This window comes from Protomyctophum bolini, assembly GCF_963924005.1.
Source record: "Protomyctophum bolini genome assembly, chromosome: 20".
NCBI lineage: Eukaryota > Metazoa > Chordata > Actinopteri > Myctophiformes > Myctophidae > Protomyctophum > Protomyctophum bolini.
This window is the reverse complement of record NC_137881.1, coordinates 19,276,610-19,348,286: the sequence shown is the minus strand read 5'-3', so window position 1 is coordinate 19,348,286 and position 71,677 is coordinate 19,276,610. Positions and strand designations below refer to the sequence as shown.

The window sequence follows — 71,677 nt, the reverse complement described above, 5'->3', positions numbered from 1 at the left end:
CAGTGTTCCGGGATATTCGTTTGCCCCCCGCATCTGGAAACAGTGTTCCGGGGATATTCGTTTGCCCCCCGCATCTGGAAACAGTGTTCCGGGGTTATTCGTTTGCCCCCCGCATCTGGAAACAGTGTTCCGGGGATATTCGTTTGCCCCCCGCATCTGGAAACAGTGTTCCGGGGATATTCGTTTGCCCCCCGCATCTGGAAACAGTGTTCCGGGGATATTCGTTTGCCCCCCGCATCTGGAAACAGTGTTCCGGGGATATTCGTTTGCCCCCCGCATCTGGAAACAGTGTTCCGGGGATATTCGTTTGCCCCCCGCATCTGGAAACAGTGTTCCGGGGATATTCGTTTGCCCCCCGCATCTGGAAACAGTGTTCCGGGGATATTCGTTTGCCCCCCGCATCTGGAAACAGTGTTCCGGGGATATTCGTTTGCCCCCGCATCTGGAAACAGTGTTCCGGGGATATTCGTTTGCCCCCCGCATCTGGAAACAGTGTTCCGGGGATATTCGTTTGCCCCCCGCATCTGGAAACAGTGTTCCAGGGGTTTATTCGTTTTGCCCCCCGCATCTGGAAACAGTGTTCCGGGGATATTCGTTTGCCCCCCGCATCTGGAAACAGTGTTCCGGGGATATTCGTTTGCCCCCCGCATCTGGAAACAGTGTTCCGGGGATATTCGTTTGCCCCCCGCATCTGGAAACAGTGTTCCGGGGATATTCGTTTGCCCCCCGCATCTGGAAACATTGTTCCGGGGATATTCGTTTGCCCCCCGCATCTGGAAACATTGTTCCGGGGATATTCGTTTGCCCCCCGCATCTGGAAACAGAGTTCCGGGGATATTCGTTTGCCCCCCGCATCTGGAAACAGTGTTCCGGGATATTCGTTTGCCCCCCGCATCTGGAAACAGTGTTCCGGGGATATTCGTTTGCCCCCCGCATCTGGAAACAGTGTTCCGGGGATATTCGTTTGCCCCCCGCATCTGGAAACAGTGTTCCGGGGATATTCGTTTGCCCCCCGCATCTGGAAACAGTGTTCCGGGGATATTCGTTTGCCCCCCGCATCTGGAAACAGTGTTCCGGGGATATTCGTTTGCCCCCCGCATCTGGAAACAGTGTTCCGGGGATATTCGTTTGCCCCCCGCATCTGGAAACAGTGTTCCGGGGATATTCGTTTGCCCCCCGCATCTGGAAACAGTGTTCCGGGGATATTCGTTTGCCCCCCGCATCTGGAACAGTGTTCCGGGGATATTCGTTTGCCCCCCGCATCTGGAAACAGTGTTCCGGGGATATTCGTTTGCCCCCCGCATCTGGAAACAGTGTTCCGGGGATATTCGTTTGCCCCCCGCATCTGGAAACAGTGTTCCGGGGATATTCGTTTGCCCCCCGCATCTGGAAACAGTGTTCCGGGGATATTCGTTTGCCCCCCGCATCTGGAAACAGTGTTCCGGGATATTCGTTTGCCCCCCGCATCTGGAAACAGTGTTCCGGGGATATTCGTTTGCCCCCCGCATCTGGAAACAGTGTTCCGGGGATATTCGTTTGCCCCCCGCATCTGGAAACAGTGTTCCGGGGATATTCGTTTGCCCCCCGCATCTGGAAACAGTGTTCCGGGGATATTCGTTTGCCCCCCGCATCTGGAAACAGTGTTCCGGGGATATTCGTTTGCCCCCCGCATCTGGAAACAGTGTTCCGGGGATATTCGTTTGCCCCCCGCATCTGGAAACAGTGTTCCGGGGATATTCGTTTGCCCCCCGCATCTGGAAACAGTGTTCCGGGGATATTCGTTTGCCCCCCGCATCTGGAAACAGTGTTCCGGGGATATTCGTTTGCCCCCCGCATCTGGAAACAGTGTTCCGGGGATATTCGTTTGCCCCCCGCATCTGGAAACAGTGTTCCGGGGATATTCGTTTGCCCCCCGCATCTGGAAACAGTGTTCCGGGGATATTCGTTTGCCCCCCGCATCTGGAAACAGTGTTCCGGGGATATTCGTTTGCCCCCCGCATCTGGAAACAGTGTTCCGGGGATATTCGTTTGCCCCCCGCATCTGGAAACAGTGTTCCGGGGATATTCGTTTGCCCCCCGCATCTGGAAACAGTGTTCCGGGGATATTCGTTTGCCCCCCGCATCTGGAAACAGTGTTCCGGGGATATTCGTTTGCCCCCCGCATCTGGAAACAGTGTTCCGGGGATATTCGTTTGCCCCCCGCATCTGGAAACAGTGTTCCGGGGATATTCGTTTGCCCCCCGCATCTGGAAACAGTGTTCCGGGGATATTCGTTTGCCCCCCGCATCTGGAAACAGTGTTCCGGGGATATTCGTTTGCCCCCCGCATCTGGAAACAGTGTTCCGGGGATATTCGTTTGCCCCCCGCATCTGGAAACAGTGTTCCGGGGATATTCGTTTGCCCCCCGCATCTGGAAACAGTGTTCCGGGGATATTCGTTTGCCCCCCGCATCTGGAAACAGTGTTCCGGGGATATTCGTTTGCCCCCCGCATCTGGAAACAGTGTTCCGGGGATATTCGTTTGCCCCCCGCATCTGGAAACAGTGTTCCGGGGATATTCGTTTGCCCCCCGCATCTGGAAACAGTGTTCCGGGGATATTCGTTTGCCCCCCGCATCTGGAAACAGTGTTCCGGGGATATTCGTTTGCCCCCCGCATCTGGAAACAGTGTTCCGGGGATATTCGTTTGCCCCCCGCATCTGGAAACAGTGTTCCGGGGATATTCGTTTGCCCCCCGCATCTGGAAACAGTGTTCCGGGGATATTCGTTTGCCCCCCGCATCTGGAAACAGTGTTCCGGGGATATTCGTTTGCCCCCCGCATCTGGAAACAGTGTTCCGGGGATATTCGTTTGCCCCCCGCATCTGGAAACAGTGTTCCGGGGATATTCGTTTGCCCCCCGCATCTGGAAACAGTGTTCCGGGGATATTCGTTTGCCCCCGCATCTGGAAACAGTGTTCCGGGGATATTCGTTTGCCCCCCGCATCTGGAAACAGTGTTCCGGGGATATTCGTTTGCCCCCCGCATCTGGAAACAGTGTTCCGGGGATATTCGTTTGCCCCCCGCATCTGGAAACAGTGTTCCGGGGATATTCGTTTGCCCCCGCATCTGGAAACAGTGTTCCGGGGATATTCGTTTGCCCCCCGCATCTGGAAACAGTGTTCCGGGGATATTCGTTTGCCCCCCGCATCTGGAAACAGTGTTCCGGGGATATTCGTTTGCCCCCCGCATCTGGAAACAGTGTTCCGGGGATATTCGTTTGCCCCCCGCATCTGGAAACAGTGTTCCGGGGATATTCGTTTGCCCCCCGCATCTGGAAACAGTGTTCCGGGGATATTCGTTTGCCCCCCGCATCTGGAAACAGTGTTCCGGGGATATTCGTTTGCCCCCCCCGCATCTGGAAACAGTGTTCCGGGGATATTCGTTTGCCCCCCGCATCTGGAAACAGTGTTCCGGGGATATTCGTTTGCCCCCCGCATCTGGAAACAGTGTTCCGGGGATATTCGTTTGCCCCCCGCATCTGGAAACAGTGTTCCGGGGATATTCGTTTGCCCCCCGCATCTGGAAACAGTGTTTCGGGGATATTCGTTTGCCCCCCGCATCTGGAAACAGTGTTCCGGGGATATTCGTTTGCCCCCCGCATCTGGAAACAGTGTTCCGGGGATATTCGTTTGCCCCCCGCATCTGGAAACAGTGTTCCGGGGTATTCGTTTGCCCCCCGCATCTGGAAACAGTGTTCCGGGGATATTCGTTTGCCCCCCCGCATCTGGAAACAGTGTTCCGGGGATATTCGTTTGCCCCCCGCATCTGGAAACAGTGTTCCGGGGATATTCGTTTGCCCCCGCATCTGGAAACAGTGTTCCGGGGATATTCGTTTGCCCCCCGCATCTGGAAACAGTGTTCCGGGGATATTCGTTTGCCCCCCGCATCTGGAAACAGTGTTCCGGGATATTCGGTTGCCCCCGCATCTGGAAACAGTGTTCCGGGGATATTCGTTTGCCACCCGCATCTGGAAACAGTGTTCCGGGGATATTCGTTTGCCCCCCGCATCTGGAAACAGTGTTCCGGGGATATTCGTTTGCCCTCCGCATCTGGAAACAGTGTTCCGGGGATATTCGTTTGCCCCCCGCATCTGGAAACAGTGTTCCGGGGATATCCGTTTGCCCCCCGCATCGTTTGCCCCCCGCATCTGGAAACAGTGTTCCGGGGATATTCGTTTGCCCCCCGCATCTGGAAACAGTGTTCCGGGGATATTCGTTTGCCCCCCGCATCTGGAAACAGTGTTCCGGGGATATTCGTTTGCCCCCCGCATCTGGAAACAGTGTTCCGGGGATATTCGGTTGCCCCCCGCATCTGGAAACAGTGTTCCGGGGATATTCGTTTGCCCCCCGCATCTGGAAACAGTGTTCCAGGGGTTATTCGTTTGCCCCCCGCATCTGGAAACAGTGTTCCGGGGATATTCGTTTGCCCCCCGCATCTGGAAACAGTGTTCCGGGGATATTCGTTTGCCCCCCGCATCTGGAAACAGTGTTCCGGGGATATTCGTTTGCCCCCCGCATCTGGAAACAGTGTTCCGGGGATATTCGTTTGCCCCTCGCATCTGGAAACAGTGTTCCGGGGATATTCGTTTGCCCCCCTCATCTGGAAACAGTGTTCCGGGGATATTCGTTTGCCTCCCGCATCTGGAAACAGTGTTCCGGGGATATTCGTTTGCCTCCCGCATCTGGAAACAGTGTTCCGGGGATATTCGTTTGCCTCCCGCATCTGGAAACAGTGTTCCGGGGATATTCGTTTGCCTCCCGCATCTGGAAACAGTGTTCCGGGGATATTCGTTTGCCTCCCGCATCTGGAAACAGTGTTCCGGGGATATTCGTTTGCCTCCCGCATCTGGAAACAGTGTTCCGGGGATATTCGTTTGCCTCCCGCATCTGGAAACAGTGTTCCGGGGATATTCGTTTGCCCCCCGCATCTGGAAACAGTGTTCCGGGGATATTCGTTTGCCCCCCGCATCTGGAAACAGTGTTCCGGGGATATTCGTTTGCCTCCCGCATCTGGAAACAGTGTTCCGGGGATATTCGTTTGCCTCCCGCATCTGGAAACAGTGTTCCGGGGATATTCGTTTGCCTCCCGCATCTGGAAACAGTGTTCCGGGGATATTCGTTTGCCTCCCGCATCTGGAAACAGTGTTCCGGGGATATTCGTTTGCCTCCCGCATCTGGAAACAGTGTTCCGGGGATATTCGTTTGCCTCCCGCATCTGGAAACAGTGTTCCGGGGATATTCGTTTTGCCTCCCGCATCTGGAAACAGTGTTCCGGGGATATTCGTTTGCCCCCGCATCTGGAAACAGTGTTCCGGGGATATTCGTTTGCCTCCCGCATCTGGAAACAGTGTTCCGGGGATATTCGTTTGCCTCCCGCATCTGGAAACAGTGTTCCGGGGATATTCGTTTGCCTCCCGCATCTGGAAACAGTGTTCCGGGGGATATTCATTTGCCTCCCGCATCTGGAAACAGTGTTCCGGGGATATTCGTTTGCCTCCCGCATCTGGAAACAGTGTTCCGGGGATATTCGTTTGCCTCCCGCATCTGGAAACAGTGTTCCGGGGATATTCGTTTGCCCCCCGCATCTGGAAACAGTGTTCCGGGGATATTCGTTTGCCTCCCGCATCTGGAAACAGTGTTCCGGGGATATTCGTTTGCCTCCCGCATCTGGAAACAGTGTTCCGGGGATATTCGTTTGCCTCCCGCATCTGGAAACAGTGTTCCGGGGATATTCGTTTGCCTCCCGCATCTGGAAACAGTGTTCCGGGGGATATTCGTTTAAACAGTGTTTCAAGGACACCCGTTTGCCTCACGCATCTGAAAACAGTGTTTCAAGGACACCCGTTTGCCTCACGCATCTGAAAACAGTGTTTCAAGGACACCCGTTTGCCTCACGCATCTGAAAACAGTGTTTCAAGGACACCCGTTTGCCTCACGCATCTGAAAACAGTGTTTCAAGGACACCCGTTTGCCTCACGCATCTGAAAACAGTGTTTCAAGGACACCCGTTTGCCTCCCGCATCTGAAAACAGTGTTTCAAGGACACCCGTTTGCCTCCTGCATCTGACAACAGTGTTTCAAGGACACCCGTTTGCCTCCCGCATCTGAAAACAGTGTTTCAAGGACACTCGTTTGCCTCCCGCATCTGAAACACAAACACAAACACACACATTCTCTCGGCACAGCGGCTCGAGCACTCAACACAAACACACACACATTCTCTCTCTCGGCACAGCGGCTCGAGCGCTCAACACACTAAAAAAGCAACTTGCCAAATATTGATCTGTTTGGGCTCTTTATAGGTGTCCATGAACTGTCAACTGTTATATTTGTCTCCTTGTAAAATTAACTGTCATTTGTGGATTCAAATGAAAAACTAAAATTGTGTGTGTGTGTGTGTGTGTGTGTGTGTCATTAGTATACACACGCAGCATACAGAGAATCAAAACATGGTTCCTACTTTGAGCAGTCTTCTAACCGATGTCGTCATCAGTGTAAGATGCTGCAGGATCTCATCATCTCATCCTCAAACTCTGCAATGTTGTCATTTGGACTCTGGGGTCATCAGCAGGATATCTGAAAGAAAGAAAGAAAGAAAGAAGCTTGTGACTAAATAACTACAATATAGGTCCTCTATAGCGCCACCTATACTGTATTATCTGTATACCAACGGAATCAAGTTCGACACACGTTTTGAACAAGGTCAACTTCTCCCTCTTCCGCATTCAAAGCCCACGCACGCATGCTGCTGTGTGCGGTGTTCCCCTCTGGGGGTCTGCGGTTCCCCGGGGGCGTCCCAGCTCACTGCTAAACTGCCTATCACACAGAACCAGAGAGGCTCCCCATTGTTCCTGCCCCCCCCCCCCCACCCCCCGTACTGTTTGACCCATCCTGACTAGGGATGCACCGAAAATTCGGCCACCGAAAATATTCGGCCGAAAATGGCTAAAAATGTATTTTCGGCCTATTCGGTTTCGGCTCAAATAAACCGAAAAATATCACCGAATAGTAGTAGTGGTCCTAAAGTTGTGAATCGATATAATTCAACTAAACTGCGGGAAAAACACAGATGTACAAGCCCAAAGCGCTGTGCATTGCGACGGGTAGATAACTTGTAGATCTGCTACTTCCAGCGCAGGAAGGGCGCATGCTTATGACGTTCTTTAAGACAGTCACTCACAACACACGAGCAGCAGTCAGCAGACGGAATGCACAGACAGATCCGAGTCCGACACAACTTTATTGTTGCACACATCTGTGCTTTCATCCGCGCTTCCATAGCCTTTTAAATCTTATTTCCCATCCACATGCACAAGCAACGTGATATCAGCAGCTGCCTTCCACCCGATCTGGATGGTGGTGGTGTTGTCTGAGGAGGGTAGCTACTATCTAGCATGGGAGCTAACATTAGTTTAGCTCTGGTCCATCCTTAATAGTCCTCCTTAATAACACTATAGTACTTTCCATCCGTTCCCCAACTAAACACCTCACACTCGATGCTGCGTTTACACCAGGTTTACACGGGCAGACACAAAGACGAATGGGAATATCATTTGGAGCAGCTACACGTCTTTGCATCAACATGTTGCTGGTTTCCATTATAAAATGAATTATAGACTATCCTTGCATCTGCCCGTGTTTAGTTTCACTGTCCAGTGTCCACAGCAGGAAGACCTGTCGAAACTATGCACTTCTCAGAGACATGCTAAACCCACCTCTAGAATATTACTTTCCCCAGCTATCTCATTCCACTTTCATTTATTTTATTCCATAGTCTTAGTTTTTCCCTAATAAAGTTGTTTTTTATTAGTTCTCATGTTCCCCTTGAAAAGCATCTTTAAGTACTCAGAGAAGCATTATATAAATAATATTATCACTATTATTATTACTACTTGTTTTATTGCCTATGCTTATGTAGAAAAAAAAGCTCACTGCTCAGGTCAAATAGGCCTATTGATATGCGATTAAAATGTGATTATTTGAGATTAATTAATCACAAAGCCTCCAATTAATTAGATGTTTTTTTAATGGACCCATAAGTGTTTAGGTTTTGCCATAATCATGTCTTTTTCCATAATCAGGTAGCTTTACAACAAAGATGTATTCGGCTATTCGGTATTCGGTTTTCGGCCAACTGTTTCCTATATTCGGTATTCGGTTTCGGCCAAGAATTTCCCTTTCGGTGCATCCCTAATCCTGACCCATTAAAATTAGTGATGGACCGAATATTCGGCCGCTGAAAATATTCGGCAGAAAACGGCTATAAATGCATTTTCGGCCTATTCGGTTTCGGCCTGAATAGGCAGAAAATATATCACCGAATACAAACCGCATTCAAAAGAGCTGAATAAAAGTTTTATGGACCCATAATAGTGATTATTATTTAAGTTAAGTTTTGCCGTAACCATTTTTTTTGCCATAAATCAGGTAGTTTTAAGGTACGGCCATGACAGCAATGGTGGGAAAAAAGATATATAATATTAATCATATTCTGATATTCGGTATTCGGTTTTCGGCCAACTGTTTCCTATATTCGGTATTCGGATTTCGGCCAACTGTTTCCTATATTCGGTATTCGGTTTTCGGCCAACTGTTTCCTATATTCGGTATTCGGTTTTCGGCCAACTGTTTCCTATATTCGGTATTCGGTTTAGTCCAAGAATTTCCCTTTTGGTGCATCCCTAATTAAAATGTAGCCTGAAACTCTGCCGGAGGGGTCTGGACAGACAGTGGACGATCATTGGCATGCGCGGCCCGCCGCGGAACTGAATATTAAACCATTTAGGCCTGACAACTGTCTTCTAAATCATGATGTTTTTAGATCAGTGGTGCTCAATATTTCATGTCAAGGATCCCCAAAATGTAATTGGCCGCCGATCAACCCCCATCTGAAAATATGTTGTTTCTTCAGGGACCAAAGCAAAGATTTGACTTAAAAACTTTGACTCTGTTAACAATATTCAAAAACAGCAGATCTACAAGCTCATGGCGCGGCACACAGGTCCATTGTCCACCAGTCGACCTTGAGGCTTAATCAGGAGTTGTAGTAGCCACAGGATAATCTAAGCGGTGGATATTGCTCTTGGCTTCATGTCTTTATGTATGTAAATTGTCTTGTTCTTTGTGTTATGTCAAATGTGTGACGTATGTGTTCTGCATACTTGGCTGCTGTGTCGCAAGACAAATTACAGTGTGAACTGACAATAAAGTACTATATCATATCATATCACTCGGTATAGATCTGCTATTTTTCAATAGCTAAAATATATAGCATGATGCTTAAAAACACCAAAAGGGGTTCCCGTGCTGAATGGGTTAAACCAGAAGGGTTCCGTGGCGCACATTTGTAAGAGGCACACACTGGAAGGGGGGGGGGGGGGGGTTTAATTACTTCATTATTGTCTTTGAGAGAAGTTAACATAACTATAACTAAATGCATTTGAAATTCAATAAAAAAAGGTTACTTTTCAGGATTCCAATTCAAAAATAGCAAATAAATATTCAGGTTTTCAATTAAAATATTGCAAAAAATAGCCGATCTACAAGCTCAAAACGCGTCGCATTGAGGCGCGTTTTGAGCTTGTAGATCGGCTAATTTTTGCTACGACAGTAATATGCCCTGTGGCCCCTCTGGAATGAGTGTGGAAATATATTGGCCCTATATGCATCATCAAAGTTGCCCAGCCCTGATCTATGCTATATACAAGGCTAAAGGTTTTGTTTAATTTTAACGTAAGCCTATATATATATATATATCATATTTAATGTTCTCAACCTGGGATGGGAGTCCCTGTACAGTACAACTTGTACACAGAGCTCAAGACTTAAATCAACACTTTTCTGATTTTACAGTGAACTTTGGGGTCCCAGTCAGGAGTTGTATTACAGTAGATGGGGGTAAGCCGGTATAGAAATCACTGAATTCAATTGTATGAATCCATTTTGGGTGGGAACCCCTTTTGGTGTTATAAACATTGTTATAATTTAGCTATTGAAAAATAGCAGATCTACAAGCTCATCGCGCGCCACTGAGTGGTGCGCTACGAGCTTGTAGGTCTGCTATTTTTGAAAAAAATTGAACACATAAGAAACATAGCTTTTTCAGAAAACTGTCAGGATGTATAGAAGACATTTTTAGAATCTGATCTCAGGTCAAAATGGGTTCAAATGGGGGTAAATCACAGAGTTACAGCACACAGGACCATTAATGCACACAACTACACCGTATAGGCGATCCTGCTAGTGATGGGAGATTAAATCGGCAAACATCGGTATCGCCGATTTTAGTTGTTTTTAGATTAATCTGCATCGGTTCGATCAATCAATCAGACCGATTAATTAATCGGTCCGATTAATCGGTCTGTCTTTACTGATAAACAAGCACAAAGTAACAGCTTGAACAGATCTACAAGCTCACAATATTAAATATAAACAAGGTATTAAAGTTAAATCTGACTTGCCTAAGCCTGCAGTGCAGATACGCTGTTATATGGAATTTTCAGAATAGACAATTTTTTTTTTTTGTTGATAACAATAGAGATTGATTCTGAATAATATTATAATCAAAGTAACTTGTTTGAATGCCCAACACTGTAGCTAGCTGTGGGAGTGGGCTGCTCTACTCTGCCCCCTGTGGGTCGAACAGCAGTGATGCATCCTGCTTCCTTAACCACACCAAAGGGTCACCATGATGACCCTTGGGGTCCAAACGGTTGCAAGGAGCAGTGTTGTTTGGGCAGAAGATTTTAGTTTTAGTTTACATCACTGCAAAGTGCTCCTTTAACCCATTTTGGACTGAGGTCGATTAAAAAAAAAGGGTTCTAAATCCTATTTTTTTCTGAAAAACTTATGTTTCTATGTCAGTGGTGCTCAACCTTTTTCATGTCAAGGACCCCCAGAATTCTCTATTGGGCCACAGACCCCCATCTCAAAATATGTAGTTCCAGACCAGGGACCCCCCCCAGAAGCAAATATTTTAGTTAAAAATGTTCGCTCTGAAATATATATTCAATGATTTGTGCCACATTTTAACGATTTTTCAAAAATAGCAGACCTACAAGCTCGTAGCGGCCTTTCTGTGTGGAGTTTGCATGTTCTCCCCGTGTCCGCCTAGGGTAGGTACCCTCACAAAAAACATGCAGTAATCCTGGTCACTAAAACTGCCTCCCCCTGGCCAGCCGGGGGGCCTGATGGAGGGGAAAGGAACTGGTTGGAATAACGTGTTCCTTCCACGAGCCAACCAGGGAAACTCCCCCCTGTCAGGTGTAAAGGAGCAACTTGGACACTCATGCATGAAGGAAGCATGAGTTCAAGTCCGTTGCTCTCCCCTTGTCCCCCATATATGGGAACTAGGTTGGAGGAGGGTGTGTAGAGCCCAGGATCACATTAGATGATTGACACAGGGGTGAAAAATGGGTTACAAAATCGTGGGATAAAAAATAAATACCTTACTACTGAGCTAAGGTTGGGATCTCTCGGCAGTAATTCTCAGGCCCTTGATTTAGGGCCTCTGTTACATTAGTTTTTCTTTCAATCTTAGACTATTTTTAAATCTGATAGTGTCACACACTACACAGATAATCTTATCAAATTGATTTAGCAGATAATCTTAACCCGCTGGCCTTTGTCCCACAGGTTCAGCTTAACCCACAGGAACCCCTTTTGGTGTTTGAAGCATTATGTTATACTTTAGGTATTGAAAAATAGCAGATGTACAAGCTTGTGGCGTGGCACTGAGTGCCACGCTGCATCCTTGTAGATCTGCTATTTTTTTTTTAATCGTGAAAATGTTGATCTGCTTTTTTTTTTTTTATCGTGAAAATTTGGTGCAAATCTTTGAATATATAATTCTTTCAGAGCGAACGTTTTTAACTCAAATCTTGACTTTGGGGGGCGTCCCTGGAACAACATATTTTCAGATGGGAGTCGGAGGCCAATTACAGATGATTTTTGAGAGTCCTTGACATGAAATAGTTCTAGAACCACTGATATAGAAACATATTTTCAGAAAACTGTCAGGATTTAGAAGATATATTTTTTAGAAGCCGCGTCTAAATGGGTTAAAGGCATCACACACACACTACAGAATTCTATGCAGATTATCAGGTTTACCCAAAGACAGCATTATTCCCTTGCAATAGTTTGCTAAATCAACAGATGTATAAGAACTATGGAGGAGTGCATCAACATGAAAGGTGGATCATATAGGCCTATAATAATGATCAGCATATCAAAGTCAAAGTCATACGATTTGTCACACACGTTACCGCAGTGAAATTTGTTGACCCATCTCTTGGAGCGGTGAGCCGCAGCCAAGGAGCGGTGAGCTGCAGCCGTGCCGCGCTCCGGAATCATTTGATTAGTAGATTTGACCCCCACAAACCAACCCTTTGATGCTGAGTGCCAAGCAGGGAGGCATTGGGTCCCATTTTTTTACAGTCTTTGGTATATGACCCGGCCGGGGATCGAACACCGACCTCCCAGTCTCAGGGCGGACACTCTAACCACAAGGCCACTGTCTGGTATCACGGCATTATCACAGCAGCAGCTAAATAATGAAGAAGCCAAGACGCACGTTCAACAAACCACGTGCAACAAACCATGTGCAACCCAGATTCGGCACAAACAACAAGGGACTAAATTATTTTCGCACCTTTGCAACCAAAATGTGGAATGCCCTACCTACAGGGATTCGAACCGCTGACCCAGGGATCACTGGACGACCTGCTCCACCTCCTGAGCCACAGCATTCAAGTGATTGGTTTAGGTACATTTGCTAGCATCCCAAATACAGTTCCAATAAGTACCAACCATTACTGAGAATCATAAACCTCGGGTACAGATGCAGATTCTTCATACTGACATTTGGAAGCCTAGATAGCTGGGCCATGAATGTACATAAACTGACCAGGAGTGGCCTAAACAATAGCTGGCATGACAAACAGGGTTGCCATCAGAATGACAGTTTCCAACCCCAGCTCAACTTAAAATCCGCCCAATTAAATAAAAACCAGCCCAAATCGGCCATGTAACGGCACAAAACCATTACATATGCAACAGAAAGCAATGTGTGTGTGTGTGTGTGTGTGTGTGTGTGTGTGTGTGTGTGTGTGTGTGTGTGTGTGTGTGTGTGTGTGTGTGTGTGTGCGCACGCCGGCTGCATGCAGAGAGCAGTGAGATGAGCCAGCTTACCGTTTTAAACATATAACCATTAACCACGCACACACCCGTTGTAACTGCCATCGCTAATGCAGTAGGGTTCTGACATGTTTTGGCCTCCCTCCTTCCTAATTATGGGACAACCCATCAGGGTGTACGCCCGTAATGAGACGTACCCATACCTGGGCCATAAGTTCAACATCGCTGGCGAGTGGGGGGAGCAAGTCAAGGAGCTCACTAGAGAGTTTCACCGTCGACTCGACCTGATCGATCTGTCCCCCCTCCCTATAGTCATGAAGCTCGAGGCTGTGAGAGAAGTGGCCCTGGCGAAGATACAAAACCTATTTGCCAATGTACACATCCCACAACATGCACTGAGAGACATGACAAATAGAACTGTTAAACTGCTAAAATGGGCAAAAAACAACGGAAATGTGCCCATCTCTGATGGATTAATTACAGACTCCAGCGTGGTAGTGAAGGCTAACCTCACCCACCAGGGAGTGGACACTAGACTACAGGAAGAAACGGCAAGAAGGGTTCTGCTTAGCACGAAACAGACTGAAGCCAAAGAACATTGGTGTGGCCTTCGACTGCAGGGAAAGTTGGCCTGTGTTGATTCAGCTGATCACTCTGTTTCACATTCGATGTACAAAAATGCTGCTATTGGGGAGGAGGTTTTAAAATTCACCATCAAAGCAAGACTGTAAGTATTACCAACCAAGTACAATCTGTTAATCTGGTATCCCGACACCCAGACTCCTCTGTATAAACCATCATGATTCTGAACAACTAGAATCCATCGCACATAACAAATGGATGTAGTGCATACAAAAACTCGCCACGACCGGATTGTTGACCTCCTAGTGTCTGATGCAGTTCGAAAGTATGTGCCATCTAGTGCAGCAATGTATAAACATTCAAGAGTGTTACCAGATTGGTTTAGCTGTGCATGCGATGTCTTTGCTAACATCCCGAATACACCTGATGTTGTCTTTGTTGACACCAGTCACAAGGAGGTCCTGATTCTGGAGTTGGGCTGTGTCTTTGATTTGTACATGGACCAGGCATTCCAAGATAAACATTCTAAGTATCAACCATTACTTGGAAGTATAACAAACCTGGGGTATCGCTGTAGATTTGCCATACTGATATTCGGAAGCCTGGGCCATGTGCATAAACTGACCATGAGTGGCCTAAGAATAGCTGGCATGACAAAAAGCAAAGCCAACTTGCCAAATACTGTTCTGTTTCGGCTGTTATAGGCAGTTTGGAGGAGGAGAGGGCCATGTGTATCCTTAAGTGAACATGAACTGTCAACCCCGTTATATTTGTTTCCTTGTAAAATTAATTGTAATTTGTGGATTCAAATAAAGAAATCGAAATGTGTGTGTGTGTGTGTGTGTGTGTGTGTGTGTGTGTGTGTGTGTGTGTGTTCCATTAGTATACACACAACATACAGAGAATCAAAACACGGTTCCTACTTTGAGCAGTCTTTGTCGTCATCAGTGTAAGATGCTGCAGGATCTCATCATTACATCCTCAAACTCTGCAATGTTGTCCTCTGGACTCTGGGGTCATCAGCAGGATATCTGAAAGAAAAGAAAGAAAGAAAGAAAGAAAGAAAGAAAGAAAGAAAGAAGCTTGTGACTAAAATACATTATAGGTCTTCTATTTAACACACAGCTTATCTTTTTTATTTCCTGAAAGACACACACACACACACACACACACACACACACACACCTTAGACTAGAGGCACACGCCAAAATCTGCCATTGAGCCCCATTATAAAAGTCTCAAATTTGAAAGCACTATATTTCTAAAACTATGACACCTTTCAAAGATTCCTTTTCAGGCAAACATGTCCACCGTAAAATGAACTTAAGTAGGCTAGAATGGGGTTGGTAGGTTTAAGTATGTAGGATTAGTAGCATGCCAAAGTTTGTGCTATTGCCATAGAGAATGCATTGGGCGTTTAAGTTACATAACTCAGAAACTACAAAACATTTCAAAGTAAAAAGTTCCAGACACACACACACACACACACATACACACACCTTAGCTGGTATAACCAGTGAATGGACAAATCGGTGACACAGCATGAATTCACAAATAATGACCCTCCGTCATGGACTATAAATACCCACGGTAAATAAATACATGTAGGCTACATTGCATTTATATATATATATATATATATATTATCATTGCGGTAATTATTATTAAAGTTTTATAGGTTTTTCTTTTAATTATATGGACTGGACTGTCTTCCATTATGTATTATTATCTGGTGACCAGAGTAGTTTGTTGTCGCCGTCGGTGGAGGAATTCAGAGAAGAGTCTGTCTCCCGCTCGTAAACAAACCATGACATTAATTTTCATTTCACTGAACCATTATATATATTAATATAGACTCCTCAAGTGTCCGCTGTAAAAATACGACTGTAAATTGCCGTTTAATGAAGCACAAAAGAATATAATTCCTTACCGTAGCGCCACAGGATAGGCTGTCGGTCCGTCCATCATCTTCAAACAAACTTATTGGCGCTCTTTTACTCTATGCTCTTTTTAGTTAGTTATAAATGCGGAAGTGCACCCAGAGTGCACCTGGGCTTTACATTGGGCGCTCGGTTGCACGGGGTTTCCTCGTCAAGAATCCACGGGTCCGTGGATAAAAAAAACTTTAATAGAATACAATAACAAAATATAAACTAATGGATGCCAAATGTTAGACAAATCCACCTCTTGTCTGATATGCTGCATAACAATATATATATATATATATATATATATATATATATATATATATATATATATATATATATATATATATATATATATATATATATATATATATATAATAAATAACCCTGGTTCTCTTCACGTCCCACCTGACAGGAGACAAGTCACGTGACCAATAGGGTGAAGTGGGCACCTTCCTTGGATATCTGGGCAACTCGTTGTGAAATTGGATATTTTGTCCAAAATGTTAAAAGATTAGGCCTATAGGCCTACTATATATTTGAAAAGAAATGTCTTTAATAAGTAAAGAAAGTAGGCCTACACATGATCATTATACATTGCTTAAACATTCAATAATTAAGGTCTAATATAATATTTCTACAAATTGCTACAAAACCTATTTTGGAGCATATACTGTAAAAACAAGGTTTTTAGGTCTGATAATGATGTAGCCTACCGTGCATGTTCACATCATGTATACTTTAATACTTAAAATATATGTAATTCTTTTACATTTTGGACAAAATAGCCAATTTTACAATCGAGGTGCCAAGATGTCATAACCTGACTCTGCCAGCAGAGGGAGTGGTTCCACCAGGCTACAGGTGTCCATGGTGCCCACTTGATCTGTGGTGGTTCTCAACCTTTCCCAGGCAGTCTATAAACACAACACCAGATATCTGTCTAAACACAAATATAAAACAACAACTGTTAATTTTATAATGGACAATTTACTTTTTGCAGGGCAAGTGAAATGTAATTGGCCATTTATATGTAATTGGCCGTCAGTATATGTTGTTCCAGAAGAGTTAAAAACGTTCGCTCTGACAGAATACAATATTCAAAGATTTGCACCACATTTTTTACGATTTTTCAAAAAATAGCAGATCTACAATCTACTTGTAGATATGCTATTTTCAAATAGCTAAAGTATAACACATAACGCTCAAAACAGAAGTCCCCTCACATCATGCTCTGAAATATATTTATTTTTGATGTGGCGTCATAATTAAACAGACAAACCCCCCCCTAGACCACATCCAGTAACAAAACCCCCCCTAGCCCACATCCAGTAACAATTTCCAGTTTAATTTCAAGGTCCCCCCCAGTCTGACATGCATATCCCCTTTCTTGGAAAAAATAACACGATTGGAACTATATGACAGACAATCATACTAAACAGAAAAAGAGCAAAGAATTAATCACAAAAGAACCAAAACAAAACGAAAAGAAGACAAATGCCTTTTGAATTCTTTGTTTTATTTTCAGTGTGGAATGTAACGAAGTCTTCATCGCTGTTTCAGGAATCACATTATTATTAGGCAGATTACATACACTGTTCACACTCACAGTTGATCATTTATCCTCTCTTTCGGGTGGAAACCAAACTGTCCAAAACTGTTCCAAATGGACCCTTTCGGGTCTGTAACAGAGTGTTCGAATGGAACGAAATGGACCATTACAGGTCCATTTGGTTCCATTTGTACTCTCTCCATGGCCCTTGCAATTAAACATTTGAAAACCAGTGCCTAAGGAAATGTGAAATGAACACCTCAACCCCTCGGATTACTTTGCTACAGGATTTAAAGTCATACTGTGTAACATCAATCAATACTGCAGTGCAAAAAGACTCTATATAGAGTTAGTATTCAAAATGTACTTGAGTACAAAGGTATTGGCATCAAAATGTACTAATGTACCAAAAGTAAAAGTCCTCAAAATGCATAGAAATCTTTTGAAAATGAAATCGTTTTGTTACATGTTGTGCCAATTCATAAATTGCTTTATTGAGTAGCCGTGCAATAATCTGAATGAACAGTGAGCAATAAACGAAATAAATGCTGTGTAGAACTAGCCTGGCTTGGCCAGCCTCATAGCAGGGATTCACTGAAGATTCTTCCCCGCATATGGGAGGAAACATCGGTGAACCCTCGCTATGAGTCTGGCCGCACCAGGCTAGTGTATAGAACCACCAGCACAGAGAAAAGGAAATGTTAGCGCACGCTGTCTTCACTCACAGAAATATGTATTGAAGAAAAACGTGAAGGCAGTATGCGCAAACACTTCCTATGAAAGTGGTGTGTAAATGAAGCAAAAAATTCCTACAGAAAGTTGTTGATAGCAGTTATCTTGTTCATGTCAAACTGACCCTGAGAGATTCATAATCATCTACAAAAAACAATATGGATGCACCAATATCAAAATTCTTGGCTGATGACATTACTGATGTTGTTTAAAATAGAAATGTATCTGTACCCGCCGATAGCTGATACCGATACCAGTATTGCATTATTTAGGGGCCAAGCCCGAAGATGCCAAACGGTGAAGACACGAAGTCCACGACCATTGGCCAAAGGGTGGTGGTGGTTTGACCAGTAAGCTCCGCCCTCAGATGTTCTGCCATTTTGAGCAGTTTGAAAAATGCTTACACCAGATCTTCTGCCGGGATTTTTGAGCAATTTGTGTGAAACATTCTACACACAATCTACAGTATGGACCATTATCCTAGCCCTGTTCCAGCGAGTTCTCTCCTTGCCAGGCGCTCCTCTGCCGCTGCCGATAACCAATACACCAACATAACCAGCGGAAATATTGGCTACTGCCTTCTGTGAATGTCAACTTTATTTGCCGATACCAATATTTACAGATACCGGCAATGCCGGCTGATACCGATATGTGGCCGATTAAAACAGAGATATTAACATGAATATTATCAAAGCACACAGCAACGTGGTCGCTGTCAGATGAAAGCCTTGTACTGTCTGTCCAAAAACTGTACTTTTCAGGGAATGGAGGAAATGTATCCAATTCAATGTAATTATTATTTAGTCACAACCCTTGACAATACTTTTCATTGGCTCAAAATGTATAAAACAGACACTTAAACACTTCCACGTATACAAATACTTTACACAAATAGCAAAATAAACCAAATAATCATCGCAACATAGTACACAATGTGACACAGTAGGGCATGAATTTGCAAACCAAAACATAAAATGTTGAAAGAGGGAGCTGCCTGACAGCAACGAGCTGCAGAACAGTCGTACTGTACGGCTCAAGTACAATAAGCATCGCTAAAGAGAAAAGGCAACAGAAACCAACTCAATTAATTTCGAGTGAGTGTAAACGGCTGCTCTGGCTGAACTGAAAGAAGCGTAAACATAATATCATCTCCACCAAAACTGTTACTTTTCAGGATTCAAATTAAAAAACAATAGCAGATCTACAAGCTAGTATTGTAGCTATTTTTTCAACTTTTCTGTGACACAGTGTCATGATATGTATAGAGAGTATGCACATGCATGATTTTCCCATAAGGACACGCCCCCTCATCTAGACTGAGTGGCAAAACATTGAGCAGCACGGAGGGTTGGAGTTTGGAAGCGCTCGTTGGAAATCACTCAACTGCCCTGCGTAGTGCGTACCACCTATTTCTAAATGTCACATAATGCAGGAGACAGCAAAATGTTGTGTTATTGAAAACAAGCACTTCCAAACTCTGACACTTAGAAAAATAATCAAATGCAGGGCATTTCTTGATAGGAAGTAGCTCATAACGTTTCTATGGTGGATTTTCATGACACAAAAACCTTTCAGATAGAAAGAGGATAATTCAAGCTTTTCGTTCAGCTGCAATGTTGGTGAGTTTAACATTGTTTTTATACAATTAGACAGGACTTTTCTGTTTGGATGAATGGGCTGTCAAGGTCAGAAAGTAGTTTTTTGCCACTCAGTGGGCGTTCCCGCATAACGTCCAGGTACGATGATGTCACGCGCATACCCTCTATACTGTGTCTGTTATTTTGTAGTCATGTGTTTCTTGTTTTGCCTACTGTTTCCTGACTTGTCTAACCTTCTCCACATGTATCCTGTTAGTCTCAATCCCTGTGTTGATTATCAGTTGAGTTCACCTGTGTCCTTGTGTATTTATACCCCCCTGATCCCAGTGTTTCCTTGCTAGTTCATTGTGGTATGTTACGTGTCTCTTGTGTGCTTCCAGTCTTTTCGTTTGTAGTCTTAGTTTTTGAGTTCTTATAGATTTTTGAACCGACCTGCTCTGCCTCCACCTGTAGGCTATTTGGGTCCTACAAGCTTTCCTGACTTGAACCGTGACACATATGCATTCATTAAAAAAATTAATATGGAGATGAAGAGGTTTCCTATGTGACAGCAATAAAGTTTAATATAGCTTATTATTTGATGTATAGAGGCCTTAACAGACAACGTCACACTGAGCACCAGCATGCATGCGCAGGCCAGCAGCACAAGAACACCACCTCTCATAAGATGCAATGGAAAAGGTTCTAACTGCACTCATTCACGTGTAAAAAATGCCCCATCAAACTTTCAGATGCTGTTTTTCTCCCAGTGTGGAGGAAGAATGATTAGGATTTTTATTGTGATCTCACTCTTGAAATATATGTGTGAACAATAATAGCAATTCAAAGCAGTTGTCCAACTTGTCCTCAAAACACTTAACCACACCTCCAGTCACTGTCATAAGAATGGGAGGTGCGCTCATGATCACGGCAGCAGAGCCAGTTTGTGCATGGCTGCACACGCACCTGCAGCCCATCAAGTGTAATTTATGCTTCGTCCCGCGATGGTGTCGTGCACGCAGACCTCTACACTCAACAACAGTCGCATCCGCAATGCGATGTGAGCTTGTATATCAGCTGTTCTCTGTGCGCAATACTGTTGCGCAATGAAGTATAACTGTCTCCTAGGGTGCGCCTCACAAGAGAAGGTTGAATGAACTGAAACCATCGCTCCCCAAAACAACAGTTTTGGAGATCTGTTGGGAGTTGATTACATGATGAAACAGTCACCCGTGCGACCAGTCTCAATGTCTGTAAACAAATAATTGGTCTATAACCTTTAAATAGAATACACTGAGTGACCGCTACATACACTGTATTGTTGCTGTTGGGCAGAATCCTCTTATCGCCATATTATAATTAAAATAAATGATTTTTATGTGTAAATTAACCCCCTACTTGATCATACACGTACTACAATGTCACACAGAAGCATCAAAAGGTAGCAGATCTGCAAGCTCGAAACGTGGTGCGAAGTGAGGAGTTCTGAGCTTGTAGATCTGCTACTTTGGAATCTAGAGTCCTGAAAAGTAACAGTTTTGGACATGAGGTTTCCACCCGACAGAGACAATATGATAATGAGGCCATATACTATAAGGAGTGACCACAGAGTAAACCATGTAAAAAATAACTATTATCAATACATTAGTAGTAATCCATATAGAAACAAAGTGAGTGGCGTTCCCACTCCCAATACGTTTTTCCAAATTAATATGTGATCATATTTCAGATTAATGTGTGATCATATATCACTATTTCAGGTTGAAATTTTATATTTATGGAGAATGGGATGTTTTAGTATCACTTCATACAATGTGACGCATTGAGATTGTTCATTTTGGTCATGATCTATTTTCTCCATTAACAATACAATATAAATATATCTATGACTTATTTACAATTCCAGCAACAATTGAAGCGCCTAATGAATTCAAGAAAATGTGTGGCCCCTTATTACATTATTTTTCATATTTCTTTCCACGTCATAAAAAAAGAAAAAAACTAACTAACTAACCAAACAAAACGTGAAACAACAAAATATTAAAGTAACAGGCTTCATGCATTTCTTTGTACTACTTTGTACTAGTAAAGTAAATTAAATTATTTGTGGAAAATTAAAACCAATTTCATTGGGCAATGGTGTACCCGTTCCACCCAATACATTATAAACACAGGCAACAGGGTCATTATTATTATTATTAGTAGTAGTAACAAACATGTGCAGTTATGCAGTGTGTGTGTGTGTGTGTGTGTGTGTGTGTGTGTGTGTGTGTGTGTGTGTTTGTGGCAGTGTTGACTTAGCAACACTGCCACAAATGTTGACTTAGTAACAAACTTACAAACTTAGTAACAAACAATGTGCAGTTATGCAGTGTGTGTGTGTGTGTGTGTGTGTGTGTGTGTGTGAGGATGGGTGTGTGCGCGTGTCAAACCGTGGTGTTTAGCGGTGTGTGTGAGGGTGGGTGTGTGTGTGCGTTTAGACCGCGGTGTGTAGCGGTGTGTGTGTGTGTGTGTGTGTGTGTATGTCAGACCGTGGTGTGTAGGGGTGTGTGTGAGGGTGGGTGTGTGTGTATGTCAGACCGTGGTGTGTAGGGGTGTGTGTGTGTGTGTGTGTGTGTGTGTCAGACCGTGGTGTGTAGGGGTGTGTGTGAGGGCGAGGCGGTGTGATCAGAAGCAGAGGAGATGGAGGGGGACGACGTGACGTCTTTCTGGAGCTCCTCCACGCGCTTCTGCAGCTCCGCCCTGAGGAACAGGAGCTCCTTCAACGTCTGGTGCACCGGCATCTGTTGACACAGGAGCGCCCGTTAACACCTCGAGAGCCCAGAACGGAGATCTCCGTCCTATTCATTAATTAATTAATTACGTTATGTGCCCAGGACGGAGATTGATCCAAAGACGGAGGATTGCTTGTTTGATATCAGCACGCACTACTCTACAGTCTAGGAGCCTCTATTGAGCAACTTTTTATGTAATTTCCGGTTGGCGCGTCATCAAAAGTGTTCCCCCTCCATTTTAATGGATGGGAGGCAAAATCTTTGCTAATAATCTAAATCAATTGTTCCAATTCTATCCAAAGATTGTGATTTTGACAGCCCATCGTGGTCCCGTCGTATTATAATTATTATATTAGTATTATGAATGTGTTCATAAACACACACACACACACACACACACACACACAGCTATACCTGAGGCCTCATGCGGGGGTTCCAGCGGGTGTAGTAACTGGTCCAGAGCTCTAGGTGGCGACTGGAGGCCAGCGGGTAAAGGACGTGATGTTCATAGTCTACGTAGAACGGGTTGCTGAACTCCTCCGGCTGACTGTGTGGAAACAACCAACCAATCATCATTCATTATCATACAGTTACTGACTGTGTGGAAACAACCAACCAATCATCATTCATTATCATACAGTTACTGACTGTGTGGAACCAACCAACCAATCATCATTCATTATCATACAGTTACTGACTGTGTGGAACCAACCAACCAATCATCATTCATTATCATACAGTTACTGACTGTGTGGAACCAACCAACCAATCATCATTCATTATCATACAGTTACTGACTGTGTGGAACCAACCAACCAATCATCATTCATTACCATACAGTTATTACGGCGGCATCCAAGGCCCGACAAAATACATTCTAGTCGACTAAATCAACTAGATTTAGTCAACTAAAATCTTATGATATTTAGTCGACTAAAACTAGACAAACACTAAAATAATTCCAGGGGACTAAATGTGACTAAAACTAAATGAAAACTATTCAAAAGACTATGACTAAAAGTAAACTAAAATCAAATGTTGCTGCCAAAAACAACACAGGTTATTATGTATTACACGGCTTGGCTGTTTTTGAGGGTCATATGGCAGCCAAGACTATGGGATTTTTGTTTGTTTGTTTAGAGCACTTATGACGTAAATCGTTTGCCAGCCACGTCTTAAGGACTTTAATGTTTGTTTCAATCATTTGTTGATTGTTACAATCATCTGTACTTTTTTTTTTTTTTTTGCGGCGCTAGCCCCTCCTATATTGAGCTATTAGTGTAGAATTCCGTCCTACACAAACATTAAATTCCCATTGACAATGCATGGAGAATTTTAGTCAATGGTGGCTGAGCAAATAGGGATATAGTGTATGATGTCATGATGATGTACGACGATAAGAGTGCCCCTCACTTCACACGGGTGTGATTTTACGTAATTTGCTTCAGCTGGCTGTGAGCTTGTCAATCGGCTTGTCAATCGTCAGTCTGTGAGGTAAACACCCAGTGTTGCGTGTTATCGACGTGTGGAATGTGGTGTTGTTGTATCGCTGTGCATTACCTGTTAATGTAAGACCACAGTGACACTGTTTTGGTCTGCACTTCCTACGGCGGCCAGGAGGGGGTGGCGGTGGAGAGAAGACCCAAAAAAAAGGACAAGAACGTTAGCTTAAATTATTGTCAAACATCTGCATTTTACTTCAGAAAGAAGTACTGAAGAAGTCTACACAATTAGAGAACATAACGGCGGTCATGCACACGCATTGTTACCTTGGCTACTCGCTCCTGTTCGCTGCTATAGAGGAAGGTTCCGAACAGACAGCTGTACAGGTGGTCACACACCGTGATGAGGAACAGCTCGTTGAACTCGAACGCAGCTGGGAACTGCAACGCAAAACAGCACATGGTCAGTAAAACATCTATCCATAGAGAGAGAGAGAGAGAGAGAGAGAGAGAGAGAGAGAGAGAGAGAGAGAGAGAGAGAGTGTTGATGTTCATGGACTACCTTTTTTCACTGGCGAAAACTAAATGGAAACTAGATGAAAACTAAGCAACTAATCTACAAGCTCATAACGTGTTACGGCGTCATCAAGGCCCGCAAAGTGCATTTTAGTCGACTAAATCAACTGTAGATTCAGTCGACTAAAATCGGTATATTTAGTATATTTTAACACTAAAACATTCCAGGTGACTAAAATGTGACTAAAACTAAATGAAAACTATTCAAGAGAGAGAGAGAAATGAGAGAGAGAGTGAGAGAGAGGACAGGGAATAATGAATGTCAATGAAGTCTCACTTGTCGTGTCATCTGCCACACACAGTCCATGAACTGAATGAAGAGAGGAGAACGCTCCGAGTTAGCGTGGTTCTCGTCGCCATGACCCACGCGCTGGAGAGAGACACGCACACACACACACACACACACACACACCTTTTCATGTCAACTCTCAAGATACAGCATGGAATTTGGACAGAATCCTATATCCGAATGTTCCCCTGAGAAACGGGACGCTCTAGGGTTGAAGTGGTTACTGGGTAAAAGATCTACGTCAGGTCTATAATCCAACGTGTCACCGCCGGCAATGACGGAGATCTCCGTCATGTGGTCTTTTCAGTGGTTTATGATAGATGGCGCTCTTCGGCCAACGTATGAATGGTTCTATAGGTTGCTAAGGCGACAGATACAACCGAAAACGAACCGGAAGTGACAATTTAGCCTGCCGTCCGCCTCAGATTTAGAAAGAAAAATGCATTTATTTCTTTTCCCAGATTGTGTTTTTGGTCAAAACAAGCTTTATTTATTTTATAACAGCCCATAACTAAAGAACTGATGATCACAGTTACAACATTTATTTTCTGGGTGAAAGAAGATCGACCATCACTTTACACAGCATGTGTTTACTGTAAGTCACAGTATAACTACACGTTATTGTGTATGGTTTTGTTTCCTCCACTCACCGCAGCAAACTTGTGCCCGAAACTCAGCCATTCCTTCTCCACAAGAACCTGGACACACACACACACACACACACACAGAGAGAGAGAGATAGAGAGAGAGAGAGAGAGATGGTGGGAGGGAGCTATCCATGAATAACATAACAAGCATCGGCGTTGGAGAAGTTATCGCATTTCCTGAACTGCTATTTTGGGACCCAAAATGAACTATGAAGGCAGCACTTCCTACAATTCCCATAATGCTTTGGTGCACTGATCCTCCTTGTGGATAGGGGGAGGGCTGTCTTACTGAGTAGTAAGACAGGAAGTAAGTGAGCCCAGTGTCCATGACAACATGGACACTGCTAAAATCTAAAACCACATATTACACAGACAAAGACCCCCAGGAAAGTGTTCTAAATCTTCTAAACGTCACATTTTTTGCAAAAAGGGTGAAGTGTCCCTATCAGTAAAACATTTGAGTACTTTTTCCACCACTGTGTGTAGGATCCACTGACCTGGAAGCCCCGTAGAGTGCGGTAGTGGCTGTCCAGCATCAGCATGGCCAGAGACGTGAGCTGGGCGGTTCGATCCCAGCCGTCGCTGCAGTGGACCACCACGGAGGTCTTCCCCGACTCCAGGCGGTCGGCGATGCGCACCGCGCCGGCCAACAGCAGCTGCACGCACGCACACACACACACACACACACACACACACACACACACACACACACACACACACACACACACACACACACACACACACACACACACACACACACACACACACACACACACACACACACAGTAATGAAACAAGTTTAGTTGGGTTTGTTTTTGGTAGAAGTTGAAATACTGCAAAATAGACGTTTCAAAACGTATTTATTTAAAGACATGGACCGAACAGATAATTAGAAAGACGAAAAAACGGCCAGGGTACAACACGTTTTTGTTGTTTTTCCTTCTTTATAATTAGGCGGGACTGTGACGCTCTATACTGCAGTAAAAGTCTTTGTATTTGCAATCACAACAACAATTTAGTCGATTGTTTTGAAATGTGTCTTATGTAAAAGTATCGGCCATCAAAATGGGAGGGGGGCGGGCGCAAATCTTTCTGCAAATCTTTTTGAATAAAAAGATTTGTTCACGATTTCTTTAATAGCCAAAATAACGGTTTGAGTGGTTAAACGCTAATAAAGTGACACAGATGCTTTGAAGGTCCTAATGGGGTTATAGTCACATACTCGTATGTACTCCAGCCAGTGTGTGTTGTCGATGTGCGAGTGCCAGTGGCTCTCGTCGATGGTGGGGTACACCACGTCCTTCAGCTTCCTCAGGGAGTCGCGCATCACGTGGATGTTGGGGATCTCCAGGAAGTTCAGCTCCACGTTGGGGTAGAAACTCTCGCTCTCGTAGCCTCCGTCTTTAGCCTGCATGGTAACCAGGAGAGAGAGAGGGAGAGAGAGAGAGGTTATCTTTAGCCTGCAGGAGAGAGAGAGAGAGGTTATCTTTAGCCCAGTGGTTTTCAACCATGTGGTCCCCAGCTAAATGATGGAGAGTTGGTAACCAAATTGACCCTTATTAGATCTTTAACTCTTGAGAGTGTAAAATGAAGGTTTCATTTTACGCTCTCAAGTGTTTGAGAGAATTATTATTTGTTCCCAACCTTTTTATACTGAAGCACCACCTCAGAAAATATTTGGCTCTCCATGTACCACCATAATAACTGATGTTAAAATACAGGAGCGTAATACCTGCCCTTTTTGTTCCATTCCTACGCCAATAATGCTGACAAAACTCTGTCTACTCACTAATCAGCACAACTGATGATATTTCTAATGTGATTAATCTGTCATGCTCATTTCAGCATGGCTGGACAGCCTACCTGTAGGAATATAAATATTTCAGTCTTTTTTGGGCGACTCCTCTGCAAGTAGCACCAGAGGGGGGCTCAAGTACCACCGTAACGTATACCTTATTATACCTTATTAGTGTCGGCCACGCTGCCCTGTCGGGCGTCAAAGATGCAGAGTTTATGCGACTGGGCGTTGGCGTCCATGATGGTCTGCAGGTAGCGCTCGTCCTCTCTGCAGCGGCGGTCCGACGCGCCCACCAGTGGCTGACTGCAGCGCACGATGGTGGCCTGAGACTCCGGGTGGATCCACGACAGCACCTGATGCGGACACACAGCAGTACAGGATGGTATATATCCCATTTAGTCCTGAGGACGATTCTACAAATGCCTTCTAAATCCTGAAAGTTTTCTGAAAAACGTGTTTCTATGTCAGTGGTTCTCAACCTTTTTCATGTCAAGGACCCCCGAAAATATATGTAATTGGCCGCCGACCCATCTCAAAATATGTTGTTCCAGGGACCTCCCCCAGAAGCAAAGGTTTGAGTTCAAAATTCAGAGATTTGCGCCACATTTTCACGATTTTTCAAAAAATAGCAGATCTACAAGCTCCGAGCTTGTAGATCTGCTATTTTTTTCAATAGCTTGTACAAAGTGGTATGCCACTTTTAAATGTGGTATGCCACAAAAAAAAGCCGACGAACATTTTTTTTGTCATATTATTAGTCGACGGAATCAACACTGAGTGTCACTCACCGGTATGCGGTGCTTGGCCCTGAAGGCCGCCACCCTCTTGATGTCGTCGTCCTTGATGCTGGTGGGAACCACCAGGACCGAGGGGTAGGTGTCACACACCTCGTAGCTGCTGTTCACCTTGCTGAAGGTCCAGCTCTCGTTGGGCAGGCCCTGAGATCACGCACGCACACACACACACACACACACACACACACACACACACACACACACACACACACACACACGCGCATGATCAAATGTTTTATATTTTTTACCCCTACACACATAAGTTAAGTTGACAGGTAAAACTGGTTCTTCAGAGTGATGCTATGGATAGAAGAACCGGTTTTGGTTCCAGAAAGAACCTTTCAGACAAAGGTCTTTAAAGAACCATATATTTGATTGGTTCGGTATAAAGAACCCAACCCACTTGTCTTAAACCCTATACACTTCATTAGCTGGTGAAATTCCTTCGTCGAAAATAAAGCAGATCTACAAGCTCACAACGCGTCACGAAGTGGTGCGTTGTGAGCTCTTAGATCTGCAATATTTGTGTGTGTGTGTGTGTGTGTGTGTGTGTGTGTGTGTGTGTGTGTGTGTGTGTTTTCACCTGTCTCCTGTACTCGGCCACGGCGTCATAAACTTTCCATCCATCCGCAGGAAACTCCTCTTTGTACAGGAACGCAAACAGGGGCTGCAGCACATGCAAAGATAATGGCGGTCATCTCAAATAACCGTGATCACGGGCGCTTACGGAATAACAGGCCTGTCAACGTGACCGGGTTCATGCTGGACATACACACGTGATGTGCATATAGGTTTTTTACTTTACTTTACCATTTCACAAGACATAATAATAACTGATAGGCAAAATGCCAATGGCGAAAGCTGACAATTCCAACCCTCTTTTGGTCTTAGAATATAGTACTGTGTGTACAATATGAAACACAGACAGACGAACGGACTCACCAGGCCTCTGGACAGTGGGAAGGCATGCTTGGCCAACACCTCTACGATATCAGGTTGGTTCTCTTGGTACTTATAGGCAAACCTCAGACTCCTGATGTCCTGTTAGAGAGAGAGGGAGAGAGAGAGAGAGAGAGAGAGATAGAGATACCTTGTTTAATTTATAGAGTTCGTTCGGCTGCTGCAATATTTGCTTCAACGATGAAATATCACTGAGGAACAGCCTGGTTTCAGGCTGAATTGACAATTGACATTAGATGAATGAGCAGGCATGGGGGCGCCAATGGCTGCGTGCGTGGCTAACCCAAAGGCCTTCTAAACAAAATGCTTAAAAATTGCAGATGTACAGGCCCACAGCGGGGCACGAGGGGACGCGTGAACCTGGGACAGCATGTCCCAGGTTCCATTTAATTGCTGAGCCCGACGTGTCACTACACCCGTGTGTTTCCCGTCAACGTCCACTGTACTATCAAATAAAGGCAGAAAACACCCCCCAAAAATATATTTTAAAAAAGGGCTCCTCCAGACCTTACAGACGAGCTCCAGGCCTCTGGTGTTCTCTCCATGGGTCTGAACGTTGATGGTCTCCAGACGGCTGACAGCTCCCAGGTTCACGTCCAGGATGAAGGGAGCCTCCTGGGGAGACAAAAAGGAACACAACATCCACATCACACAACGTGCAGTGTTGATTTCGTCGACAAAAGAAATGACGAAAAATGTCCGTCGACTACCAAAAAAAAAAGTTAGTTGCAAACATAAAAACTACACTATATGATGACTAAAACTAAGGCTAAATATATTGACAGTTCCGTCAGCAAATAAAAAACTAGACTAAAATGTTAGGGAGGGACTAGTTGATCCAGTAGAACTAAAAGACAAGTCAGTTTATGTTTTGGTCGTGTTCGGGTGTTGCTCTCTGAAAATAGCAGATCTACAAGCTTGTCAATCTGCTATTTACAGCATGCGACCAAGTGTCAAGCCAGTCATCAAGACCTGCCAACACAACACACAGACTTGAACATTGCTCAAGCCACTGATGATGACCAGACAGGTTTTGATGGCAGAGCTTTCCTTCTTATAGTAGGGTAAGACATATCATTCTATGATATTAATAGTGTACAGTAGTGTGTTACCCGCTCTAGGCTGCAGAAGAACAGCTTGTAGGGGGTGATGGTCAATGTTCCTGTTACCAGCCCACTGAATGGACAGATGTACATCACATCTTTAACTGCACACACACACACACACACACACACACACACACACACACACACACACACACACACAGAGAGTAATCAGTTTTTTCCTTAGCACATGCAATAGCATCCATAAAGAGACAGATTGAAACAGCAAAACAACACGTAAGCAGGTCAGGACTACAAATTATGAATAAAATATAAGAAGAGAGAGAGACGTGCTCTGAGCAACATACACACGCACACTCGCACACACACATCAAGGCCCACTAAAATACATTTCAGTCGACTAAATCAACTGTAGATTTAGTCAACTAAAATCGTATGATATTTAGTCGACTAAAACTACACCAAGACATTCCCAGGTGACTAAAATGTGACTATAACAAAATTAAAACTATATAAGAGACTATATGACTAAAACTAAAAAATAAAACGTTGACGTCAAAATCAACAGACAGGACGCCGAGGTTTCTCACCGACAGCCTGGACGCTCTCTCCTGGGACCAACGGCACGTCGTCCATGGTCACCTGTCTGCTGGGGTCTCTCACAGCCTGCAATGCAACACAAGAGGGCAACTCTTTTGATATATTTACCTGGGGACCCCCTGGAACTCCCACAGGGGCCCCTGGGGGTCCCCGGACCCCACTGGTCTATGAGAGACATGTTGCAAACTATAACACACACACAAATCTGTATTTCTGGAAATATTTTCCACTGCTGACTCTTTAACTTTTATTTGGTTGTTATTTCCTTTTGTACTGTAACTGTATTATTATGTATTATTTTCTGCAGTATTTTGTTTTATTGTTGTCAGGGACTGTACAACCGCTTCCTTACTGTACTGTACTGTACTGTACTGTTCATTGATATAATATAATCAAATAAAGGAAGAAAGTAAGTACAGTATGCATTCAAGTATTGCTGCACACTACCGTTTCTCAATATTTGGGGCCAGGACCAGCAGGGACCACCATGGTTCACAATGGACCCTTCCATGTCTGTACAAATGTTGTACACTCTCAGAGTTAGAATAATAGTTTGCGGTGTAGGTTGGAGTCCCAGAAATTAAGACATAATAATGATTGTACTAAGTGTGGGTCCGTGTGGACTGTGACTCAAAGTGCATTTTCTGCATAGACAAGACAGTGCAGGAGAGTCTATACGGCTCTACATTAATGACACTGCACACTGATGCAAAGCCAAAGACGAGAGAGAGCGAAGAGGAGAGAGAGAGATAGAGAGAGATAGAGAGAGAGAGAGAGACACTTGCCAAAGCATGGAGTGGGAGCTCAGAATCACTATCACCACTAACCCCTTCAGTCGTGTCCTGGCCCAGGATAGCGCAAGCATGGAGACAGAGAGAGAGAGAGAGAGAGAGAGAGAGAGAGAGAGAGAGAGAGAAAGAAGCATAAAGTATTAGAAGTTAATACAAAGACCATCAAGGTGCAGGATGAGGTCAGATCTGCTATTTTCCGCCACCAGACCCGAAACAAGCCAGTGTTTTGTAGCGGCGGAGCAGCTGTGAAGGGCTTGTCTGAGCACAGAAACACGACTGTCTGCACTGAAAGGTCACAGACGAACACGTCGGGCAGGAACCTCCTATCTCCAATCATGTGTGAACTTGTTTTGTCGGTTAATGCCCTACAATTCAATGATACAATGTTGTACAAGAGTATAACGAACATGTAGCCTGTAGATAAGCTATTTTCGTTTTATTTATTTTAAACAATTTGAAAGTGAAAATGTTGAAGCGTGCCTGCATGTGTGTGTGTGTGTGTGTGCGCGTGTGTGCGTGCATAAATCTTTAACCAATGAAAAGTAACAAGAGCTTGCCGTGACTAAATAATTAATAACTACAGTTCATTCAATAGGAACAGTTTATTATTTAATTGTTCTTGTCCATTTGCTAAAAAGTAACGCGTTTGGAGATATGAGGTTTCCACCCGACAGCGCATAGACACATACAGGATGTTAGATGGCAGGATGGGGGAGGGGGTGGGGGAGATCTGTGGGAAGAACGCTGTTAGAGTTAGTTGTAAACAGGAAGTGTTGATTTCGTCGACTAAAACAAAGACCGAAAAGCAAATCAATAACTAAGTGCTGATGACTAAAAGTAAGACCAAATATGTAAATAAGACTATATATATAAGACTACCATAAATACTACAGGACCTCGCCCTTCCTGCTAAGTTTACTGATAATTTCGTCCGAAAATAAAAACTAGACTAAAATGTTAGGGAGGGACTAGTGGAGAAGAGTTCCAGTAGAACTAAAAGACAAGTCATTTTATGTTTGGTTGTGCTCGGGCGTTCCGTCGCGTTATGAGTCTTTGGTGTGGACTCTGTTGTGTACTCACAACACAAGAGACAATACTTGATGAATACTTCATGGACTGAAGTAAAACGGTAGAACTAAACACCAAAACAACATTTGGCAGTGTAATCCGAAGCCTCTCGTCTAGGCCAGGTGTTTACCTTTGCAAAGATGTGGCCATAGAAGAAGAAATAAACTTGGCCTCCGCGTAACTTTCATCAAGTGTTTCTTTTTAGTATTCTTCATTCACCATAAAGGAATGTTATAGAAACAAACCTTCTCCTTGTATACAAGACATCACAGGCTGAGTAAATGACATAAATTAAGACATTATTGGGGTGAACTACGTATAGTCCTTGGCTTTAATCTACTGCATTTGTCTTGTATTCATTACTACAAAAGTGGGTTAGAAGAATCCCAATCTTACCATCAAATTAGGCCATCTGGGCACCTGGGGATTCGAGGTACACACACACAACACGTAATGTTCAAATACATTGCCACACACGCACGCGCATCTGTGCTAAAAGCAGCGTGTGCGCGACACACACACACACACACACACACACACACACACACACACACACACACACACACACACACACACACACACACACACACACACACAGACACACAGACAGAAAAAGGCTGAGAACCTTTGATCTCCTGCATAACTCTGCTCGACACGCCCATAATATACTGTGAAAGCTCCAATAAATTCGACAAAAAAACATGGATATTTTATGCTTGCAAGAAGAGACTGTCGACAGCGCTGGCACAAACAATGACATGGAAAAGACAGCGTCATATCTCGCAGCAATAAACCACCAATGCCTACAAAGTGACCTCAGTGACAACTGGTGGTGAATAGCTAGTGTGAGCTACAGTTTAGCCCAGTGGTTTTCAACTTCCAGGGGGTTCCAGGGGGTCCCCCAAACATCATTGATGGTTAATCTTAAAAAGATATTACATGAACTACTAGAGATGTTATTTTGCTCTCGATCCGATTCCGATTTGATTTTGACTATCTGCCGATACCGATTTTTCCCGGTCCAATATCAATGTTTTTATCGGACACATCACTTTTCTTTGTGACCACCGCGCTCTGACTCATGGTGCGTTACCTGTTCAAATCATGCAATAGAAATAACGGTGATGGGTCGCACACACCAAGAACTGTGAATAGTGAATAATAGACAAACGTTTCGCCTATCCAGCCTTCATCAGTGTCCGACAATGGCTAATGTTAATTTCCTGAAATATTTTGGACACAGTTGGTTTCTGCCTGACAGCAGCAGATATCAAAGTGAATACATAATTAGGAATTATAGTTTAGAAAGTTTGAGAATCACTGACCACTGTCATCTGCACATGCACCACCAATCACACGCAAAGGAGCGGCGAATACAGACAGAAGCAAAAGTAATATTGATTTGCTCGCAGCATACACAGGTCGTTAGCAGTTGTGGACATGTTCTGGTTCCATCGTTCCAGACACTAAATATATTTTTATCAATTATTTTAAGCCTAATAAAACATTTGATTCTGTGGGGGAAAAACAATAAAAATAAAAATCCATGAATCACCAGGATGCTGGATGGCTTGATTATAGGCTTAAAATGACGATGATATAAATATTTTTTGAAATCTCTATGGGGGGGGGGGGGGGGTCTGGATCGATGGACCCGGAAAATGCCCACCACTGCTATGCCCTATAAGCAGTGTTGATTTTGTCGACTAAAACTAAGACGAAACTAAACGAAAACTAAGCTATGATGACTAAAACTAAGACTGAATATACTGACAATCTCGTCAACAAATAAAAACTAGACTAAAACAACTGTAGATTCAGTCGACTAAAATCCTAGGATATTTAGTCGACTAAACACTAAGACATTCCGGGTGACTAAAATGTGACTAAAAGAAGTAAATGAAAACTATTCAAGAGACTAAGACTAAAACTAAAATCTAAACTTGCGGCCAAAAACAACACTGCCTATGAGGCATAAGGCACGAGGCACAGCTCATAAGAGATAAGGCACAGGTCATAACGGCTTAATTCACATAAGCCATAAGGAACAGACCGCTACCGGTGACAACAACCTTACCCTTTGCCTTATAGCCGATGTTCTCCAACCCTGATGATCACAAACACAGCAACATATGAGCCTGCTGTGTGCTGATGATCAGGCAAAAAAAAAAGTGTGTCGCCATATTTCAAATTATGATATTATTATAATTAATATTATTTGTAAATTAATATCCTACGTTGTCGTAGAGTGGGAATATTAGCAAGAAATAGCACGGCTTGCGATCTCACAATATCCGCTATTTCTTTGAAAGTGTCCGTGGGTTTTATAAATATTGAACCAAGTATTAATACGAGCTTGTGATTTTAATTGTGACTAAACAGTAACTACATTTGGATCCCTTGCGGGACACAAGCTGTTTTCTTCTAAAGTATTGGTTTTGGACACACAAGGTTCCCACCTGACAGCTTGTACTACTACTGTATTGTATGTGTGTGACACGCTGCACAAAGTGTAAATCACCCTTTAGCGAAAGCCAAGAGAAATACCTGCTGCTGGTCTCTCAGAGATATTGTTACCACATTGGGACTCGTTCGTTCGGATTGCCCTGGGACTCATAACATTGTCCTGGGACTCCACTAAAAAGGACACACCGACTTATTCCATTGAAGACATCACAACATCACTGGACGTGCGTGTGTGTGTGAGTGTGTATGCGTGCTAAAAACCCACCTTGCTCTGACTTGGAGTGGTGTCGGTAGAGATCTGACTGGAGATGGTGGCGGCAATGAGCTGTTTGCACCACTCTACATGATTGCCTGCAGGACTAGACACACACACACACAACCGACAGACAGACAGACAGACAGACAGACAGACAGACAGACAGACAGACAGACAGACAGACAGACAGACAGACAGACAGACAGACAGACAGACAGACAGACAGACAGACAGACAGACAGACAGACAGACAGACAGACAGACAGACAGACAGACAGACAGACAGACAGACAGACAGACAGACAGACAGACAGACAGACAGACAGACAGACAGACAGACAGACAGACAGACAGACAGACAGACAGACAGACAGACAGACAGACAGACAGACAGACAGACAGACAGACAGACAGACAGACAGACAGACAGACAGACAGACAGACAGACAGACAGACAGACAGACAGACAGACAGACAGACAGACAGACAGACAGACAGACAGACAGACAGACAGACAGACAGACAGACAGACAGACAGACAGACAGACAGACAGACAGACAGACAGACAGACAGACAGACAGACAGACAGACAGACAGACAGACAGACAGACAGACAGACAGACAGACAGACAGACAGACAGACAGACAGACAGACAGACAGACAGACAGACAGACAGACAGACAGACAGACAGACAGACAGACAGACAGACAGACAGACAGACAGACAGACAGACAGACAGACAGACAGACAGACAGACAGACAGACAGACAGACAGACAGACAGACAGACAGACAGACAGACAGACAGACAGACAGACAGACAGACAGACAGACAGACAGACAGACAGACAGACAGACAGACAGACAGACAGACAGACAGACAGACAGACAGACAGACAGACAGACAGACAGACAGACAGACAGACAGACAGACAGACAGACAGACAGACAGACAGACAGACAGACAGACAGACAGACAGACAGACAGACAGACAGACAGACAGACAGACAGACAGACAGACAGACAGACAGACAGACAGACAGACAGACAGACAGACAGACAGACTGACTTAAATATTGTGTTTATTATCATGATTTGTCACGATCCGAGTTGGCTTAGTTCGTGGCTTACAGATCTTTAAATAAATACTTATTTGAAATGTCTATGGGAAAAACGCATCAGGAATTATTTCATGGGCCTGTCGTCGTCATGAAAGGGGGCGGGACTGCGACACTATATGAGGGCATTATAATGCATTATAAATGTAGGCCTACTTGAAATGCATTGAAGATCCGACCTTAATATACACATTAAACTGTATGAATTAACGTTTTAGTCATTCAAATAGGTCCAGCATAGCAGCTTTAAAGTAGGTCGTGGTGGCAATAGCCTATAACATCCAGCCATCTGGATAATAATCGTATTATAATAGCTAAACATTGCACACAGACAACACGTCTGAATGCCTACAGCAGCATGTAAGCATGCAATCCATTCCATCCTGTGCACCTCTGTTGTTTTTGCACAAATATTTGCAGGACCGGACGGATGGGCGGACATAAATAGAATTTGCATTTTCCAAATACTGCAAAATGCAGCTTTTCGCTTCTTTGTTTGTTGTTCTGTCAGCACTATAGGGACACAAACAAAGAAATGCACAAACGCCAATAACACTGTGCATTTCAGTCTGTAATGTATAGCCTATAGATCTGTAGATAGATGTATAGAACCAAAGCTGTTGAAAAATAGCAGATCTACAAGCTCATAGCGATACGAGCTTGTAGATCTGCTATTTTTGGTAGAATCGTAAAAATGTGGCGCAAATCTTTGGGTCCCTGGAACAACATATTTTCAGATGTGGGTCGGTCGCCCATGTCAGGGGCCCCAGAAACTATATGTAATTGGCCACCGACCCACATCTGAAAATATGTTGTTCCAGGGTCCCAAAGATTTGCGCCACATTTTTACGATACAGAAACATGGGGTTTTTCAGAAAACTTGGATTTGGACGACATTTTGTAGAATCTGTTCTTAGGTCTAAATGGGTGAAGTATATCTGGACTTGCATCACGGCAGCGTTATGAGAACCCGTGCTGGTATAGATCCATACCTGTCCAGTGAACTGTCTATGCTGGCATGTCTGGACGACGACGTGCTGCTGCTGCCGGTCCTCAGCTTGGATCGGTTCGATGCCGAGGTGCTGCCCGGTCCGTCGGAAGCCACCGAACTCCCACTGCTGCCCGACTGTTTGTCCATCTCCTCCTCCTCCGGACCTCCAATAAGGAGGGCTGAGCAAGTCATTGGAAATATATAAGGAATGATGACATAGTCATAATGTGTCAGGTGAAACAGTGAACGATACAGAGACACCTCCCCAACAATATCGCCGAGACGGTTGGTTTATTTTTGGACCACAATTCTTATACGAGACGATTTTGTATCCCACAATGTTGTAACCCAATTTTTCACCCAGTGTCCATTATCTAATGTAATCATGGGCGCTACACTTTCTCTGCCAACCTGGGGCGGGGGGGCAGCGGACTGACCTCATGCTTCCTTCTATGCATGAGGAGTCCAAGCTGCTTCTTTTCACCTGACAGGGGACGTAGCATGTGGAAGGAACACGTTATTCCGACCAGTTCCTTTCCCCTCCATCAGGCGCCCCGGCTGGCCAGGGGGAGGTAGTTTTAGAGACCAGGATTACTGCATGTTTTTTGTGAGGGCACCTACCCTAGGAGACACGGGGAGAACATGCAAACTCCACAAAGAAAGGCCCTTTCGCCAACCCCACCTCGGGTATCGAGCGGGAATCGAACCCATAACCTTCTAGCTGTGAGGCGACAGCACTACCGACTGTGCCACCGTGACCCCGAGACAATTTAAGATGACCCCATGTTATTCTCCACAGAGAAAAACCTCAGTGAACCAGGGGATGAGCTCTATAATAAATACTAATAGTATAACGCTTTACAAACACATCAACCAGCACTGGACCTATATATATTATTTAGCCGAGCGCTTGTTGTGCCGTTTCAGCGTTGCCTGTCATGCTGCGGATTCATTTCACTGCGAGTCTCGACTCGAGTGTGTGCACTGTGCATGGATGCCGTTGGCATGCCATTGCTTGCTGTCCCTGTCCCATTGGCCAGAGGTGCGTGCCAGAGGCAGACGAGGCAGCCAATCAGACTAGGCCGTCAGTATGACTACAGTAGGTGGTCATCTGGTCGTCTACATTTCATGAGCTTTCATTAGTCAGGTTTCACCTGACAAAAAAAAGTTCCCCTTCTACCCCGGATTTGAACCCGGTTTCCTGCACGGAGCCCAAGTGCTGAAATCTTTAACATTTAACTAATAGAGCGTGCCTGTTTGCACAGAGGATATATTGAATCTCGAGTTGACCATCAGGTCAAAATTCATGTCAGATCCTGCATGTGTCTTGGGGCGACATGACCTTTGACACAATCTAAATGTCTCAATGGAAGAGCAGGGAGACAAAATACAACAACCACAATATAAGTTATATGTTGTATTATACCATACTCTACCATACAGATTGGACACATCTAAAAAAAAGGTTACATATATTAGTGCTGCTTTAATAGTGTTCATGTTGATTAATCGATTAAACAAAAAGAAGGTTTAGCTGAAAAGAAAAAAGGTCTGTCCGTTGTTGATTAAAGGTAAACTATAAATGGCCAATGGTTGCTTTAAGTAATTACATTCCTGAAGGTGTAGGCAGAAACGTTGTGTTGAATGCTAAATTGAATGCTATATATACTTAGATTAAAGTGTCCAATTAATGCTAGTGAGTTATAATCATACTATAACATCGTTATTATAATGTATAGCTATGAGAATTATAATACACTGATCCTCATGTCCAAAAGAAAAGGTCAGTGAGGGACCAGTAATTATGAAGTATTATGATACTTAATCTTATCAGTCATTCTTATGTAATGACTTGTGATAGAATCATGAATACTTGTGATTGCTTATACCGGTACATGCAATTATATAGTCTTATTGTATTTATACCGTATATGTCATATAATGCTTTATAATGTGTCATGAGTATTGTTATAAAGATTATAAGGCATTGTATAGGCAGCTTATGTTTATAATGCATTAGACATGGGATGCAAAGTGTTAGCCTACCAAAACAATTATTTAAAAATAATCGACTAAATAAGATTTCTCTGATTAATCACATAACCCTGTAATATTATTAATACTTCGTTAGCATAGCATGCAATGCCTGGTCGTGGTGTACAACAAAATGAAAATAGTCGATCTTGTGAGCTTGTAGATCGGCTATATTCAATATTTGGACTTTGAAATCATGATATTGATTTGCAGTGTAGTCACATCTTTCAGCCCTATAGTAGGAGAACCTACCGCTTCCGTCCCGGATGGGACTCGAACCGCGGGTGATGATGATGTGGATCTGCGGGGTGTGTTCAGGGCGTCATGCCGGTTGAGAAATGAGAGGTTGATGAAGCCGGCCTTCAGCTCCCCGTCCAGCCGCTGATCATGGATAGATGGACTAATGGATGGATGGTTTTGATGGATGGCGTTGCAACTGGCGTTGTTTTGTGTTGTTGTTTTTATTTGTTCCGTTTCCATCAACGAGGAAGCTGCTCCTCCGCTTGATGCTGTACTAGTCGCAGCGCCAGGGTTGCCAGGTTGTGCGAGTAACAAGCGTTATTTTTGTTTTGTTTTTTGTCGATTGAATAGTATTTTTTGCAAATGTGCTGAAAGGATAATAACACAAAAGCACAGAGGGCTTATTTTGTGGTCCTGACTGTGCATTCAAATCATAGAGAATTGTTTACGAAAATAATCTGGGTTTTCTTTTATATTGTTTGAAATTGAAATATTTTTATTTCAACACAAATCATGAAGGGGTCCCCGTCCCTCCCTGCTCCAATATTTTCAGATGAGGATCCGCGGACAAATACATTTTAATTTGAGGGTCCATAAGGTGAAAAAAGTAATTAGCCCAAATGAGCAACAAGGCGTCTGCTGGCTGCTGCACGACGAAAAAATAAAATAGAAGTTGCTTGTAATAAACAGACTTGGCAACGTTGGCGGTTGCTGCTCCTCCTCCCCGATGTTACACCCACACTGGTGCCCCTGTCATATTCTGTCTAGTCTCTCTCGAGACAGACAGAATGTTGACAGTTGTTGAATGGAAAAGAGGGCGCTGTTTTTCATTTACTTATTGACGATGGGTTCTCAGATTGCATTCTTTCTGCTCCTCCCCGCTGTTACACACACACACTGGTGCCCCTAACACATTCTGTTCCTGTCAACTCACACATGAGAAAATGAGATGGGGACGGGGTCATGGGGTCATATAAATATAATATAATATAATATAATATAATATAATACCAGTATAGACGCCTGAGGGCGAGAAGGGACGCGTGCACGCATCCGCCTGGGTGACAGCAGACACTGTCGCATGGGGGGTCAGATCAACATATGGAATGAATTCTGTACTGGCCATATATGGAGCGTGTCTTGAGTGTACAGGGTTTGATAAGGTCAGATCAACATGTGGAATGTCAGAACAGGTCGGCTCCAGATCTAAGGGTGGCAGCGGGGGCAGTGTCTTGAGTGTACAGGGTTTGATGAGGGCCCAGGTAGGGCTGGGCCTTAATTTTTGGGTCTGTTAATAACTTTGGGGCAGGCCTGTCTAGTTTGAATGGACACAATTATCAGTCAAAAGGGAGACATCAAAGAGGAAGGACGGATGGGGTAGGATCAACAATAATCAACATATGGAATGTCAGAACAGGACAGGTCAGCTCTATATATGGACATCTACTTGAGGTCAGATGTAGAGTTGCTGGCCGGCTCCATATATGCAGCTCTAGGTGATGATCCAGTCTTCTCCATGTATGGCTATCCAGGGTTTGATAAGGTCAGTGTTGTGATCTTCATATACGGCCATATATGGAGCGTGTTACGACTCTGGACTGACGGCCAATCGGCCATATGATGTGATGTGTCACGAGGCGTGATGTCACGAGGCGTGATCGACTGATAACCATTATATGGAGGCGTGACCGACTGACGGATTGACGGATTTGCAGGTTTTCATAGTAATCTGCGCTATACGGTCGCAAATAATACAAACGATTATGATTGATTGATCAATTGATCAATTGATCAAATTGATCAAATTGATCAAATTGATCAAATTAAATTTGTATTCAGTATGTAGAATATGGTACGATCGAGGATGAAACCAGAAAAGCACTTGCTTACATCAGGGTCCTCCATTTTCAATTCATCTGAACATTTAAAGGCTTAGCCTACATACATACAGTAAATATATGAAAATATTCTACTAATATTATTAGTATTTAAATAGTATTGAAATAAAACAACACAACATGCAATAAAGGTAATTATACAATGTGTTATGATGATGATTATAATAATAATAATAATAATAATAATAATAATAATAATAATAATAATAATAATATAGTATACAGTTTATAAATTACTGCTCCGTGGCCACCAGCCAATCGGAGCCGTGACGTGCTCACACGTGACTCCGTTATGGAGTTCCAGAGCCAAGCCTTCATATATGGGAAGACTACACCTCCCAACAAACCTTGCGGTCCGCCAGCCAATCGGCGCGCTGACGTGCCAACACGTGACCTGTCCGGTATGGAGTTGTTCTTCCTACGGGCGCACGGAGGGGAAACAAACTGAGTGAGAAATTTAATTTCGGGGACTCTGGAAGAAATTCGCGTCTTTTTGCGGGTGAGTAAAAGTATTTACCGACACAATGCCGAGCATAAAAACACGCGCGGGGTCCGTGGAGTGGCTGCGTGGCGCGTTACACGCGTTACAAGTATTTATGGAGCTGTAAAGAGCGCTTTGAAAAGGCTGTGTCCATTTTGAGGCCTTTGGTTATACTGTATATTTCCTGGTGTTGCTGGGGCTATGAATGATCATATCATCAGTCATGTATATGCGTTACCTCTAGTTACCAAGTACAGTATCTTTATTTAGTTTAAGTACTTGTCTCTGGGGTGCTTTTGCATTTTCAAATTGTGAAAAAATATAAATAAAATAAAGAAAAACAAATGCCTTGGTGGGGAAAAGTACTGAGGACTGTTTTATACATAAGTACAGTATGGAATGGATACTCTCGTCATAGCTCATGGCGTCCCTTTGGATGGACTAATGCTTATTTTTCCTGAACCAGAATTAATTCCATGGTGTCGCTTTTGGAGTTGTGACATGTCAGTGGTGGAAGAGAAGAGATACTCAGATATATGTACTTGAGTAAAAGTACACAGTGCAGAATAAATTATTAATAAATACTCTGTTACAACTTTACGTAAACGTCATGCATTAAAATTGTGCTAAAGCCAAAGTATCAATACCGCTCTGTGTTACAAGTAAAAGTACTGCATTCAAAATGAAAAACTGTTGGGACAAAAATAGACTATACTTACTGTACCAAACTCATTATGTAGACAGTGGTTAGTGGTTAGTAATGCATTAATGTGGTGTTCATCACTTGAAATGAATGTTGTTGTACATTTATAATTACTAATTATTTATAGTTCAGTAACGGGTCTATCCAGCTCTTTAATAACCAGAACATACAGTTTGAGTTAGGTTGCAACATTTCAGCCAATCAGAAGAGACTAGAGTACCCATTTGTCAGCTTCATGTCATATAGTGTTCAGTTCCAATTTCGTCTGCTCATTTCTTTGTGTCAGTGCTTGCTCAGTAACGGGAGTCTCCATGTACCTCCAGCTCTTTTATGAAACAGAAGATGCATTTTCAGGTCAGGGATACCAATTGTGTATCCAATAGACAACACACACACACACACACACACACACACACACACACACACACACACACACACACACACACACACACACAGCGCACAGATTACACAAGTGAAATCAAAAGTGATGCCACAAGACATGAGCAGACAAAATAACCGAAGCTGGAACACTGGCCTATGCAATTGAAGCTGATAAATGGGTACTCTCTCTGATTAGCTGATATTGGCAATCCACCACATTTCTGCTAAATGTCTGCTGTAGGAGTCTAGAATCTCATTACTAAAGAGATGGGGATTCTATAGTGATCCTGATAACTATCAGCTTATAGTGCTTTACCATTTTAACAAAAAACACATAACTTACCCTGCCTTTTCAATTGATTGTTTCAATAACTTATCAATAATTAACTGTCTGTTGCTCTCTGATATCAACGTTATATAGTATTCCTTATGTATATGAAACACATCGAGATTCGAGGCTATATGCGCAGCATGCACGGTGGCAAAGTGAGTTTAACGTCATTTAATGCAATCAGATAGGACTTTTCTGTTAGGATGTATGGGCTGTCAATCAGATAGGACTTCTCTGTTTGGATGTATGGGCTGTCAATCAGATAGGACTTTTCTGTTTGGATGTATGGGCTGTCAATCAGATAGGACTTCTCTGTTTGGATGTATGGGCTGTCAATCAGATAGGACTTTTCTGTTAGGATGTATGGGCTGTCAATCAGATAGGACTTTTCTGTTTGGATGTATGGGCTGTCAATCAGATAGGACTTCTCTGTTTGGATGTATGGGCTGTCAATCAGATAGGACTTTTCTGTTTGGATGTATGGGCTGTCAATCAGATAGGACTTTTCTGTTTGGATGTACGCGCTGTCAATCAGATAGGACTTTTCTGTTTGGATGTATGGGCTGTCAATCAGATATAGGACTTTTCTGTTTGGATGTATGGGCTGTCAATCAGATAGGACTTTTCTGTTTGGATGTATGGCCTGTCAAGGCAAGAAAGTCGGTTTGTTTTTGCCACTCAGTAGATGTTCCCACATAACGTCCGGGTATGAGGATGATGTCATGTGCAATTGTGCACTGCATACCCACTATACATATTAAGGTGCTTGATAAAAGCATCAGATGCGTGGTAAAAATAGCATCATAGCATAGTAAAAATAGCATCAGATGTAATGACAGATATCAAGGTGCATAGTTTATCAATGAAATATGAGGGCACTCGAAACTCAAAAGCGCCAGCCACAGAGGATAGAGTCAGTCGTGGAAAGTAACTAAGTACTGTACTTAAGTGCAATTTTGAGGTACTTCAATCTTACTAGAGTATATCCAACATTCAATGCTTTTAGTTCTACTCCACTACATCTCAGAGGCCAATATTGGGGCCCGGGGGGGTATTGATTTATTGACTATGTATTTTTGAGTGGCGCCAGCCCCTCCTATACACAGGTTTAATGTTTGTCTTTAGTTCAATGTTTGTTTTTGTAAACGCATTGACAATTAAGGGAAAATCTACATCACAATGTGTCATTTACGTCATATTGTCTCTTTATTGTTGGTGTTTAATGTTTGTGTTGGCACCGTTTGTTTTACATCACCTAATCAACATGAGTTAGACTTTAATATATTAGCACCCCTCACTTCACACGGGTGTGATTTTTACATTGTATTTATCCAAAGCATGTCCCCGACCCCGACCAGTCGCACACACACGGTACACATGTATTGTATTGTGATGACAGTTGCAGTCTCTCTCAATGTCATGCTGCTCTGTGTCTGCACTTGCGTCCCACCGTTTGATTGCTGGGAAGTCTGGAATGTTAGTAAAAGCATGCAGCATTGCTGGCATTTTAGCACCAGATATACAGCTGTTGAAGATAGGCACCCATTGACACCAAAATCAAATATACCGCACGGACGCACAGACTACAATGAAACATTGATGTGTGATTGTGAGTTCACCTCAGACTCACGTGCTGCATGGGTGCTGTTTAATTGCGTTTTTGGCATTGAACATTTGGAACAGTCATGTGAATGAAAACTCTTTGCCTTTTAGGCTTTCCAGCAATAGAAAATTGCACGGGTTAGATATGACAGAATAAGTTAAATATGTAAAGACATTTCTGACATTCTGGGTGGGAACCCCTTTTGGTGTTTTGCAGTTTTAAGCATTCTTATACTTTAGCTATTGAAAAATAGCAGATCTACGAGCTTGTAGGTCTGCTATTTTTGAAAAACGTTTTAAACTCAAAACTTTGCTTCTGGGTGGTCACTGGAACAACATATTTTCAGATGGGGGTCGGTTGACATGTAAATGTTTGAGAACGGCCTGACATAGAAACATAGGTTTTTCAGACAAACTGTCACGATTTAGACTTTTATAGAATCGTCCTCAGGTCTAAATGGGTTAAAAAATCTAAATTGCAGAAATAGCTGATCTACAAGCGTTTGAAGCTTGTAGAGCCGTGGGGGCTCCTCACTGGCAGGTGACGTAAGTCAGTGGGATACATAACAGCAGTGACAACAACACACAGAAATGACATAAATTGGGGAGAAAAGGGGTAAAAAAAAACCCCAACCCAAATCACCATTATTTAAACCTTTGCCTGGATTGCAGTTAATGAACAAATTGGTTGTGTTATCTGTAGGAGCAACTCCAGTGGTTGAGTGATGGCCTCCCCAATCTCCATCTACAACTCCACTCTAACAGACACCAACAGCTCCAATGTAAGTGCACATACGCATGCACGCACGCACAGTAATCCCCAATCCCCATACAACTCCAGTGTAAATTAGGTTTGTGCTTAGCAAGACCTGGCCGGAATTACGGGAATTTGGCAGATTTCTTAAAAAATAAAAGTCTGAACCAACAGCATCTCAGAATGAATTCCACTGGCCCATTATTAGGGTTCTGGTCCATCATTTTGACAGAGAGACGACAACTGCATTGGCACCTGTTCTTGTAAGTTGTATAAAGGCATGCTTGGAGATTGTCCTAAATACATCTCATCATTTCTGAAATGGGACTAGTCTGAACCCTACCACACCAGATAAAGTCATTTCCCCAAATTCAAGGTACCAAAAGTTAATTCTGAACTTGGTAGATCTGCTTTTGGCTTCTGTGGCCTGCAAACTACATTAAAAATACATTGGTACCCCTGAGTCGTTTTAAAACCTTGGTGAGCATACAGATCCCCACAATATGTAACTGTTTTTAGATAGTTTTGAAATTTGTCTTAGCTTTTATTTGTAACCTATGTAATTCACATGTACACCTTTTATTGATCTTCTGATGTATTGTGATTTGTGATGTTTTCTTTTTTTTATATGATATTGTATTACTCGACAACACTGAAAATGAGTTTAATTACACACAAAAAAAACTTGAATACATTTTGGTCCCTTGAAGCCCTCTCTTGTGTCGTAGAGTATCATTTTGTGCGTGTGTGTGTGTGCGTGTGCGTGCGTGCGCAGACATCCAGAGAGTCTTTGAAGATGGAGCCGTTAGCAGATGTAGCTCTGCTGCCAGGAGAGGAGAGAGTCATAGGTGAGCGTGAAGTCATCCATTGAATATGATTATTATAAGGAACATGTTTAATATTTAAGAAATATTCGAAATAATCGATCATTTAATGAATACATTGTCTTTCGTTCCCCTGTAGATAAAGACATCATCTACATGTGCCCATTCAGTGGAGCGCTCAAAGGAAAAGTATTCATCACCAACTACAGACTGTATTTCAAGAGTTCAGACGCAGTAAGACACACACACACACACACACACACTCAAGGGAAAGCAATGTCTCTGCGGCACTCGGTCTAAATGGGTTCATCACAGATCTTCTAATCACCAATCAATCACAGCCTCGTTCTCAGCCTTACTCATCATCTGCGGATAGAAAAGCCAGCTCACGACCTAAGGCAGAGAGTCTAGAAAGGCGGGGCTTCCGGCGTATGAACTTGGAAGTTGAAGTTGTCTTTTGCGTGTCAGGCACAAAGTATGCCAAGAGATGGTGACACCCTGTGAATTTGCGACATAATGAAGATACAAAGCTACAGTCTAGAGTCTACCATTAACTTTACCAGGCTCTTATTCATTTTCAATGGAAGCCAGTGGCATTGAAGATGCAAAGCAACAGAGGCTACCATTCATTGTTTTTCACTATGTAATAGTATACACAATGTGTGAATGGGTTTGTTTTTCACCATGTAATGGTATATCGTCTCGGTCGATATATATGTCCAAAACTGTTACTATTGAGGCTTTTGTGTGACAGTGTCACAGTAGTAGTGTGATGGGTCGACGTGATTTCTTGCCGTTTTTCCCCAGGACGTCGCGGTGACGCTGGACGTACCGCTGGGCGCCATCTGTCGTGTGGAGAAGATGGGCGGAGCTTCCAGTAGAGGAGAGAACGCATACGGCCTGGACATCACCTGCAAGGTGTGTGTGTGTGTGTGTGTGTGTGTGTGTGTGTGTGTTGGTGATATTTCTGATGGCACATTTCCATGTAGTTTCAGTGTCACAGGGCCCTATCTTGTCTTGCCACCCCTTATCCCTAAACATATTTGCCTTTTTTTTCACTATTTTGCCCAGGTTGCACGTCAAACATTTATGGTGAAAGGATGCATGACATCACATAGGATTTACAGAAGGTCCAACATGGAACACTTACTAAATTGCTATGGATGAACTAAAGTAGTTTCATTTTTGATAGTTATAATGTTTTCTGTGTGATTCATCATCAGGACATGAGGAATCTGAGGTTTGCGTTGAAGCAGGAAGGACACAGCAGGAGAGACATCTTTGACATCCTCTTCAGATACGCCTTCCCTGTCTCACATGGCCTGGTGAGTGTATGTAGTGTACGAGTGTGTTTTCCAAAAAGAATTCTCTAATGTAATCCTGGGCGCTACACTTCCTCTGCCAACATCTGAAAATGTGTTGTGCCAGGGATCGCCCCAGAATCTTATGTAAAAAAATAAATAAACAGATGTACAAGCTCCTATACGATACGTGCTCACAGCGTGTCACTTTGTTCCGTGCTGCGAGCTGGTGTCTGTGAGTTTGTAGATCTGCTGTTTTTGTATAGCAGATTGTGATGCTGTATTAATTTTCTTTTTCTGGCGACCCCCTGTAATCCTATCCCATGGACCCCTGGGGTCCCCGAGCCCCACTTTGAGAACCAATGGTTCCGGATTGGCTATTGTTTTAACAAGAACTGGTTATGATCACATCACAGGTTTGCAGGTGACATTAAAAAAATAGCAGTGGAAGGAGGCGGTAAAAATAGCATCAGATGTAATAACAGATATGTGCGTGCAGACGGTGCATAGTTTAAGAAGCCATCAAATGAGACAGTTATGAAGTGGCAGAGACATGGCCAAAGCATTCCCGGGAGGTCAAAAAGGTTGAGAACCCTGCTATAATAACCCATGGATTTGGGTGTACAGCTGGGGGTCTTCAACGTTTTTAAAACTAAACGTTGTGTTTGTGTCTGAACCTTGTGTCCATGTGTCCGTAGAATCTGTTTGCATATCTGAGCCAGGAGAAAAATGAAGAGAATGGATGGAGTGTCTACAAACCCATGGAGGAGTACAGAAGACAGGTGAGAATCCACACCACTCACAGAGCCCTGTTCCACTATTTCCCAAACAGTGGTGGGACCCAAGTTTTGGCCCATCTTTATGGTTCATGGGTAAATATGCTCTATGCTTTTTTGTTTTTAATTATTATTTCAAAAGATTTCTTTTTTTAAATGCCCAAAAATTCACAATGTTCATTAATGAAAAATAATAAAATAATAATTAAAAAAAAAGTTTTTGCCCAGAAGAATTTAATAAATTAATAATAAATTAATAAAAAATCAAATCAAATAAATTCCATAAATTATGAAAGAAAGGTTTTTTTTTTGTTAAAAAGTTAAATCACTATATTCTGATAGTACTCTATAGATAGTATGCTATAGAGTTTGTTCAGTAGCAGGAGTCTCCCCCATCTCTCCAGCTCTTTAATAAACAGAAAATTCGTTTTCAGGTGTGTGGCCACTTCGGCCAATCAGGAGACGGTACCCATTTCTCAGCTTAATGTTTGGTGTAGCGGTGTTGATTGGCTGAGCAATGCACATATTGAGGATAAAAAAATGAGGACAGAGAAGTCCGGATTGAACCGGAGGATAAAAAGTGAGGCCAATTGTGATTGATGTATGATGATAAGGGCAATGATTACTATCAGATAATAGAGCTATTTAACACTTTATTTTATCAACCGCATTGGATCCAATGGAACACGTCTTTTTTTTTTTTCCATTTCATGAAAAGTGACGCTTTTGGGCTAGACATGGTTTCCCCCCCCCCCGAAAGCAACGCCATTCCCATTGTCTCCTGCAGGGCTTACCCAACGACAAGTGGAGGATCACCTTCATTAACGAGAAGTACGAGCTGTGTGACACCTATCCCACCATCCTGGCGGTCCCCTTCAAAGCCACCGAGGAGGACCTGAAGAGGGTGGGCACCTTCAGGTCACGATGTCGCATCCCCGTGAGTCACTCAATCGCTGCTTCTCAAACTGGCTTGATTTCGTTAAAATTGTGTGATTGACTAGGGTTTGACTGGATTGCTGAATTCCTACAATGCCCATAATGCTTTAGTGCACTTCACCCTCCTTGTGGAGAGGGGGAGGCTGCATGGAGGTGTGACTTTGGAGTCCATGAAGGAAGTGAGACCACATGTTTTTGGTCATGAATATGACTAAAATATCAACAACAAAAAAACAGACCCGTCTGAAGTGAGTGGTGCTGTACTGTACTGTACTGTACTGTACTGTACTGTACTGTACTGTACTGTACTGTACTGTACTGACATGAAGTTATTACAGAGCGTGAGTAGAGAGAAAATCAACCAAACGAGAGCAAAAGAAAGAAAACAAGCGAGAGGACAGAAAAGAGAGAAAACAATAGTGAAAGTTAACAAACGTTTGTTTTATAGGAATAATGTCACTTCATTATGTCAACACTACAGCGGAGTGAAATCTGTACCAAAAGTCCTGACGTCACTCGCTCATGCCCTGGGCTGGGTACTAGTACAGACTGTATTTTTTACAGTCTATGGTTGGGTCGCAGAAGTTACATTTTTAAATAGTCTCATATTGTTGTCCAAAAATAAACTGTCTCAGCGATATTGTCAGTCATAATTGACACAGAAAATATTAATAATTCGGCGGCTGTAATATTAGTAAAAACTACACTAAAATGTTATGGAGGGACTAGTGGATAAGAGATCTAGTAGAACTGAATCTAAGTATGAGCAGACAAATACAGGTGACTCATACTTGCCGTTATTAAGATCAGTTCTGGTCTGAACATGTTGGCTACCGTTACAGTCTATGATCTGGAGTCACCCCCCATTCAGTCAAAATAAAAACCAACGAAGAAGAAGGGGGGAAGTCCCGCCTCGTTGTCTGGGCCAGCCAATGGCCAGCTGGGCCCAAACGGAGCCAGCCAATATAAGGCCCGGAGAACGCTTTGTCCATATTTTTTACAGTCTATGATTTAGACCTAAGGCCGATTCTAAAAATGCGTTCTAAATCATGACCTAAGTTTGTTCAAAAAGCTATATTTATATATAGTGCTGTGTTGATTTGATTTACACTTAGTTGGGTGCATTTTACATCCCAAAACGCAGTTTATAGTTAAGGGATGCAATAAAACAACGACTTATATTTTAACCATATAAAATAAAATGGGAGTTAAATGCTGCAATTTGTAAAAATGGCAAAATATGACTCCTAACGTAGTTGAAGTGGGACTCATAAAATGTCCCTGGGACTCTCATCTAAAAGACCATCCCTGCATCCTGGGGGTCATTACATTGAAAACCTCGCTCACTGTACAAGCGCGCAATGCGTACAATAAAATCGCTGTCCTAAAATGTCCTCACAAGTATAGTGATCCAAAGCTGTGTGTGTGTGTGCAGGTGTTGTCGTGGATCCACAGAGAGAACCAGGCGGTGATCGCGCGGTGCAGCCAGCCGCTGGTCGGCATGTCCGGCAAGCGGAACAAGGACGACGAGCGCTACCTGGACCTGGTGCGAGAGGCCAACAGCACCGCCAAGCTGACCATCTACGACGCGCGGCCCAACGTCAACGCTGTGGCCAACAAGGTGACACGCCTACACCATTTAACCCATTTTGGGTGGGAACCCCTTTTGGTGTTTTAAGCATTATGTTATGCTATTGAAAAATAGCTAAAGCCTAACTGGTATTCCTTATATCTCGCTTGTTTGGTTTTTTTAAGTGCACGAGAGAGAGGGGCAGAGAGTGAGAGAGAGAGACATGCGATTTGTGAATTGATATAATTTTACACAGCCACGAGTTGCGTACGTTCACGTATCAACTCGGCTCATTATGTTTTAGCGTGCACGAGAAAGGAGAGAGACTGGACGGAATTAACTTCTAAATTCGCGTAAATAAGAATAATGACGGCCATCTCTATCAATTTATTTATAAAATCTTATTTATAAAGCAGTTTTAAGGATGCACGTTATTATTATACATTCTGGAAACAGCCACCCAATTGGAGACGGTCTGGACTCTAGCAGCGCCTCGGGGGCGTGTTGTACCAATCATTTCAGTGTGAGCCCAAATCATGTGCCAGTGCCGCTATTCCAAAGGTCCCTCAGGTACGTTTTTAAACTATTTTCAGCAATGCGATAATATAAATTAGGAAGATTGACGTCCCGTAAACCAGGACGTGAGTGCGCAGCAAAACGGCTCCGGGGCGGACGAGCAAGGCTGCCAATTGTTTTCTCAACGTTTTATATCATTAAAAAGGGCCTAAAGACATGTGGACACGTCCTGGGGCATCATACGTATTAAGTAGTAGCATGGGACATTTGTCCCATGCAAATGTCTAATTTCTCTTTTGGGTCTTGAGCTAAAAGGTTTGGGAACCACTTATTTAACTAGCCCCACATTGAGAACCAATGGGGAGATGAGATGAGGTTGGAGGAGAAGTGTAAAAGAAAATATTTTGCACTGTTTCACACACACAGCAAAACATTATTTCAGTGGTTGAGATTTGGCGTTTGTGCTTCAATCCATATCTTGTCCCCCCCCCAGGCTACAGGAGGAGGCTACGAGGGAGACGAGTATCAGAACGCAGAGCTGCTTTTCCTGGACATCCACAACATTCATGTGATGAGAGAGTCCCTGAAGAAACTCAAGGACATTGTCTATCCCAACGTGGAAGAGTCCCATTGGCTGTCCAGTCTGGAGTCTACGCACTGGCTGGAACACATCAAGGTATATAGTTCAGTGTGTGTGTGACTGTGCGCGCGCGTGTGATTTATTGTTACGTCTTCAACACCAACTATAGTTGGTGTTGTCAGAGCATTACACGCATTTATTTATGTGCATTGAAGTCTTATATTATTATTATATATTTGTTTCATAGCTGGTGTTGTCAGGAGCCATCCAGGTAGCGGATAAGATCTCCTCTGGTAACTCGGTCATCGTCCACTGCAGCGACGGCTGGGATCGAACCGCCCAGCTCACGTCTCTGGCCATGCTGATGCTGGACAGCCACTACCGCACTCTACGGGGCTTCCAGGTCAGTGGATCCTACACACTACAGCCAAGTTGTTCTCAACATCTTCAGTCTGTGACAGTGGGGGGTCACCCTGGGACACCTCACCCTGACAAGCACTTGGAATTGTAGGAGTTGAGGCATTACATTTTGTCTAGTATTGCAAAAAGAAAAAAGAAAATGTCTATTTCTTATATTATTTGACAATTTGGTAGTTTGGTATTTTTGTAGTAAAACAGGTCCCGTATTAACCTCCCTATTTTAGGCATTATGCGGGTATTGTTCTTAACATTGTGTGTGGGTGTTATTGTTTCTAAACAGTGTAAATTAGATTTCTAAGCCGTGTGTTTTTCTAGGTGCTGATTGAGAAGGAATGGATCAGCTTTGGACACAAGTTCACCTCTGTAAGAACATTTATATTCATATAATACTAATTATAAAGAGCTGATGATAATAATTAATTAATAATGCTGTTCATTGTGTGTGTGTGTGTGTGTGCGTGTGTGTGTGTCTGCATGTGCTCAGAGGATAGGTCATGGCGATAAGAACCATGCGGACCAGGAGAGGTCTCCCATCTTCGTTCAGTTCATCGACTGTGTCTGGCAAATGAGTAGACAGGTAGGATAAGAGTACATATCGGTGCTGTCGGGGCAGAAACCTTTTATCTCCATATTTTAACTTTTCATGTTTGTTTTTTGTTTTTTTAAATTGTAAATTATTGCCAGTTTCAACCAATAGTGGTCCGGGGACCACCAGTGGACCTTTAGGGGGTTCCAGGTGGTCCCCCAGCTAAATGATGGAGAGTTGGTAACCACATGGACCCCTATACTGTAGATCTGTATAGAGTATAATGTAGAGTGTAAAATGAAACCAGTTACACAGTTAAATAATGTAGAAGAATTGTTATTTTGATCAACGTTTGCCTGTGCAGACAAAATCTTATCCAACGACAACAGAATATTCTACGTTTTGGGTCTGAGAGGCTACACCTCATCAAATGGTGGTCCGTGGCTCAGATGCTGAATAAATAATGGTCCTTGACGTGAAAACAATTGTAAAAACGTACAATATTTGCAATAAATCATGGAAATACTGAGATACTAAAGTATGTCCAAAACTGTTACTTTTCAGGAATAAAATAGTAGTAGTAGTATATCGACAATCTCAAAACATCTAGCATGATCAAGCAGGTGCGTTAATTGGCGAAAGAAATGTTAGAATATACAGATAAGAGGTTCCTGCCCAACGCAGCAATAAAATGCGAGTACTGTGAGGCTGTTTAAATCAGTGGTCAATGGTTTAAATGTCCTCCATTTTCTTAACGGTCTTCTCTGTGTGTTCTTGCTTTGTTGTCACGCAGTTCCCCACAGCATTTGAGTTCAATGAGCGCCTCCTAGTGACCATTCTGGAACACCTTTACAGCTGTCGCTTTGGCACCTTCCTCTACAACTGTGAGAGCGTACGAGAACAACAGGTACTGTAACACACACACACACACACACACACACACACACACACTCACACACACTCTTATTATTTTTATACACTTTTATAGTCTTTTATTTTGTTTTCACTTTATAATGGGAGTTATAACCCATTCTACCCATTGAGCCACTGCCGCCCCCACCGTGTCATCACGGTGGGGGCAAGTAGAGAAACCCCCCCCAATACAAATGTCACAAAAATCTTTATATTTTCTCAGATGTACATAAAAAAACAGATGGTCAATCCTTCCATGGGCTTGTTTTCCTAACTCCACATGTACAGTCAACATTTTGTAAATAGGTTGGCGTGTGAATCAGCTGTTGTGAGGGGTTTGTTTGTCAGGGTCCAGGGAATAACAGATGATGATCTCTGGACTCCCTGCAGAGTAGCAAGCTACCCAACATTAAGAGATTGACAAGTAGGGCTGCGAATCTTTAGGTGTCCCACGATTCGATTCGATTCCGATTCTTCGGTTGACGATTCGATTCAAAAACGATCTTTTCGATTTTTCCGATTCTCGATTCAAAAAAGATTTTTTTCGATTCTAAAGCAGTTTATTTTATTTTATTAAAAACAATTAAATAGAATTTTAGCATGATCTACTCCAGTCTTCTGGCATGAAAGCAGAGTACATTTAGTAAAAAGCTTGTATGATTGTAAAGGTTTTATCAACTGAATGATTTAAACACACAAAGGTTAAATCCAAGAGTAAGAACATGTATTTAGCTTGCACAAATTTGAACCAGTACAAAAGTTACAAAATCTCTTCTCACTCAATACCAGAACAATACATTAGTATTAAAACAGGTGTAAAATAAATACAATTGGCAGGCTTAGCTTAGCTGGTAGTAAATGCACTATGCAGAAACCCAGGCCATAATAGATTGCATGCACAGGTACATTTGTGGAAAAAAAAAGATTTTTGGAAAATGAGAATCGATTCTGAATCGGACAGCATTAGAATCGCGATTCTAACTCGAATCGATTTTTTTTGACAGGCCTATTGACAAGTATATTAAATTAATCAACACTACAATGACTCTTATATGAATTTCCCCCACCACAACTTTGTTTTCAATTTCATTGCACACCAAATCCAAAGCCCTTTTTAGTCCTGCATAAAAATGCTTCTCTCTGATTCACCCAGTGTTGATTTTGACAGCAAATTTAGATTTTAGTTTTAGATCATAGTCTCTTTAATAGTTTTAAATTAGTTTTAGTCACATTTTAGTCACCTGGAATGTTTTAGTTGACTAAATCTACAGTTTATTTAGTCGACTAAAATGTATTTTGGCCGGCCTTGATGCCTGATTGTCAAAATTGTCAATATATTTAGTCTTAGTTTTAGTCATCATAGCTCAGTTTTCATTTAGTTTCCATTTAGTTTTGAAAAAAAATAGTCGACGAACATTTTTCGTCATAGTATCAGTCGACGAAATCAACACTCTCTCTCTCTCTCTCTCTCTCTCTCTCTCTCTCTCTCTAGGAGGTGAGATCAAAGACGGTCTCGTTGTGGTCTCTGGTGAACAGCACCAGCGAGAGCTTCCTGAATCCCTTCTACACGCCGGAGTCTGGCCGCGTCCTCTACCCTGTGGCCAGCATGCGCCACCTAGAGCTCTGGGTGACTTACTACATCCGCTGGAACCCACGCATACGACAAACGGTTGGTGTGTGTGTGTGTGCGTGTGTGACTGTGGTTATGTATTTGTTTATTTGTTTATTTAGACGGGACAGAGCATATATGCTATTTTCCATCCGTAGTCCCCGGGCATTGAACACTAAACAAAACATTGCAAGACATGAGAGCAGTGGCGTATGCAGGAATTAATTATTACCTTGGCCTGGGCATATCTGCCTGGGCACACTGAATGAACGGAATTTTTAAACTAATTCATTCAATTAATAGTCATTTTTTACTGGACAATTCAACCAACCGACCAGCCAACCAATACAACTGCACAACACACCAACCAATATAACTGGACAACACACCAACCAATACAACTGGCCAACACACCAACCAACCAACCAACCAAGATTGAGTGTGAAGAAATTAATAACCAATAAGGATCCAACGTGTTGCACTGTGTGGTATAAACACTAGTTATTTCAGCTGCTGTTACCTCAATGACTGCCAAGGACTTATTTAACTTCTTTTTCATGATGTCCTGGACTGCCAACGACGTGTTTAACGCCTTTTTAACTTTTTAAATTAAAATAAAATAAAAAATATATAGTGGCGGTCTGAGCCTTTTGGCACCCCCTGGTGGCGGTGAATGAGGTTTACCTTATCTGTGTTGGAATCTTGTTTTGGTTCCATACGATGATCAACACAAAGTGAAGGCAGCCTCCTTTTGAGCAGCAGCAAAAGTTTGTTGAGTCTTGCACTGGCTTCACCCACAAATAAATACTTTCCCAGTCCTTGTTGTTGTAACTGCATTCCCTTTTCTTTGCCGTGGTCTTAGTTTCACCTCCATGTTTCTCCACAATTTTCTCTAACTTTGCTAACGCTAACTTGTGCTGTGTCTGTTCAATGTGTTGTTTTGTTATTGGTGGGCGTTCACTAAACTAGCGTGCCCGGCTGTTTGATTGACAGCCAAATTAGCCAATCCTATCTGCCTACACACACACGGCCCACCTCGCGAGTGCACTCTGGTGCGGTATTTCCGAACGTGCCCACAGTGTCTTGACAGTCTCCGCTCCGCTGCTCACACAGCCAGTTGATAAAACATAATACACCCCACCCACTATTCTTCGGCTGGGCCGAGTTTAGAAATACCAGGCCCAGGTAGGACCAGGTGTGCATACGCCCCTGCATGAGAGGACAGCATACAAAAACATAATGCATTTCAGTAAAAGGATGAAATAAGAAAAGATTAAAACTATTGCTAGTGTAGGCCAACTCTATTGTGGACTGACAGTCATACGTGATCACAAGACTGGTTGTTTTTGTGTGTGTGAGTTTGTAGATCTGCTATTTTTGAATAGCCCAACATATATGGATAAAGTTGTTAAAATTATTGTGATGCTGTATCCCTTCAATGTCACGCACAGCCACGCAAAAAAAAGTATTTTGTTGTTCTACTGGATCTCTTGTTATTTGTATATTTATATTATCGTGTTTTTATTTGTTGTCATCATAGCTTAGTTTAGTCGACGAAATGAACACCTTTTGATGTATTACCTTGATTTTACCATGCTTGCTGGGTGTGTGTGTGTGTGTGTGTGTGTGTGTGTGCACGTGCGTGTGCATGCGTGCAGCAGCAGAGTCCGGTGGAGCAGCGCTACAAGGAGCTGTTGGCCCTGCGGGACGAGTATCTGAAGAAGCTGGAGGAGCTCCAGCTGTCGGACTCCACCCCGTCGTCTCGCCTGTCCAACAGCTCCGTACCCAACGCACCCTCGCCCGCCACGCCCTCGCAGCAGTACACGCACCTGCAGACCCCCTTCTGAACGCACACCTTTCTGTTTACGCTTCTCACACACACACACACACACACACACACACACACTCGTTTTCTCACTGACACACACGCGCATATACTGACGGGAAAGAAAACAAAACTTGCGCTTTTGTACATAGTAATAATTGTGGATAACAAGGAATAGTAATAATGTTTGATAATGATATAGGTTAGCTTGTGAACACCAGCTATAATGGTCATTTTTATTATGCAATATGTCACAGTACAGCCTTTGCCACATGAATCTTTCTACAGCCACAAATCTTCATCCACAAAGCTGTTGTTTATTTTTTTCCCTAGGAGGGGAAAGTGAAGGGGAAGCGCTTGGGTTTTGCTGCCTCAGCAAGGCAGGCCGTGCCAACAACGCTGGCTGCGCGAGCGATGCTCTGGCGAATGGCCCGGTGGCCGCACGCGTCGAGCCGTCCGAGTTGGTGAGCCGTGCCAGACAAAATCGATTATCTCGTGACGCAAACAAACGAGTGCTTCCTCCCTCCGCCTCAGCCAATCAGATGCAGAGAACTCACTTTTCCTCCTCCTAACGAAAGAATAAATTATATCGCATCTAAGAAAGGCCTTAATGAAGACATCCCATCTTCTGTTCTCAGCTCTAATCCTCCATCTATGATAACCTGCAGGATTCAGGAGCTGCTCGCCACATATAAACCTCACGCTAGCCTACAAGCCCCACTTCTGACCCTCCTGAAGCATAGCTGCTGCACCGTTGCACACCCAGGGAGAGTTCAGAGCAGTGGTTCTCAAACATTGTCATGCCCCCCCCCCCCCCCCCCCCCCCAGCCCTATCTGAAAATATTTTGGACCAGGGACCCCCACAAGAGAAAATTGGTGTTAACCCATTTAGAACTGAGGACGACTCCACAAATGCCTTCTATATCCTGACAGTTTACTGAACCCATGTTTCTATGTCAGTCGTTCTCAAAACATTTTCATGTCAAGGACCCCCAGAATAATTATATGTAATTGTAATTATAAGTAAGCAGCCCAGTCTATCCGTGGCCTGTTGTGCATTATTTAAATTGTTCGGTTCTCAAAACAAACTACAAATGATTCTCTGTCCCTACGTGTACCAGTGTGTCCACACCAAGATTCATCTTTTCTCACACGCAAAATTCTGATGGCGCGCATAATGTAATTGCTCACATCTCTGTTAAACAGAAGTTAATCACTCACGTGAGAGAGATATGGTGCGTTTGGCTACGCTGTTTCATGCTGGGTGGAGCTGGTCTCCACATCACAGAACAGTGGGGTGGAACTATTTGCTGACAACTCTCCTGTCTTTAAGTGGGGGGAAAAGGGAAACATTACGTGGCTGGGGAGGCTATGGGGACATTGAATGAGGTTGAGAAACATATCATCTCTAAAGAGTTTAAAGTGCCAACTCTGCTGTCCCACCAATGAAATTCGGTGTCTCTACCCCAAGACTGAAATGAACGCCAGTCATAATGTTTAGCTCTGAAAAAGATTTGTCGTGCGTGTGGGCTTGCCCTCATCTTAACTCATTCAGCCAGTTCAGCTATCCTATTCCTTACTCCTTGGCACGCGATACAGACCTGCCGCATACAGCTGCATAGAAAAGCATTTCAAATCGCACAGCCTTTGGGCTGGGGTCCTGAAAATAAGTCTGAGAAAATTATCAGGTCCCTGGTGCGTTGTGTGTTGCTCAGTGAAGTTCATTGAACTGACGTTATTATAAGATAATAAAAGATCTTTGGTGTATTCAACCAACCTAAATGCCTGAAACCATTGCTAAATGTACGAACAAACTATTACCAAACTAATTGCACCATTTCTTTGTTGCTCTTGGCCAGTGTTATAATTTGCTGATTTACAGATTCAGCTATGGCTGAATTTAAAAAAATGTGTGACTTAAAAAAAAATAATAATAATCCTGCTGTGATCGATGCTGCACTCCCGTTCCACCCCCAAGTGGTTTGAAACATTAATACCCGTATGAAAAGGACGAGTTTCTGTCAACGGGCTACGTCTGTCATAAAAGTGCTCCTTGCGCTTTGTCCCCTTTCTCCACCAACATATCAGCCATTCGATTCTTGCTGGCTCTGTCGTTGTGAGATAAGGTCCGGTCCAGTTTTGTGCCTTGGTTCATCTGAGAAGATCCTCCACCTTCTCAGATGGACATTTTTGTATCCAAAACGTCAGTCTCGGTCCGCGTTTTAAATGGTTCCGTCCGTGGAGGGGTTGCACTGGTGTCCATGACATACACAACAAGTCAACCGTGTCTGATGTGATTTGAAGGTTCTTGTCATGTGTACTGTTAGTGATGTGGAACCATGTTGTGGCATTGGAACAGTGGCGGGTAAAAAAAAAGGGATGGAAACCTAGGCTTCAGTCCGGTGTGTAAGACAGGGTAATTTATTCATTGCTGAGTGGTGGTGTGTCACCAAACACGGCACACAACCAAATGGAACTCAAGCTTTTAGGATTTATTGAGACGTAACCAAATATAATTCAGCCTTTTGAGTGTTAGAATGGTACCCACTTTCACACCATCCTTCCAATGGGTATGTACAGACACTTTGGCATGGCACACATTTCGAGTCAACTTTATTTTATATACCCTTAATCACAGTTGCAGTCCCCAGGGACTTTACACATCCACAGAAAATAAACGACGAACTAAAATAGTTCTGTGAGCCAATTAAATGCTTACTGCATACATGACATGGTGCACAAACCTGGGTGTTCCCAGAAGACCCACTTTCCACGTGCCTTCCCAGAAATGGGTGCCGTTCTGCCAGACCGTTAAGCGTAATGTTGTTGTGACTTTCACGAGGAAGGGCTAGCGGGAAGACATCAGTGGGAAACGTTCCCCCAACAGGGCTTGACGAGGCAAAATTAACGCAGTTCAAAAGCAATAGCAGTCAATTTGAAACTTGAAATGTACCGTAATTGACAAATCATCTCTTTTTGGTATGAAGATATTATAGGGAAAACGTGTTTTGCCGGTTTGTAGCAGTTTGGAAATCAGGCGGGTTTTCTATCAACTATTCCACAAATCGTCTCTGTCGGGTGGAAATCTCCAATGTCCAAAACAGTTTTTAGGATTCAAATTCAAAAGTAGCAGATTGACAAGTCGCTTGTGGATCTGCTACCTTTGATGCTTTAGTCAAGTATGTATGATCAAGTAGAGCGTTCATTTTACAAAATAATTTAGAAGTTTCTGCCCAAAAAAATCCTACTGTAACTCCCTCTATTGTTTAGTTTCCTATTCGCAAACATTACTCTGATCATTTTAAACTCCCCCTGAAAAATTGCCCTTTTATTTTGAATATCAGTAAAAGTCAGGAAATGTAAACTGACATTGTAAAAAACACTTTCCGTTGGCCGAGTGGTTGTGCTTTTTTTCCCTTCAGGGGAAAATAACAGACAAAAATCTATTTTATTTTTGACTTTGTACCATAATGATGTAATTACCTCAAGCAAAGCCTATTTTACTGTCTAAAGTGCTATTGTTGTAAAATATAATTTTATTTAGTGTACAATTTGACAGTTTTATAAAAATGAAAGGTTTTGAGATTTTAAAAAAAGTTTGTTTTTTGGTTTGAGTTGATATATGCTATATCTTTTGGTTCAAGTGGAGTTATAACTTGTGTTGCCTTATAAGGGCATTTCTTTGGGGATAACGCAACATCGTCGCTGTCTGGTGGAAACCCTGCATGTCCAAAACCATTACTATTCAGGAGGAAAAAAATAACCTGTGTTCCAATGGATCCAATGTATTTATGATGTAGTCACAATCTCTTAAACCCATTTAGGACAGACCAGAGTCTACTAAAGTGTCTTCCAAATGTTTCTAAGTGGTTCTCAAACTATTTCATGTGAATGACCCCAAACATTATATAGTAATTGGCCGCCATCTGAAAATATGTTGTTACAGGGACCCCCCCAGTAGCAAAGATTTAAAGAGTTAAAGACATTCGCTCTGAAAGAATATATATTCAAAGATTTGCGCCACATTTTTCACAATTTTTCTAAAAATAGATCTACAAGCTTTTTCAATAGCTAAAGTATAACATGCTTAAAACACAAAGGGGTTCCCGTCCTGAATGGGGTTAATACTTTTCATTGGTTCCATATTTACGAAAACACATTCACGTTCAAAATGTTTAAAATATTAGCTATTGTATAGCAGCTCCACAAGCTCACAACGCGTTGTACTGTAGGTCGGCTATTTTCACTACTTTTGCGCAACACTCCTGTACTTCAAAGTAGGCCATTAATTACATTGAAATGTGGAGATTACTAGGTTTCTGCCCGACAGCGATGACGTTGATTCACATGGTATAGATGACGTATCCTGATCCATTGAAGGGCATGTGAGTGCGATCCCAGCTCCTTAAAACACCACCCGTCTTTGGTAGAGTTTTAGCTTGTGTAATTAATGACCTTGTCACAATGTAACTACACTATCGGTGAGGTATCTTCAATATTATTATTGCAGGACTTTTTTTTCCTTTCTTTTTTCCCCTCTCCATGAGGTGACTTTTCCCAGGTCAGTTTCTCAATAGCTTCTTGTGATTGGCTCAGCAGCGGATTGATTGATTGAATACTTTATTGGCAGAAATGTAATCAGTACAGGGTACAGTCAAACAAAGGGATCACGAAAAAAAGTCCTCGCAGTCTTGTTTCCATTCAGGTCCTGGGTATTCAATTCATGATAAAGGTAAAAATAACACATGTACGGGTTGGGGAACAAAGACAATTTGAACTGGGAATGCATATGAAGGTGACGCAACGCCTTCTTATCCGTTTCCGGTTCAAATCTGTTAACATTGTGAAAAGTGTGACAAAGTAGATATTGAGAATGTTTAAAATTACAAATGCAGGTCGGTGTTTAGTTTGTGTTAAATGGCCTACAAATCTCACCCTCATTAATTTAGCTATTGTTTTGTATGATCTAGTAGATATTATGCTTCTTGACCGATAGTATGGCAATAATACATTTTATCAGTCATTGTAAAACAATGAAATGCTGAAACATGTTTAGTAATTTTACACATTGTCAGAATTCCCTTTGTGCAAGTGTGTGTGAAAACAGCTGATTTACCTTGCAATGTACTGTAACTCAATGAGGAGACTATTTTGGATCATAGATTAGATTGCTAATCAACAGAGCGAATTATATTGACATAAGATATCTTGCCAGTATTTGAAGTTGCACCAAGACAAGATTACACCCAAACCTCTACCAAAGATGCACTATTCTTTAAACACGGATTCATGTTTTTCTATTTGGTGATGATTCTAGAGTCTATGGAATCTGAGAAAGGTTCCTGTTTCTATTTACTCTTACCTTAATATAGGTACACTAAGTTTAAAGGGATGTTATTTTTTTCATAAACTACTTTTTAACAACATACAGTGGAAATGCATTTCAATAACCTTTTTTGGTTCAATAAAAAATACTGGCCAAAAAGTGGTTCCCAACAGCTTTGAAAATGTATTTCTCCCAATCATGTTATATTTTACTCTGTTGGAATGGCTTTTGTTATGTAAATATTACTGATTAAATTAATTTAAATATTTCTCACTTAACTTTTGTGCCTTTGCTTTTTTGTTTCATTATAATGGTATAAACATGTTTTGAAAACCGTCGAGTTAGACAGAATCATAGGCAGTTACCCTTGATGGAGAGGCGGTGGATTACATTCTATTGGCTTATTGCCAATAGATCCATGTCATTTGCCGCATCTTCATAGTCCCCAATTATATACCCCGTGTTTAGTCTTATGTTCAGAACAATAGGATACTTCGCATAGCCGATCTACATCAACACATTGTGAGCTTGTAGATCGGCTATTTGAAATATAAAAAAAGGTTTTTCAAAATAGTAAAAAAAACTACACCACCGAACTACAACATGACGTCACGAGCCGCGGTGAAGAGCAAACCATCGCGGTGGTCAGCTCACCACCGAAAATCCAGACTATGAATAGGCCTTAAGGCAGAGATCAAAGCGTGTCACGACTCTTCTACGGCTCTGCAGAAATCGTTATTCATGCCCTCATAGCATCCCGTTTAGACTGATGTAATTCCCTCTACATTGGGATCAGATCATCAGTCAGTCTGCCCTATCCCTAATACCACCACTTTTACAGAACAACATAAATGATACAATCCAACAGACAACAACAGACAACCCTTTGTTGTTCTCACAAGAATGCTGGCAAAAGGATTCAAGATAGAAGAGGGTTTATTTGTCACTTACTTTGCCTGCCTGTTTAAATAATATATTTATCATATCATTTGAGCGGCCCGACTTGGGGTTATTAGATGTCCCGACGACCATAATGAGGCTCCCAGTGGACCACGGCTTCTGTCGCAGCCCCTAGGCTTCCCTCCTCCATTAGATCTGCCCCTCCATTGAATCTTTTAAATCCATGCTTTGTCATTGTTTCATTGGGGGACAGACAAACTGCCTTCTTCAGGGTAGCTACCCTGAAGAAGGCAGCTTGTCTGTCCGAAAAGTTGGACTTGTCTGTGTCCACAATATAAAATAGGTCATACCAGTGATGAAAAGCATGTGTGCAGTCCGTCCTCTGATCAGTCAGTCGTTCTCAAACATTTTCATTATGATGCTTTTCCCCCTCAGCTTCCACACTGACGCCGTCAGAGACTGAATGTGACAAGCTGTCTTTCTTATGGGTCCGCCCGTGATCGGTCAGGTGTTGGCGAAGCCTGAAAGCTCTTCCGCAGTCTTCGCACTTAAACGGCTTCTCCCCCGTGTGAATCCTCACGTGTTTGGTGAGGTTGCTCTTGTCGTTGAACCGCTTCCCGCAGGTGTCACACTTGTAAGGCTTCTCTCCCGAGTGGACGACCTGGTGTTTGTCCAGTGTGCAACGCGAACTGAAGTATTTCCCGCACTCGCGACACGGATACGGAGTCTCCTTCTCACCGATCGCCGGCTGATCATGCTTCGCCTTGTGATTTTCCAAGGACCTCGCCGCGGCGAACGTCCGCCCACACTCGTCGCACTGGTTGGGTTTGGCCCCTGTGTGGACGAGCTCATGGTTCCGCATGTGCTGCAGGAGCCTGAACTCTTTCTTGCAGAAGCTGCAGCTGAAACGCTTCTCTCCCGTGTGCACGCTCTGGTGCGTCCTCAGGTTGCTCCTGTCGCCGAAGCTCTTGGGGCACAGCATGCATTGGAAGGGTTTCTCCCCGGTGTGGGTGTGCCGGTGGATCTCGAGGCTCTCGGCCAGAGAGAAGCGCTTACCACACTGCTTGCACTCGTAGGGTTTCTCCCCGGTGTGCACCCGGAGGTGCAGCTTCAGCTTCGCCGGGTGTTTGAAGCACCTCTCGCAGCTGTCGCACGCGTACGGCCTCGCGTCCGAGTGGCTCAGCTGGTGGACCTTGAGTTCTTGTTTGCGGGCGCATTTCTTGCCGCACTGGTCGCACTGGTACGGCTTCTCTCTGGTGTGCGTCAGCTGGTGTTGCCTCACGCTGATCTCTCTGGCGAAGCTCCTGCCACACTCCTCGCAGTGGTAGGGTCTCTCGGCCTGGTGCGTGACTCCGTGCTGCTTCAGGTGCTGCGACGTGAAGAAACTCTTGTCGCACTGGACGCATCGGTGAGACCTCTCGCGGTTCTTCTTCTTCTTGGTTACTTTACACTGGGGTCCAGAACCTAAATGTATAAGAGAGAGAAAGAGAGAGAGTTCGAGGTAAATGTTTCAGTTTCATTAAGAACTGAGGCCGATTCAACAAAATGTCTTCTAAATCATTAGTTCTCACACTTAACCTCTTAGAGCAGCACTATGTAACTTTCCTCTTCTACCCCGGATTTTAACCCAGTTTCCTGCTCAAGTGCTGACATTTTTAACATTGAGGTAATAGAGCCTGCATGCTTGCCCGAATTATAGGGATGCCAGCCTTGCCAGATGAAAGTGACGAAAGGAAAATTATATTTTTTCTGTAAAAGAAAGAAAATAAATAACGTTTGGTTAAAAAGTGAAAGCTCCACAATCCATAATTCTTGCTATAGAATTGTTGTTCAGTGAGATTGGTCTCTCACTCTCTCCAGCTTTTGACAAAAAAAGAAAATGGTATTCAGACCCGAACATCGTAAAGAGCTGGAGAGACGGGGGTGGTTGAAGTGGTTACAATGAATAACACAGAGGGTTTAAATGGGTAAATTCTCTTGACCTGGCTTTTGTCCATGCAGGCTGTCCTCCTCTGCCCCAGAGCCACCGCCCCATTCCGATCCACTGCTCTGCTCCCGCGTTTCCACTTCCACGTCGTCGTCCGAAGTACGCCGTTCTGCGTTTGCGCCCAGATCGAACATCCGAGAATCGCAAAGGTACAACTCCTCTGGTAGAAAAAGCAAATACAGAACCTCACCTACCAGAGCACAACCAAATCTAAAATAACTTGTCTTTTAGAACATTTTAGTCTGGTTTTTATTAATAATAATAATAATAATAATAATAATACATTTTATTTATAAGGCACCTTTCAGGGCACTCAAGGTCGCTGTACAACAAGTTAAAAACAGTTGACACAAAACACAGTTAAAAGCAAAAGCAGACAAAAAAGTATAGTCATTTTAGTCATCAATTCGTAGCTTAGTTTTGTCCAGTAAGTTAGTCGACAAACATTTTCTGACGTGGTTTTAATCGACAAAATCAACAATACGGATTTGTATTCATATTGTAACGACCCTGCACAAAGACCCGTCCGTAACTTGCTCCTCCAAGGGAGCTAGCTCTCTTGGCGCGGCTTGTTGCTTGCCTTGTCTACTGAGTTGGAGTTCGACTCCAGCTCAGGGTGCTAAACGTTACAATATATACCGTTTTAACTTTTTGGATCCAGAACCCAGCGCAGTGGGTCTGGGATGTGTGTCTTTTAGCTGTTTATCAGCGTCTCTCTCTTCTTAAATTATGAACTCGGACAGTTTTCCTGCCCTACACTGACGATATGTAGCACACGAGTGTAAACATGTATAGTCAGTACATACACACAGTATGAATCAACTGCCTCACCTGGAGGTGCTGTGAGATGGCTCTCTGATGTCACCCTGCCTCCCAGTTCCACATGCGAGTGCTGTGTGGCGCTACGCTCCTGTGAGAGGTTAAGACGACAAGAGTTTTTAAACAATGTTTGTTATGGATCCTCAATTTGATTATGTATTCGGCTGCGCGGACACCCCATTGGAAAATATTTCCACATGTTTTTTTAGGGGACCACGGGCAGGAGTCACAGAATAACGCTTCCCTACTTCCTTCACGGGTGTTACCGATGATACTAATTAAGGCTCTGTGCCATTTAGTGTGCAGTGGTTCACAAACCTTTTATTTTCAAGGACCCCCAAGGTTCCATTTGTACGCTCTCAGAGTTACACACGACACCCATACAGGGCCATTTGGAACCCACTCAAAGACACTTAGAGACCCACTGGTGTATTAGAGTGTTTCCAGTGAGCCAACACGCACAGTAGCAGTACCCCGACTCTCTTTGACCAGAACGGAACAACACAGCCTTCATTACTATCGGCCGGTAACACCTGTGAAGAAAGTCAGGAAGGGGCCAAAGTTCTTTCCAAAATGGCGGTTGTGCCCATTGTGTTTTTGTGTCTGGTAGGCCTGTGTAGGCAAGGACATTTACCAAGCGGCTGTCCTCCACGTCCGCGTCCTGCTCTGGCTCTTCCTGGTACGACTCGAGCTGAAGCTCCAGCTCGCCCCAGCCTGGTGAGACCGTGCTCACAGACACTATCTGGATGCCGCCGTTGCTCCCGTGAGTCTGTGGGGATCTCACTGGTGACTCCAGTTCATCCTTGACGCTGGCGGCGCTGGGACTACTTGGTCTGTCTGTGTGTCATAGGAGGGAAACCTGTCCACCAGTGACATCATCGATGGGGAATCCAAGCTAATAGAAACGGCAGTCTTTCTATTCCTGAAAAGTGGCAATGCGATAATGGAAGCCATCGTTCTCACGATAATACAAATCTAAATGTAATGCTATGTAGAAGAGCCGCCATTGGACTGGCCCCATGAAGTGAACAGAGTTGTCGTAACTCTGTCTTACTCTATGGCTCTGACTGAAACTAAACTTCACCACAGCCATAATTACCTCGTAGCGCCTCCTCCCAGTCCTCTTCCTCCTCCTTCAGGGCTCCTGGCAGGCCTCCAGGAGTCTTCATGAAGTCCACCAAGGAGACCCTCAGCTCCTTCAGAGGTACCCATGGTGCCATCTGTGAGCGTAGCTCTAGGCCTGTCACCATTACAAATTTAAGTTGACGAATTAATGCAATTATCACAAATAATTGCGATTAACGATTTAATTGTGTTGGCATGGCACATTGGAACATATCAATAAAGAATACATTTCTGTTTGCTTGGTAATAATAAAATGCACAGGGCATATACGACAAATAACTGGAATATACAAAGAAATTACTGATATATTCATTGTTTAGCTGAAATTGCATAAACATTCCTCATTTACTCATTTGTAATTCTTTGTACTGTTAATAAATTAATCTGCGGAACCACGACACCTGCTGTTCAAAGGGTAGGTGGAATATCAACAAAACCTTACTGTTTTCATTCCGTCTGTCTTAATAAATGAAAACAATAAATTGCAATCGATGTATGTAGCGTTATGATCTGTAGTCTAGTCGTCGGGAATGTACCGTACGTTAAAGAGACCGTTGCATTGCTATTTATATAATAAGCACAATGCCAATGCGCCCTTTTTTACAACACAATCACGTCCATGTTTTTCAGATTTACAGGATTACTCACTCAGTATTTCTTACTTGGCATTTCTCTTTTGTATGCTATATATTCCCGTGGTAGATAGACGGTCAATTCAGTTCTCAGATATGTTTTTACTTTATTTCACAATGTAGTCTATCAAACAACAGCGACACAAGTTTACAAAGCGCACACTGTCTTCCGGGTCCAGTGATTGACCTATGATTTCACCCAATGGATTTAGTATAGAGTCCGAGGCGGGCCTTGCAGTACCACATTAGGCCAATCACTATAGCCGTTTACAGCCCATAATAGTCTGGAGGGATGGTCGCGCTGGGATTGGACACTTTCTGTTGCCAGGGAGACAGGGAGAAGCTGCCGCTGTGCCGCACAGGCGCACACCAGGGTCCGTTTTGGTAATTGGTATCAAGGCAGCAGAATGTTTGGAGAGCAGTGTGTGTAGACCAGACCTTGACGATAGCCATGCTCTTCAAGAGTTTTCCCCCGAAGAAACGATAACTGAAAAAAAAGGAATCAGTTGCTGAGACATACACCCTTATGCAGGGTGACACATTTAAAGAAGAGGATCATGTATTCCTGTCTGAATTGAAAAAAAGCATAGTGTGGGTGGATAAGGCCCAGTTGACATAGATGGAGCAAAAATGCACATTGCTGAGGGAACATTCGGATCCTTGAAGTTGAAGGATAACCTCCAGATGGAACTCCATGTAATGTAATGTAACGTTTATTGCAAAACATGCTTTTGGGGATAAATCCCCAAATTACTTACACATGATCACAGGGGTGACTTGACATTGTAATTGGCTAGCAAAATCAGTGGAAGGGGCCTATATTTCCGAAGGCGTCATCACTACTACTGATCGGTTGTAAGGTCCTCGGACGGGGTCGGTCATGGCCCCCAGACTGGCTGAAGAGCTGAAGGTCGCTGGTCCACATCTTGAGTCTCTTAACACAGGAGCGGGCCACACTGCAGCACTGGATAATCAGAACTACACTCCGGCTGAGGTGATGGAGAAGATGGAGCTCCACCGGAAAATCTCCATCCTCCGCAAGGCTCAAGAGGAGGCAGAGCAACGCACGAAGAGATGGGTCTGGCCATGGTCAAGGGAAAGGGTTGAATTGAAAGTGGCAGAGGAAGCTAAATCCCGTAACCTAAAGTTGATCGCAGCATCAGCAGAGAATGCCTGTGGACTAGCCCCTCTCGGAACCCCCTGGGTCAGCCCAATCCGAACCGAACCGGGCTGACCCGTAGGGTTCCTGGTCAAGCTAAGATTTTTCAATGCGATTGTTGGGACGCGGATATACACAAACTCATCGTTTAGTCCATCGGCGCGGAATTAGGACGCTTTTTATTGTGTTTGTTTACGGATGTGCGAACTATAAGTACCTTACATACCTCTGATAAAATCTCCTGTGTCGCGGAAGCCGTTAAGTATTTTTAATCCATGTTTGATTAAAAATGTCGCTTTGATTTCTTCTTGTTTATTTACCGTTTATTGTACCGCCTCTCGATGTGCGGTTGGCTTTGCGGGCTATGTCCCTTCCTCTGATCTGCTCCGTCATAGCTGTAGCACCACTAGCTAGCCAGATAGGCGGTACAATGAGGTGTCAATAAACAAGGTAGGAAGAAGCGACATTTTTAATCAATCATGGATTAAAAATACTTAACGGCTTCCGCGACACAGGAGATGTGTCGGTATGGTATGTAAGGTACTTATAGTTCGCACATTCGTAAGTCAATACATGAATAACCATGGTAAAAGAGCGCAGAAGTCCGTCTCATGGCTTGTTTACATTGTATTTGTTTGTGCGTAACTGGCGACAGCCCCACTTGAAGCAGGACCCAATGCAGTAAAGTAAACAAAATATCAGAAACTTTACTACATTCGGGTTCTGCTTGCGGGGCTACCTGTGGACATGATTTTGACATACCACATCCATGTGCACAGCATCAACCTGGTGCCAGGGCTGGACTGAGACAAACATTTCGGGCCAAATTAGTAGTTACACTACTGACCTTCCAGGTCGAGGCCCATACAAATACTTGAAATACTGTACAAGCCCTTAACACCACATGTACAGTACAACATAAATGATACACAACCAACAACTGGCCACAAGACGCTCAGTCTACAGGGGTCTAACGAGGAGACGAATGGCCAAATCATGCGCAAGATGGATATTCTGTGACTACTTTAAAAAAAAGGTAAGGAAATATATTTAATTTATTATTTACTTATATATATATATATATATAAGAAAAATATTTATGATTTTTACTGACATGGAGACTCCGAGTCCTGTTACTGAACAAACACTATGGCAGGGATTCCCAAACTGTGGCGCGTGCACTCCTTGTGGTGCACGAACACCCTCTAGGGGGTGCGTGACATGGAAAGGGTGGTTATTTAACAGAAACGGCAAAATCTGGTAAAACACTGACTGTTGTCTGAGATGTATAGAGCAGAGGTGGGAGTATACAGCACAGCAGCTGCATGTCTCAGTGCAGTGACATTCTGTGAATCTTTGCCATGATCATATTAAAAATCACACCCGTGTGAAGTGAGGGGCGCTAATATATTAAAGTCTAACTCAAAACAAACGGTGACAAAACAAACATTAAATTCTCTTTATTGTTAATGGCATTTAATGTTTGTTAGGGACAAGATGACGTAAATTTTCCCTTCATTGTCAATGGTGTTTTTAAAACAGACATTGAACTAAAAACAAACATTAAACCTGTATATGAGGGCTACCGCCCTTCAAAAATAATTACATATATTATATATATGTAATTATTTTTGAGGGGCACTGTATATTATACATACGGATCAGACATGCACGCACGCTTATTACTCCTTTTTCTGAGACAGAATCTGGTATTTGGAAGGTTATAATTCCCTGTTCTTTACATGACGAAAACAACTCCATCGCGGGTCCACTGCTGCCTAGAGTGGGTGCACTTCCTGATTGCCCAGGGTCTCTTCTTCTACTTTGACATTTCGCACATTTGACTGACACTGGCCTCACAAATCACCAGTAAGATGCCCAGACTCGCATGACCTGCAGCATGACAAATATTCGTCAACTAAAATGTTATGACCGTGCCAGCGTGTGCTGTGCAATTATTATGCTTTTTCCCCCTCAGCTTCCACACTTTTAGAGACTGAACGTGACAAGCTGTCTTTCTTATGGGTCCGCCTGTGATCGCTCAGGTGTTGGCGAAGCCTGAAAGCTCTTCCGCAGTCTTCGCACTTGAACGGCTTCTCCCCCGTGTGAATCCTCACGTGTTTGGTGAGGTTGCTCTTGTCGTTGAACCGGTTCCCGCAGGTGTCGCACTTGTACGGCTTCTCTCCCGAGTGGACGACCTGGTGTTTGTCCAGTGCGGAACGCGAACTGAAGTATTTCCCGCACTCGCGACACGGATACGGAGTCTCCTTCTCGCCGATCGCCGGCTGATCATGCTTCGCCTTGTGATTTTCCAAGGACTTCGCCGCGGC

At 43.4% G+C, this 71,677-nt stretch overlaps 4 protein-coding genes across 9 annotated transcripts in view; 1 reads left to right on the top strand and 3 right to left on the bottom strand.

The window, feature by feature from the left end:
* Nucleotides 1–18,749: 18,749 nt before the first annotated feature.
* mtmr1a (myotubularin related protein 1a) lies at nt 18,750–39,737 on the bottom strand. 3 transcript variants are annotated; one of them, XM_080792735.1, is made up of 20 exons: nt 39,467–39,737; nt 37,182–37,359; nt 35,078–35,171; nt 34,424–34,453; nt 32,743–32,766; nt 30,478–30,553; nt 29,936–30,030; nt 29,331–29,438; nt 28,806–28,904; nt 28,447–28,530; nt 27,858–28,007; nt 27,234–27,422; nt 26,494–26,679; nt 25,769–25,927; nt 25,275–25,322; nt 24,613–24,705; nt 24,087–24,200; nt 23,878–23,921; nt 22,732–22,864; nt 18,750–22,326 (listed from the first exon to the last, which is right to left on the bottom strand). In XM_080792735.1, exons 2-20 carry the CDS (start codon nt 37,325–37,327, stop codon nt 22,165–22,167), a joined length of 2,034 nt encoding a protein of 677 aa, XP_080648861.1. In that variant the 5' UTR covers nt 37,328–37,359; nt 39,467–39,737; the 3' UTR covers nt 18,750–22,164. The 3 variants fall into 3 exon arrangements, with proteins under 3 accessions (XP_080648861.1, XP_080648862.1, XP_080648863.1); XM_080792736.1 differs by lacking the exon at nt 32,743–32,766; XM_080792737.1 differs by lacking the exons at nt 32,743–32,766; nt 34,424–34,453.
* Nucleotides 39,738–41,756: 2,019 nt separating this feature from the next.
* Nucleotides 41,757–61,247, top strand: mtm1 (myotubularin 1). The gene is made up of 16 exons (XM_080792786.1): nt 41,757–41,851; nt 45,554–45,632; nt 46,380–46,452; nt 46,568–46,662; nt 47,236–47,346; nt 47,652–47,753; nt 48,428–48,511; nt 49,293–49,442; nt 50,877–51,062; nt 52,021–52,203; nt 52,355–52,510; nt 52,843–52,890; nt 53,012–53,104; nt 53,847–53,960; nt 55,458–55,634; nt 57,233–61,247. The coding sequence occupies exons 2-16, from the start codon at nt 45,576–45,578 to the stop codon at nt 57,419–57,421; spliced, it is 1,818 nt and encodes a 605-aa protein (XP_080648912.1). The 5' UTR covers nt 41,757–41,851; nt 45,554–45,575; the 3' UTR covers nt 57,422–61,247.
* Nucleotides 60,997–68,335, bottom strand: LOC308335669 (uncharacterized protein). 3 transcript variants are annotated; one of them, XM_080792788.1, is made up of 6 exons: nt 68,219–68,335; nt 67,531–67,671; nt 67,066–67,326; nt 66,444–66,522; nt 65,608–65,772; nt 60,997–65,089 (listed from the first exon to the last, which is right to left on the bottom strand). In XM_080792788.1, the coding sequence occupies exons 5-6, from the start codon at nt 65,744–65,746 to the stop codon at nt 64,026–64,028; spliced, it is 1,203 nt and encodes a 400-aa protein (XP_080648914.1). In that variant the 5' UTR covers nt 65,747–65,772; nt 66,444–66,522; nt 67,066–67,326; nt 67,531–67,671; nt 68,219–68,335; the 3' UTR covers nt 60,997–64,025. The 3 variants fall into 3 exon arrangements, with proteins under 3 accessions (XP_080648914.1, XP_080648913.1, XP_080648915.1); XM_080792787.1 differs by having other exon boundaries at nt 68,205–68,320; XM_080792789.1 differs by lacking the exon at nt 68,219–68,335 and having other exon boundaries at nt 67,066–67,353; nt 67,531–67,544.
* Nucleotides 68,336–70,864: 2,529 nt separating this feature from the next.
* LOC308335706 (uncharacterized protein) overlaps nt 70,865–71,677 on the bottom strand; it is a 4,216-nt gene continuing 3,403 nt past the window's right edge. Inside the window, exons 4-5 of one of the 2 annotated variants that reach the window (XR_013966077.1) lie at nt 71,095–71,677; nt 70,865–71,053 (exon numbers count right to left, since the gene is read on the bottom strand). The exon at nt 71,095–71,677 is cut by the window's right edge and continues 674 nt beyond it. Coding sequence is in view for 1 of the 2 variants with exons in the window: in XM_080792871.1 (XP_080648997.1) it covers nt 71,306–71,677 (372 nt within the window). In the remaining variant the exon portion in view is untranslated. The other variant, XM_080792871.1, reaches the window with a different exon arrangement.

What these genes read in the sequence shown, in the direction of transcription:
- mtmr1a (XM_080792735.1), bottom strand. Translation starts at nt 37,327, where the DNA reads ATGGACAAACAGTCGGGCAGCAGTGGGAGTTCGGTGGCTTCCGACGGA. An exon ending in CATCGGCTATAAGGCAAAGG is followed by an intron (nt 32,767 to 34,423) that starts GTAAGGTTGTTG and finishes TCGAATCCCCAG; the next exon opens with GTGCCCAGATGGCCTAATTT. An exon ending in GCCTGGAGCTCGTCTGTAAG is followed by an intron (nt 28,905 to 29,330) that starts GTCTGGAGGAGC and finishes TCTCTCTAACAG; the next exon opens with GACATCAGGAGTCTGAGGTT.
- mtm1 (XM_080792786.1), top strand. Translation starts at nt 45,576, where the DNA reads ATGGCCTCCCCAATCTCCATCTACAACTCCACTCTAACAGACACCAAC. An exon ending in GCCTGGACATCACCTGCAAG is followed by an intron (nt 47,347 to 47,651) that starts GTGTGTGTGTGT and finishes ATTCATCATCAG; the next exon opens with GACATGAGGAATCTGAGGTT. An exon ending in TCAACGCTGTGGCCAACAAG is followed by an intron (nt 51,063 to 52,020) that starts GTGACACGCCTA and finishes TCCCCCCCCCAG; the next exon opens with GCTACAGGAGGAGGCTACGA.
- LOC308335669 (XM_080792788.1), bottom strand. Translation starts at nt 65,746, where the DNA reads ATGTTCGATCTGGGCGCAAACGCAGAACGGCGTACTTCGGACGACGAC. An exon ending in CCTGCATGGACAAAAGCCAG is followed by an intron (nt 65,090 to 65,607) that starts GTCAAGAGAATT and finishes TTATACATTTAG; the next exon opens with GTTCTGGACCCCAGTGTAAA.